General features: G+C 41.6%; 2 protein-coding genes across 7 annotated transcripts in view; one reads left to right on the plus strand and one right to left on the minus strand.

Annotated features, from left to right (window-relative positions):
• Positions 1 to 839: 839 nt before the first annotated feature.
• Positions 840 to 40,791, minus strand: LOC110495636 (PTB domain-containing engulfment adapter protein 1). 6 transcript variants are annotated; one of them, XM_090207634.1, is made up of 13 exons: positions 40,346 to 40,788; positions 20,098 to 20,186; positions 13,654 to 13,737; positions 9,785 to 9,849; positions 9,614 to 9,685; positions 8,916 to 9,014; positions 8,617 to 8,754; positions 8,158 to 8,274; positions 7,907 to 7,993; positions 7,531 to 7,767; positions 7,123 to 7,288; positions 6,827 to 6,918; positions 840 to 4,300 (listed from the first exon to the last, which is right to left on the minus strand). In XM_090207634.1, the coding sequence occupies exons 3-13, from the start codon at positions 13,679 to 13,681 to the stop codon at positions 4,229 to 4,231; spliced, it is 1,173 nt and encodes a 390-aa protein (XP_090063760.1). In that variant the 5' UTR covers positions 13,682 to 13,737; positions 20,098 to 20,186; positions 40,346 to 40,788; the 3' UTR covers positions 840 to 4,228. The 6 variants fall into 6 exon arrangements, with proteins under 6 accessions (XP_090063760.1, XP_090063761.1, XP_090063763.1 ...); XM_090207635.1 differs by having other exon boundaries at positions 19,806 to 20,186; XM_090207637.1 differs by lacking the exon at positions 7,531 to 7,767 and having other exon boundaries at positions 40,346 to 40,791.
• A 25,210-nt stretch (positions 40,792 to 66,001) lies between these two features.
• The window catches only part of LOC110527250 (calcitonin gene-related peptide type 1 receptor), a 17,312-nt gene continuing 11,224 nt past the window's right edge, over positions 66,002 to 72,089 (plus strand). The window contains exons 1-4 of the mRNA XM_090206747.1: positions 66,002 to 66,524; positions 70,899 to 70,972; positions 71,209 to 71,362; positions 71,810 to 71,920. Of these exons, the coding sequence (XP_090062873.1) occupies positions 70,922 to 70,972; positions 71,209 to 71,362; positions 71,810 to 71,920 (316 nt within the window). The 5' untranslated portion in view covers positions 66,002 to 66,524; positions 70,899 to 70,921. The remainder of the gene's footprint in view (positions 66,525 to 70,898; positions 70,973 to 71,208; positions 71,363 to 71,809; positions 71,921 to 72,089) is intronic.

Below are 72,089 nucleotides of genomic sequence, written 5' to 3' on the forward strand. Positions count from 1 at the left end.
ATGGGAGTCTAGGAGAAGTGTGTCCATCTTATGAATGGGTATGTGCCTGAACTCAATTTTATAAACTAATTGTAGTCTCACCCATTGACTTCTAATGACCGGGAATACCACGGGTGTACAAAGTCAAATACCCAACATGTAATGACAATCAAATGTATTTTGTGTGTTCAGATGCCCGGTCATGGAACCTTATGACAGATTAAATGAAGTATATTTTTCAGAGAGAAAACTTGTAATTCGGTCCAATTCAACCAGAAACACAGCAGGGGGGTTAAAGGGAGGTTGTGTGAGTTGGTTTGAACAGTATGGACTTGACATTTGGCCAAGAAGATTTTTGGACATTAAGGCTTTATTTGTTTGGTCTTTGAACACACACACTCTCTCATTACTCCCAAGTAATACCGAATATTGCAAATGCTCTAAGTGTTATGACGGGGTTCTTCCTTGTCAATTGTTTAGATGAAGTTGCCTTTTAAATTGCTCTGCCATTATTATTGTATGAGGTATTATTTGGTTGGGTTACACCTGTGCTGTGACATGTGTTTTATATGATGTCTTATCCTTTCTCTCCACAGGCTACCTAGCAAACAGGCCTCTTCTCCTGATGTTTGTCTGGTGTGGTACTCTTCCATTCGGCAGGGTTAATACCTGCCTGGCGCCAAACAAATCTCTTTACCTCTAACCAATACAACGTTTATTGACAAACAATGAAAGGAAAGGTAAAGTCATTTAACAAGAGCTTCCTGGTGCAAAATTACACAGAAAGATATTTGTTAAAGTGCAAGGAAGGGCATGAGTCTCTAAAATGAGAGGAAGTCAATGAGCTAATGGTCTTCCAATCTTGTCAACCACTAATCACATTTAATGACTGTACAATAATCCAAATCACAAATCACAAAAGCAATGCACCCCCCCCACAAACAAAAATTACACATACATTTTATTTATGGGGTAGAAAAATAGTCATCTACTGCAGTGCATTTATCATGACATTGGTCACCATTTAAACCAATACGTACATTGAGGGAAAAAAGTATTTGATCCCCTGCTGATTTTGTACATTTGCCCACTGACAAAGAAATGATCAGTCTATAATTTTAATGGTAGGTTTATTTGAACAGTGAGAGACAGAATAACAACAAAAAAATCCAGAAAAACACGTCAAAAATGTTATAAATTGATTTGCATTTTAATGAGGGAAATAAGTATTTGACCCCCCCTGCAAAACATGACTTAGTACTTTGTGATTACCAACAAGGGTTTGGCCACCGAGGTCAGACGTTTCTTGTAGTTGGCCACCAGGTTTGCACACATCTCAGGAGGGATTTTTGTCCCACTCCTCTTTGCAAAACTCCAAGTCATTAAGGTTGAGGCTGACGTTTGGCAACTCAAACCTTCAGCTCCCTCCACAGATTTTCTATGGGATTAAGGTCTGGAGACTGGCTAGGCCACTCCAGGACCTTAATGCGCTTCTTCTTGAGCCACTCCTTTGTTGCCTTGGCCGTGTGTTTTGGGTCATTGTCATGCTGGAATACCCATCCACGACCCATTTTCAATGCCCTGGCTGAGGGAAGGAGGTTCTCACCCAAGATTTGACGGTACATGGCCCCGTCCATCATCCCTTTGATGCGGTGAAGTTGTCCTGTCCCCTTAGTAGAAAAACACCCCCTAAGCATAATGTTTCCACCTCCATGTTTGACGGTGAGGATGGTGTTCTTGGGGTCATAGGCAGCATTCCTCCTCCAACCACAGTGAGTTGAGTTGATGCCAAAGAGCTCCATTTTGGTCTCATCTGACCACAACACTTTCACCCAGTTGTCCTCTGAATCATTCAGATGTTCATTGGAAAACTTCAGATGGGCCTGTATATGTGCTTTCTTGAGCAGGGGGACCTTGCGGGCGCTGTAGGATTTCAGTCCTTCATGACGTAGTGTGTTACCAATTGTTTTCTTGGTGACTATGGTCCCAGCTGCCTTGAGATCATTGACAAGATCCTCCCGTGTAGTTCTGGGCTGATTCCTCACCGTTCTCATGATCATTGCAACTCCACAAGGTGAGATCTTGCATGGAGCCCCAGGCCGAGGGAGATTGACAGTTCTTTTGTGTTTCTTCCATTTGCGAAAAATCGCACCAACTGTTGTCACCTTCTCACCAAGCTGCTTGGCGATGGTCTTGTAGCCCATTCCAGCCTTGTGTTCTTTACTTTAATCTTGTCCTTGACATCCTTGGAGAGCTCTTTGGTCTTGGCCACGGTGGAATCTGATTGATTGATTGCTTCTGTGGACAGGTGTCTTTTATACAGGTAACAAACTGAGATTAGGAGCACTCCCTTTAAGAGTGTGCTCCTAATCTCAGCTCGTTACCTGTATAAAAGACACCTGGGAGCCAGAAATCTTTCTGATTGAGAGGGGGTCAAATACTTATTTCCCTCATTAAAATGCAAATCAATTTATAGCATTTTTGACATGCGTTTATCTGGATATTTTTGTTGTTATTCTGTCTCTCACTGTTCAAATAAACCTACAATTAAAATTATAGACTGATCATTTCTTTGTCAGTGGGCAAACGTACAAAATCAGCAGGGGATCAAATACTTTTTTCCCCTCACTGTAGTCCCAGAAATGTTGATTTTATACAAATACTTCTTTACCAATTAAATTCTGTCTACAAAAAGGAAAGCATTGGGGTCATCAACTGTCCATGTTAGGGATGTGGTCAGCGTCAACTGTCCATGTTAGGGTTGTGTTGTGGTCAGCATCAACTGTCCATGTTAGGGTTGTGGTCAGCGTCAACTGTCCATGTTAGGGTTGTGTTGTGGTCAGCATCAACTGTCCATGTTAGGGTTGTGGTCAGCGTCAACTGTCCATGTTAGGGTTGTGTTGTGGTCGGCATCAACTGTCCATGTTAGGGTTGTGGTCAGCGTCAACTGTCCATGTTAGGGTTGCGTTGTGGTCAGCATCAACTGTCCATGTTAGGGATGCGTTGTGGTCGGCATCAACTGTCCATGTTAGGGTTGTGTTGTGGTCGGCATCAACTGTCCATGTTAGGGTTGTGTTGTGGTCAGCGTCAACTGTCCATGTTAGGGTTGTGTTGTGGTCAGCGTCAACTGTCCATGTTAGGGTTGTGTTGTGGTCGGCATCAACTGTCCATGTTAGGGTTGTGGTCAGCGTCAACTGTCCATGTTAGGGTTGTGTTGTGGTCGGCATCAACTGTCCATGTTAGGGTTGTGGTCAGCGTCAACTGTCCATGTTAGGGTTGCGTTGTGGTCAGCATCAACTGTCCATGTTAGGGATGCGTTGTGGTCAGCATCAACTGTCCATGTTAGGGATGCGTTGTGGTCGGCATCAACTGTCCATGTTAGGGATGTGTTGTGGTCAGCATCAACTGTCCATGTTAGGGATGCGTTGTGGTCGGCATCAACTGTCCGCGTTGTGGTCGGCATCAACTGTCCATGTTAGGGTTGCGTTGTGGTCAGCATCAACTGTCCATGTTAGGGTTGTGTTGTGGTCACCGTCAACTGTCCATGTTAGGGTTGCGTTGTGGTCAGCATCAACTGTCCATGTTAGGGTTGTGTTATGGTCACCGTCAACTGTCCATGTTAGGGTTGTGTTGTGGTCAGCGTCAACTGTCCATGTTAGGGTTGTGTTATGGTCACCGTCAACTGTCCATGTTAGGGTTGTGTTGTGGTCACCGTCAACTGTCCATGTTAGGGTTGTGGTCAGCGTCAACTGTCCATGTTAGGGTTGCGGTGTGGTCAGCGTCAACTGTCCATGTTAGGGTTGTGTTGTGGTCACCGTCAACTGTCCATGTTAGGGTTGTGGTCAGCGTCAACTGTCCATGTTAGGGTTGTGTTGTGGTCGGCATCAACTGTCCATGTTAGGGTTGTGGTCAGCGTCAACTGTCCATGTTAGGGTTGTGTTGTGGTCACCGTCAACTGTCCATGTTAGGGTTGTGGTCAGCGTCAACTGTCCATGTTAGGGTTGTGTTGTGGTCGGCATCAACTGTCCATGTTAGGGTTGTGGTCAGCGTCAACTGTCCATGTTAGGGTTGCGTTGTGGTCACCGTCAACTGTCCATGTTAGGGTTGCGTTGTGGTCGGCATCAACTATCCATGTTAGGGTTGTGGTCAGCGTCAACTGTCCATGTTAGGGTTGTGGTCAGCGTCAACTGTCCATGTTAGGGTTGCGTTGTGGTCAGCGTCAACTGTCCATGTTAGGGTTGCGGTGTGGTCAGCAGCGACTGTCCACTGGGTCCAGGGAGAAGATGGTGCCCTCCAGGGTTAGTCCCATATTGAACCCCTCCTTCAGAGAGAGACACACACAGGTCAGTGATCCAACCAGAGACTACAGAAGTCTAGAGCAGTGTGTCCTATACAACAATGAGTAATGCTGTAATTACGGGGCAGTATCCTAGACACATTCTCAATTGAGATTCTCAAGAAACCTTGCTTTTTAATTCAGGTCTACACTTAATCTATGTTATGACAAAAGCAAAATGATGGCTAATTGATAGGAAATTAGCAGGACTGGGAGCAAACATGGTATGCTACAATCATAATGTACTTTGACAGTTGGCCTCTATGTACATAATGGATTTTCATGAGAGATAAATAGAGGCAGACATCAGTGAAAATGTGAACGCATGTTTCATGGGAAAAAAAATATGTGATGGGCATTGTGAAGCATACACATAGGTGAGAGTAAACTAACCGTCGCTGACGCTGCACAGTGAAGAGAGAGAATATGATTATATACTGTCGTTTACAATCTACAGTTAGATTATATATAGTTAGATGAACTGTAGGTTACAATCAACAGTTAGATTATATATAGTTAGATGAACTGTAGGTTACAATCAACAGTTAGATTATATATAGTTAGATGAACTGTAGGTTACAATCTTGTTAGATTCAGCAAAAAAATAAAACGTCCTCACGGTCAACTGGGTTTATTTTCAGCAAACGTAACATGTGTAAATATTTGTATGAACATAACAAGATTCAACAACTGAGACAAACTGAACAAGTTCCACAGACATGTGACTAACAGACATGGAATAATGTGTCCCTGAACAAAGGGGGGGTCAAAATCAAGTCAGTCAGTATCTGGTGGCCACCAGCTGCATTAAGTACTGCAGTGCATCTCCTCCTAATGGACTGCACCAGATTTGCCAGATCTTGCTGTGCGATGTTACCCCACTCTTCCACCAAGGCACCTGCAAGTTCCCGGACATTTCTGGGGGGGAATGGCCCTCACCCTCCAATCCAACAAGTCCCAGAAGTGCTCAATGGGATTGAGATCCGGGCTCTCCGCTGGCCATGGCAGAACACTGACATTCCTGTCTTGCAGGAAATCAGCCATACTGCTTGTTCTGTGTGCGATGGCATTGTCATGCTGGAGGGTCATGTCAGGATGAGCCTGGAGGAAGGGTACCACAAGGGTACCTCCTCCCATATTTGGGAGGAGGATGTCTTCCCTGTAACGCACAGCGTTAAGATTGCCTGCAATGACAACAAGCTCAGTCCGATGATGCTGTGACACACCGCCCCAGACCATGACGGACCCTCCACCTCCAAATCGATCCCGCTCCAGAGTACAGGCCTCGGTGTAATGTTCATTCCTTTGACGATAAACGCAAATCCGACCATCACCCCTGGTCAGACAAAACCGCAACTCGTCAGTGAAGAGCACTTTTTGCCAGTCCTGTCTGGTCCAGTGACGGTGGGTTTGTGCCCATAGGCGACGTTGTTGCCAGTGATGTCTGGTGAGGACCTGCCTTACAACAGGCCTACAAGCCCCCAGTCCAGCCAATCTCAGCCTATTGAGGACAGTCTGAACACTGATGGATGGATTGTGCGTTTCTGGTGTAACTCGGGCAGTTGTTGTTGTTGCCATCCTGTACCTGTCCCGCAGGTGTGATGTTCGGATGTACCGATCCTGTGCAGGTGTTGTTACATGTGGTCTGCCAATGAGAGGACCATCAGCTGTCCGTCCTGCTTAGGCGTCTCACAGTAATGACATTGCAATTTATTGCCCTGGCCACATCTGCAGTCCACATGCCTCCTTGCAGCATTCCTAAGGCACTTTCACACAGATGAGCAGAGACCCAGATGAGCAGAGACCCAGATGAGCAGAGACCCAGATGAGCAGAGACCCAGATGAGCAGAGACCCAGATGAGCAGAGACCCAGATGAGCAGAGACCCTTTAGTGTCCTAGGTTTTCATAGCTGTGACCTTAATTGCGTACCATCTGTAAGCTGTTAGTGTCTTAACGATCATCCACAGGTGCATGTTCATTAATTGTTTATGGTTCATTGAACAATAATGGGAAACAGTGTTTAAACCCTTTACAATGAAGATCTGTGAAGTTATTTGGATTTTTAACAAATTATCTTTGAAAGACAAGGTCTTGAAAAAGGGACGTTTTTTTTTCTCCTGAGTTTATACTTAATATATGTAAAATATTTACTCAGACCATGTAAACAGTATACGGCATTACAATAATGACAAGATGAACATTCAACTCTTATAAAACGGGTCCAGTATAAACTCTGGAAGGGCTGGGTCCCATTCTAAAGGTAGAATCCATGTCGATTGGAACGCAGCCAAAGCATACAGTATTTTACCTTTGATAGACAGCTAATCAGCATAATGGTAGAGCTTTGCTATATTTGTTTAGAGGCAATGCTATTACTTACACCAATGACTGAGCACATAATGCCTGTGTACTTTGACATTATAGGTAATATGCCCCTTTTTAACATAAATATGAGCATGACATGTACTCGCTCTAGAAACACTGCTGTTCCTACAGATGAATGTACACACCTGCATTTCATCCAGTTCAGATTGGACGTCAGGAGGAAAGGACGTGTTGCAGAGGAACGGGTCAAAAGGCTCCGCCCCCAAAATATCTGTTCCTGTTGGAGGGGAGAGATGGAAGGATGAGGGAGGGGAAAATACACAGCAGAGAGGGAAGACAGGAGTTGAATCAGCATACTGTATGTGTGAAATTGTTCATTGAACAACTTGTATGCAGTTGCATAAATACTAATACAACAGTTTATCAATTAATTTCATTACGACATAATGTAAAAAGGAGCATAGTGCGGCAGAGTAGTCACCTCTCTCTCTCAGGAAAACATGTGGAGGAGGTGGAGGAGGGGAAAAGGAGGGAGGAGGAGGAGAGGACCCATTGATGGCATGTTTCCTTGCCATAGGAGACCCTGAGGAGAATGGAACCATGTCGAAAACGTCCGTCGGGGGACGCCTGGATATGGTGCTCCATGCCTGAGGGGGTTGAGGGGGGGGACAACCAAATACAAAGAGGTTGAATGGCAGCTGGATGGCGTACTAAGGCTAAAGTTATAACTACACACACACACACACACACACAGTCCAAAATAAGGGCGTTTCTGTGATTGTATATAACCTCTGTATATGAGGTGAACCATAGAACCCTTTTGCTTCTCTATAGCGCAATTTCTTCTAGCAGTGTTGTAAGGAAAAGCGAGAGAGAAGTAGCTATTTACTCGCGGTCGAGGTAAGCAACCTCCATAATGCTGCGGTAGCCTGGGCTGGGAAGGTTTACTGGGTGGCGGTGTTAGTAGACCAGCGGAGATACTGGAGTCTGGAGAGCTGGCTGGGGTTAGAGCCACAGAGGACATCTCTAGAAAGGAAAGGGCGTTCAGGCTGACACTGTCACCCCAGAACATAGATGAGGGACTCGGCAGCATGTGGGCCTCGTTAGAAGAGTTCAAGTGTAGAAGCTGAGGAGAAATCAGCCAGAGAAAGAAGAAACGGGTAGCGATTTGTTATCACTGATGTCAGGAAGGTAAGGTATTGTTACGGCAGACATTTCTAGAGATTAGTGTGAGACAGAAACTGTTAGATTAGTAGCTAATTTACCGGCGAGCCTTGACAATCTGCCATGTGATCCTCTAGATCTTGAAGTCGTTCTTTTAACTTGGAATTTTCAGTTTCCAGTTCCAGAATCTAAAGTCAACAAACACAAGATCATAATCTAAGAGGTCCCATTTTGTTAGGCCTTTTTCATGCTCTAGTTATGTTTGGATGTGGCACTACATTCCCCATGATTAAATAGTGCACCAGAGAGTTGTGATCAACATTAGTCCACTGTAGAAGGAACACAGACTTACTCTCTTCTGCAGACTGCCGATCTGTTTCCTCATCTCCACGTCTTTCCCGCCAGACTCCAGAAACTTCCTGTACGCCAGGTCAAATGCTCGCCCAATGCTGACGGTGATCTCCTCTGCCTGCAATCCAGTGCATCATGGGTATCCTCAAACATCTAGTGAAAGTACCCTTTGATGTGTTGTACATATATGATGTAGTCCACGATTTTCAGGGGCCTATTTTGCTCTTGGCCGCTATTTTCAGAACTACTAGCTTAAAAAGAAAACCCCTAACACCTCTTTAAACCTGAAACAACTAGCTAGGATGAATTCAATAATGCTACCATTCCACCGTGACCTCATACTATGGACTAACTTCTAATAAATTGACATCTAAGATTCATAGAAGGTTATTATAACCTCTAAAGAATCCATATAAAAACTCATGAAAAACAAACACTAAATTATACTTTTTTTCCTTACACATTTCTCACTGTCGAACACATAACAGATGTGTTTTTTGGTCTCTGGCTCTGTGCAGATGAAGGTGAATATCCTCTTGTCGGTTTTGTCGTCCGCGCAGAAGGATATCCTATGAAGCTGACAGTTGTGCTGTACATCCTATAATGAATGAAGATAAATGAGCTTCATCTAATTCTACTCATAAACTAAATATTAAGACAGAAACCGCTTTAGTAAGGGCTGACTGCTTGGTGAGTTTATTCTTCACAAAACACCCAATGAATCGGGCCTATTATGAGGCCCCCTCACAGTGGACTTACTCTGGTCTTGGGGTCTAATAATTTCACTCCGTAGATGGACACCTGCAGCTCCACCTTCGGTGTTTTGTGTCCCTCTGATTTCTTGATATGCCTTTGGAACTGCAGGATTGAAACGTCAAATCAAAATCTAATTTTATTGGTCACATACACGTGTTTAGCAGATGTTATTGCGGGTGTAGCGCTATAGTGCTTCTAGTTCCGACAGTACAGTAATATCTAACAATTTCACAACCTAACAATACACACAAATCTAAGTAAAGGAATGGAATTAAGAATATATAAATATATGGTCGAGCAATGTCAGAGCGGCATCGGCTAAGATACAGTAGAATAGTATAGAATGCCGAACATGCATATAGGATGAGTAATGCAAGATATGTAAACATTATTAAATTAAAAACATTATTCAAGTGACTAGTGTTCCATTTATTAAAGTGGCCAATGATTTCAAGTCTGGATGTAGGCAGCAGCCTCTGTGCTAGTGATGGCTATTTAACAGTCTGATGGCCTTGAGATGCAGTAGAAGCTGTTTTTTAATGTCTCGGTGCTCACTTTGATGCGCCTGTACTGACCTCGCCTTCTGGATGATAGCGGGGTGAACAGGAAGTGGCTTGGATGGTACGTTATGACATTGACACATCTAAGGTCCTATAAAATCAAAATTGTTTGAGTACTGGGGGAAATTCTTAAGAGCATACCTTCAGCTTTCTCACTGCTATCCTTATGACATCTGTGCCTTTTGGTTGGTCAACCTCTGTTACGCCAAGGAACTGCAACACGATAAAACGGCACATCATTTTCTGTCCAGTAGATGGTGCTATTCCCCTCTGAGCTCAACGCCTGGCGGAAGTTTAATTAGAAGATCCTACCTTGACATTGTACACTATGTGATTCTTGGCCAAAGCCTCTGGGGCTGTCATCCCTCCAGATTTATCTGAAACAAACAAATGAAGGTTAAAACCGTACATACATGTATTGAAATTTGATACAGAAAAAAAGTTACATATTTAAGATTTAAAACATATATACAATTCTTTGCCATCCAAGCCTTAAACAGATACAGAATTAGAACTGAACCGGGTTCATCTTCCCCAGAAAGTGTCTGCAGTATCTATAAGCTAAATAATGAGATAGAAAGTGATGGCACAACAAACAAATAATATTTTTAAAAAAGGTAACAGACAAACCAATGATGCATTTGCTGTGATTGTGTTCATCTTCATTAATGCAACAACAAGAAGAGGAACTAGTGTCTTGTATCAGGAGTTATCTACATGCCATCAACGATGAGGCCTGTGTCTATGTTAACCTTCACATAACAGGTAACGTAACCACAGCAATTTTTAGCATTGGCATTAGACCAGTGGCCCCGCTGAGTTGAGTTCCAACATCAAAGGCTACTGCTCCCCATGTGCTCAAGCCTTCCTTCCACATTCCATACAGAACCATGGAGATTACAGAAAGGTCACAGAGAGAGAGAGAGAGAATACAGATTTTACCTCCATACAGAGGGATACATCAGGTAGTATTAGTGTAACCTCCATACAGAGGGATACATCAGGTAGTATTAGTGTAACCTCCATACAGAGGGATACATCAGGTAGTATTAGTGTAACCTCCATACAGAGGGATACATCAGGTAGTATTAGTGTAACCTCCATACAGAGGGATACATCAGGTAGTATTAGTGTAACCTCCATACAGAGGGATACATCAGGTAGTATTAGTGTAACCTCCATACAGAGGGATACATCAGGTAGTATTAGTGTAACCTCCATACAGAGGGATACATCAGGTAGTATTAGTGTAACCTCCATACAGAGGGATACATCAGGTAGTATTAGTGTAACCTCCATACAGAGGTCAGGTAGTATTGGTGTAACCTCCATATAGAGGTCAGGTAGTATTGGTGTAACCTCCGTATAGAGGTCAGGTAGTATTGGTGTAACCTCCATATAGAGGTCAGGTAGTATTGGTGTAACCTCCATAAAGAGGTCAGGTAGTATTGGTGTAACCTCCATACAGAGGTCAGGTAGTATTGGTGTAACCTCCATACAGAGGTCAGGTAGTATTAGGGTAACCTCCATACAGAGGTCAGGTAGTATTAGTGTAACCTCCATACAGAGGGATACATCAGGTAGTATTAGTGTAAACTCCATACAGAGGTCAGGTAGTATTGGTGTAATCTCCATATAGAGGTCAGGTAGTATTGGTGTAACCTCCATATAGAGGTCAGGTAGTATTGGTGTAACCTCCATACAGAGGTCAGGTGTATTAGTGTAACCTCCATACAGAGGTCAGGTAGTATTAGTGTAACCTCCATACAGAGGTCAGGTAGTATTAGTGTAACCTCCATACAGAGGTCAGGTAGTATTAGTGTAACCTCCATATAGAGGTCAGGTAGTATTAGGGTATTCTCCATATAGAGGTCAGGTAGTATTAGTGTAATCTCCATATAGTGACAACTCAATATTAGGAAGGTGTTCTTAATGTTTTGTACTCAATGTAAATGAACAGATCAGGTAGTATTGGTGTAAGAGAAACACATTCAGTCAGTTGGAAATGTGCTCGTTCTGCCTACTGTAGACACATTGGCACTGATTGTACTGTAAGTTGATCTGTAATATGAATGTAAATTAATATAACAGGGACACAAGAGAGTGAGGTTTGTGGTTCAGATATAAAGAAAACGCATTGTGTTTTTTTCTGGTAGGAAAGCACACAGCCTCATTTTATTCCAACTCTTTCTGGATGGAACAGCCACACCTAATGAATAGTTCTCATGAAAACACTATATATTTTTCATTCACCATGATTAATCACATTCAGTGCCAATGTGTCTCTACAGTTTACGACCAACAGGAAAGGCTATAAAGACGCAGTGTCTCAAATGCGACACGTATGGCCCTATACAGTGCACTCTCTCTGACCAGGGCCCATAGGGGCCCATTTGGAGACCCTCGCTGCATCAGATGGTCTCCATGTAAATATGTCTCTGAGATAGGAGACATCACAAATGACAAAATTAACAATAAAATACAAATAAAGAAAAGTGTGTACATGAAATGGGACTGTGGGAGAGTAACAATGTGTCTACTAACTAATCCTGGAAATACTGTCATCAGTAGAGGCTGCTTTAAGATCCAGTACACACACACACTATTATGGATGTTTAAAAGTAGTAGCAGGAAAGTGAGTGGACATTTGTAGAGTGGGGTTGACAACAGAATAGAATGTGCCTCACAGCATCCTAATGAAATATTCAGACCACCAAACCCAGCTTCTGCTGCGACTGCTAAGTGAGAAACTCTGGTCAGACGTTGGTGGTGAGGTAAAGACGGTGGAGCATCGGAGGCCAGAGGCGGCGTATGTGCACGCATATTAAGAAAGGAGGAAAGTCACTAGTCTAGTAAAACATCAGGTCAGAGACACCTGTATCAGCCCACTGACAGATGTAACCAGCCATGTCTAGAGTTTTTGCAGCTTAGAGAACGCAAGCGAGAACGAGAGATTGTGTCTAGACTTGACAGTTCACGCAGCTTTTGTATTCTGATAATGGAGTTCTGATTATGGAGTTCTGATTATGGAGTTCTGATTATGGAGTTCTGATTATGGAGTTCTGATTATGGAGTTCTGATCATGGAGTTCTGATCATGGTGTTCTGATTATGGAATTCCAAACACGTCATCCGTCTGTCTACATTTAAAATGTGTCCACAGTGTCCATTCCCGCACAATATTCAAAATCAAGTATGCATTCTACAAACGGCGGAATAGGCAAAATATGATAACACCACAACAGCTGATGGCAGTAGCTAACTACTGTAGCTAGCCAGCAAGCTAATAAGGACTGCAAACGAGTTAGAAAAAAATATTTGGCTAGAGTTATGCTAAATATTAGCTAGATGGATACCATTTGAGGCCAGCAAAGAGGTTCCCTACATGCTAGGAACATATTTCTGCCAACATTCTAATGAAACGGTGCCTCTCAGTCCCAAAACACACGTTTTCTGGAGACTTGTGGGAAGAGTGCTGATGACGTCGCCCACGCCATGCGTTTCGGTAGCCTGACTGCATCCAGACTGAGGAGAAATCTGCACACAATGCATCCCTGACCACCTCCTGAAGTGGTCAGACAGAACTGAACACAATCTGACGACAAAGCCACTTTTGTGCGTCTAGAGCCGTCTTCGTATTATGATAGCAGAAGTCACATGTACTGTAAGTGTAAAGTGTAGACACTACTAGAGCGACAGAAAGAGACACTAACGAAGAGATTGAGATAATTGAGACATTTGTTCATCAGGAATTAAATTGACCTGAGTAGGTACAAATTGCCTTTACATTATGTTCTGTAAGTAACACATATATTCCATAAAGAAGTACAACATGAAATGTCTCTACCCACTGGACACAGACCTCATTTCAATGTCAAAGTTTGATTTACATTTGGTTCAGTTGTCAACTAACATGAAATCAAACCCCCCAAAAATCTGATTATTTTTAGGTAAAAAAAAAAAATCCCTTACATTGATTTATTTTTATCCAGTTTTCCACTCTGATTCAACGTCATCACATTAAATTTGATTAAAAATGACATGGAAACAACGTCGATTCAACCAGGTCTTGCCCAGTGGGTAAGTACTTGAGGTCAACATGCTTTCAAAAGACTGTGCTGTTTGTGTATAAGAAACATGGTGTTATTTCAAATGAACTCAATGAATACAGTGAGCTGTTACCTTTTCTCCGGTTGAAAGCTCTGTTCATACTGTGATAGCTTCTATGGTGGTACTGAGACCTGGGCTCTGCAGTGGATCAGGAGCCTGGAGGGAGAAAACACCACCAAGTCAAGGTCAAGGACATTGAGGGGCTGTGGGTTAGGGGATGGCTGGGGAAGGAGAGATCAGCATCCCAAATGGCACCCTATTCAGTGCACTACTGTTGACCTGAGCCCCGTTCCGCTAGCGGAACCCCCCCCCCATATGCATATATTAGCATCTGGGACAGAGTAGGAGGCAGTTCACTCTGTGCACGCTATTCATCCAAAAGTGAAAATGCTGCCCCCTATCCCAAAAAGGTTATTAAGGCACGTGGTCAAAAGCAGGTCAAAACCACGTCAGGAAATAGGGAGCTATTTGAGACACACTCAGAGAGAGACATCCATCTGTATTGGCTTGTCTAGGCTAACTGGTGCAGTGAGAGATCAATGTGAAGCTAAATGACTGGAGACCGGAGCTAGATTGAGGTTTGGTCTGGTGTTGGTAGGTAAAGGAAACAGGAGCTAGATTGACGTTTGGTCTGGTGTTGGTAGGTAAAGGAAACAGGAGCTAGATTGAGGTTTGGTCTGGTGTTGGTAGGTAAAGGAAACAGGAGCTAGATGGAGGTTTGGTCTGGTGTTGGTAGGTAAAGGAAACAGGAGCTAGATTGACGTTTGGTATGGTGTTGGTAGGTAAAGGAAATATGGGTTGGAGACAGAGGACAGGACTATTGTGACCTTCATTCACATGGATGCACCTAGTGGTAAACCCCCCACACACACACAATACATTTCTTTCAATACATTTCTGCTTCTACCAAAAACAATGTTCAGCCTTTAGAATGTATACCTCTATACGATTATCCCTGATCCAATCATTCAAGCCATGCTAAGCTTTAGCCAGCGCTCGACTTAAACAGTCATGCCTTAAACCCAGTCATCCCACAGAAAAGCAACAATATCCCTTTGTTAACACAATTGCAAAAATAAACATGTTGCCTTGAGTAACACTAGTGAACAGTCTGCTTGTGAATGTAGCATATTCCATATCGCCAGACCAGTTCATTTCAGTTCAAACGATTAGGTCAGAGGTTTATCATTTTTCATGATTTCACTTCCCTATATGACAAGTGCATGAGATGTAAACTAGTGAGGCTTGGTGGTGACTCAGCTGAACGGTCTCTCACACCATGGACGTTACCATCAACGTTACCAAAGGTATAACCAAGGCCACTATCATGTTCAGTAGCACTTGTAGGTGGAAAATCCCTATATCAGCCATAAACTCTTGTGTAACTGGAATGTCTTCCTATATTCCTCACCAACTACAGCTTCTTAGCCTGATGGAGCGAAAAGGCTGACATGCTGCAAGTAGCTTGAGTTCTCAACGTACTGCCACGTTCCTCACCTTTTTACTAAGATCGTAGGACGGAGACTTCTGACAGCTGTGGATGTAGGTACAAATGTAGGCTCTTTATTTGAGCCAATTTGATACAGCTGGAAAATAATGCTGCAGCAACATGAAATGTCAATTATAATTAATGCACAATTTTCTAGGGGTTGATACATTTTGTGTAAGGGAAAAATCATGTCTGAAATGTCCAAGTGGAAATTACAAACTCCAGAAGCCTTTTTTAACCTCAAATACACTACAAGTTGAAAATATCCTACAATGCAGGAAAGTTGTCCTGCAACAGGGTGATCAAATTAACAGCCTACATCTGTATGCAGTGGAGACTTTCATAGTTGATATGGTTCCTCCTCCATCTTCTTAGACACAGAGAAAAGTCTTTCCTCCCTGAAACTAAAAACTGTCGCCAACCTCTGAAATGACCTCATTCTTTTATTTAAATGACACTTTAAAAAAATGTCATGGCACAGATAGACAGGTTTAACTACGTCTAATATATGTGTTAAATTAGCTTTGTATAAGCAGCTTTGTTTTGGTCTTGTTGGGACATAATCTAACAGGGTCTGAGATGAAGAATTAATTAAGGGCAACACAGTCGGACTCAAAATCACAACATGTACTTAAGCTCCACAGGCTAGAATCAATGCATGGTCTAACGACAGACACAAAGGAGCCAAAATATTGATTTTGAAAAAGAAAGTCATAGGGTCAAGGGTCAGTTATTGTCATTTCATTCAATGGGTGACATCATCACAGTTCATTGTTCTTGGTGAGACTACACCTCATGTAAAAAATGAATATACTGGCTGTAGCCAAGACATGTCATATTATAGATATTCTTGTCATGAAAAACATGTACAGAAGTTTCAAAAATACATTTATTGCAGATTGAGGGTATTGGGAAGAAATTAATGAACCATCATTACACGTATACAAAGAGGAAACCTCAGAAATCATTGTCATCAATTCAATAACATGTCAGTCATACACTGACAATCCAACACCATATAAACCCATAAAGGATCCATTAAAATGGACTTCCATCATGCACTTCCATTGACAAGTGTCTCAAAGTAGTATTATCCATCCTCTCAAAGCCTTGGAGAGTGAACGACTTTCAATTTACATGCTTTAAATACTTTAATACTTTAAATGTGGCACATGGACTATAACGGAAGTGTAATTAGATTTCCATGGATGCATGGTAACACCAGATAAATCTAAATTGAAAATACTAGACAGGAAGCCATTTTAAAGTTACGAGAAAAAAAAAAGGAGAAAAAAATACGTGACTTCCTTCCTTCAGGAACCTTATTAACCTCTTATTAAATGGTCTTCCTTCCTTCAGGAACCTTATTAACCTCTTATTAAATGGTCTTCCTTCCTTCAGGAACCTTATTAACCTCTTATTAAATCGTCTTCCTCCCTCCAGGAACCTTATTAACCTCTTATTAAATTGTCTTCCTCCCTTCAGGAACCTTATTAACCTCTTATTAAATCGTCTTCCTCCCTTCAGGAACCTTATTAACCTCTTATTAAATCGTCTTCCTCCCTTCAGGAACCTTATCCTCTTATTAAATCGTCTTCCTTCCTTCAGGAACCTTATTAACCTCTTATTAAATCGTCTTCCTCCCTTCAGGAACCTTATTAACCTCTTATTAAATCGTCTTCCTCCCTTCAGGAACCTTATTAACCTCTTATTAAATTGTCTTCCTTCCTTCAGGAACCTTATTAAATGGTCTTCCTCCCTCCAGGAACCTTATTAACCTCTTATTAAATGGTCTTCCTTCCTTCAGGAACCTTATTAACCTCTTATTAAATCGTCTTCCTTCCTTCAGGAACCTTATTAACCTCTTATTAAATCGTCTTCCTTCCTCCAGGAACCTTATTAACCTCTTATTAAATGGTCTTCCTTCCTTCAGGAACCTTATTAAGCTCTTATTAAATCGTCTTCCTCCCTCCAGGAACCTTATTAACCTCTTATTAAATCATCTTCCATTATAGGGATCCATGGATCAAATCTCCATGCTGAACAGGTCATTTACATTTGGGGGAACGTGTTTTGGTGGGAGCTGAGTTTAGTCTGTCCTCACTCAGAATAAAACAGGGCCAGGGTGATTGAGGCCGTCACTGCTTATGGCTGTCACATAGCAACCATTACAGTTAAAAAGAATTGGCCGTACACGGCACCGATGACTGTAAGAAATGTCGAAAGACAATCCTACAAACCCAGGAAGTATAAAACGTGCTATAACATGCATAGTTAGAAAACCCATTGACGGAATCAATTGACATAATTGAAGAGAATTCAAAGACATCGGTTGGTTTTCTCAAATACTTTTCACCCAATTGTTAGTCATCAAGAAGATGTTCTCACATATGCAAGTATCCTAAATTCCACTGGGGTCAAATGTATATTTAGTCTCCCATTGACATCGATGCCTGACTAAGTGAAAATTCAGCTTAGACGGAAGTTAGGATTTAGCCTCTACTGTCTACTCAAATGATGATCCAGACACTTCCTGGAAACGAATGTGGGACCTAGGAAGACAACAACAGTGTGTGTCCATCAGGGACCCATTCCGACTAATGAAGGCTATTAGATTCATAGCTACTCCCAGAGAGGAGGTACTCAGAACCCCCTTAAAGGGGCAATCTGCAATTGGAACAATAACAAAGCCATTATTCAACCACTGTTTCGCTAAAAAGGCTGAGGGAGAGGGCTTCAAACTGCAGACTGCCCCTTTTAACTAACCTATTTTACTGTGCTCATTTATTAGCCAGATTAGAATAGCATTCATACTAATTACTTGGACTGCGTCTCAAACGGCATCCTATTCCTTATATAGTGCACTGCTATTGACCAGAGCCCTATGGGACACAACCTTACTTTAGTCATGCGGAAATTACAAATCCGATTGGCAGCTTCAAGTGCCGGGTGCGAGGCGGCGAGGAGGGTGTTTCAAACACTATGGCCCGTTTTCTTTTCTCTTCTCCTTTCTGATAGGTTATGTGGCAATGGTTGTCATGGGTTGGAGGGGGAAGTGTAGTTCTGTTGTTTTGGGGTGGCGTGTGCCTTTATGCTATGTGAAGTTGAGCAATGTGAAGTTGATTTGAGGCCATGACTGATGTCTGCCGCTCTCAAAGTTCTTGAGCTAGTCGTTTCGTTGCTTTGTAGAGAAGTGTGTGTGTGTGTGTGTGTGAGAGACGACAAGACAAAGCACTCTAGTATAATGAGGCAGGTCTATAAATCTCACTGAGTGATTCCCGGTGAACCGTTTAAGGCTTAAACCCTTTTTAATAATTTCACTCTAATCTTCATGGCTGTTTTTGCATGATAAGGACTTTTACCCACGGAATACCAGACCGAGACATTCATAATGTGACCATATTTTACTGTCAAGCATTGATTTCCTAGGGGAAGTGGTTCTCTCAGAGGCTGAGAAAATACAAGCCCTCGAGGGCAAGGACAGACTAAACTAAGTTTAAAACTATGGTCCTGCTTTTTACTTCCAGTGGATAAGAAAAAGAGAGAAAGAAAGAAAGAGAAGGAGAGAAAGAAAAAAATAAAGAGAACTTTACAAGTTCAGTACTCTCTGAGAAACATTTGTCAAAGCCGAAGATGGCACTGTTAAGACTTATTTTTCTAACCAAGGGAGAACATATCCCAGCTATACCATTACTCTAAGACATACTCAGCTCCTTGGCCTTGGTATTAATGACGCACATACTGTACCGGATTGCAAATAAATAAAGACCTGAATGTCGGATCTTAAATTTGAGACTGTTTGCTAAAGCAGGAACAAAAAAATCCTTCAACAAGAGGAAATGTGAATTATTATGTGGATTATAATTCATGGACATTTTTGTAGGGGTTGATAAATTGAAAGTCTAAAATGTTTAAGTGGAAATTACAAACTTCAGAAGCCTTTTAAAACCTCAAATACACTTAGTTTTAAATGTTATGCATTGGAGCAAAGTTCTCCTTGAAAAGGGTGATCAAATTATGATCCCACATCTGTAGCACATACTGCATGTGACCAATCAGGGAACATGACAGGACTAAAGAATGCTCACTAACTGACACACTCAACAGAGCTCCATTTGGAACAATATTTTATTTTTTATTTTATTTCACCTCTATTTAACCAGGTAGGCTAGTTGAGAACAAGTTCTCATTTACAACTGCGACCTGGCCAAGATAAAGCATAGCAGTGTGAACAGACAACACAGAGTTACACATGGCGGAAACAATATACAAGTCAATAACACAGTAGGGGAAAAAATAAAAAAAGAGAGTATATACATTGTGTGCAAAAGGCATGAGGAGGTAGGTGAATAATTACAATTTAGCAGATGAACACTGGAGTGATAAATGATCAGATGGTCATGTGCAGGTAGAGATACTGGTGTGCAAAAGAGCAGAAAAGTAAATAAATAAAAACAGTATGGGGATGAGGTAGGTAAATTGGGTGGGCTATTTACCGATAGACTATGTACAGCTGCAGTGATCGGTTAGCTGCTCAGATAGCAGATGTCTAAAGTTGGTGAGGGAGCTAAAAGTCTCCAACGATTTTTGCAATTCGTTCCAGTCACAGGCAGCAGAGAACTGGAAGGAAAGGCGGCCAAAGGAGGTGTTGGCTTTAGGGATGATCAGTGAGATATACCTGCTGGAGCGCGTGTTGTTATCATGACCATTGAACTGAGATAAGGCGGAGCTTTACCTAGCATGGACTTGTAGATGACCTTGAGCCAGTGGGTCTGGCGACGAATCTGTAGCAAGGGCCAGCCGACTAGAGCATACAGGTCGCAGTGGTGGGTGGTATAAGGTGTTTTAGTAACAAAACGGATGCCACTGTGATAAACTGCATCCAGTTTGCTGAGTAGAGTATTGTGTTACCTGTCCTTTACACATGCAATACGTTTCCATTTTCATGTAGAAGAACAGGAGTGGTCCTGTACCTTTATGAAATGTTCAGGGAACAACATGTTGTGACGAGAGGAAGATGAATGTACCTTCTTGATTTGGATTTGTGTGTCTGGAACCCACTAGTAGTGTCTGTCACTCATCTATCCTCCCCTCTGACTCATCAGTTCCCTCTCTCCTGTTGAGAGAAAAACAGAGGAAGTATTGATTATCATCCCCATCATGATTACAAAGGATCTTCTCATGGTAACCATACATTATTATAATATGACATCTCTTTATAGCATAAAATATTGGAAGATTATGACTGTTCAAATTGGAAGAACACATTTTTATATTGGACAAGCTAGGCTCTAATAATTTGCATCTATATTGCTCCACGGATTCAAACATGAAGCATAATAGGTTATGCAATATTGGTATATACAGTAGTGTATCATAGTATACTATGGAGTAGAGAGTATAAAGCCCCCTGACATTGTTTATATAACCAATACTGATGGAGTAATGGTATTTTCTCAATTTCTCTCCCAGGGAAAATAACACACATCAAATGCCAGCTGAGATTTGGCTCCTGGAACATTTTCCTTCCATTAGAATATAATGTGCATCACTACAGCAACCTGACAGCCCACACTACAACATAAATGGCTTAACCTTTTCCCCTTATAGATATTCAACCAATGAACATACAGAACCAAAAATAGGACAGAACTTGAAGATGGGAGGGAGAAAGATTTTTCTTTAAAGGAGAGGAAGAGAGAACAAGAAAGAAAGAAAAAGAGAGAAAGAGAAAAAGAGAAAGCGAAAGAGGACGAGGTTGAGGGAAAGCGGCTATAGGGAACATATGGCCCCCCTACAGGATCTATAATATGGCACGTTGCCCATTTCAAAGACAAAACTCTCAGAAACATATAACGGTGCTTATCCACACAGTATAAATGATACGTCCACAATGTCCCTTAGGACACGTCTCAGTAATGTGAAAACAGGGCTGGTGTTCATATCATCTTCTGACAGGACACTTGACAGTTATTTGCCATGACAAGCTTAAAAGACGAAAACAGGCTAAGGCTCACTATCCCCTTCTCCTGACATACCCATCCTTTAGCTTGTGTTTGATGGAAGATACATTAGACATTTCTCATAGCTGTATACATTCTAACACTCTTAATGGAGCGTATGGTTTTTAAGGCAGTGAGAAATGATTTGTGTGTCCATTCGATCAATCAGGCAGCAATGTAAATTAACAGGGTTGCACTGTGGAGAGAGAAATGACTGGCTCCATCTTCGTTTCTTCTTTATGTGTATTCTACAGCACCTTCTACATGGGAGGAATCTGATCCAGAAACCTGTTGTCCTGGAGCACATTCTACATGAGAGGGAATCTGATCCAGAAACCTATTGTCCTGGAGCACATTCTACATGAGAGGGAATCTGATCCAGAAACCTATTGTCCTGGAGCACATTCTACATGAGAGGGAATCTGATCCAGAAACCTGTTGTCCTGGAGCACATTCTACATGGGAGGAATCTGATCCAGAAACCTGTTGTCCTGGAGCACATTCTACATGGGAGGGAATCTGATCCAGAAACCTGTTGTCCTGGAGCACATTCTACATGGGAGGGAATCTGATCCAGAAACCTGTTGTCCTGGAGCACATTCTACATGGGAGGAATCTGATCCAGAAACCTGTTGCCCTGGAGCACATTCTACATGGGAGGAATCTGATCCAGAAACCTGTTGCCCTGGAGCACATTCTACATGGGAGGAATCTGATCCAGAAACCTGTTGCCCTGGAGCACATTCTACATGGGAGGAATCTGATCCAGAAACCTGTTGTCCTGGAGCACATTCTACATGGGAGGAATCTGATCCAGAAACCTGTTGCCCTGGAGCACATTCTACATGGGAGGAATCTGATCCAGAAACCTGTTGCCCTGGAGCACATTCTACATGGGAGGAATCTGATCCAGAAACCTGTTGCCCTGGAGCACATTCTACATGGGAGGAATCTGATCCAGAAACCTGTTGCCCTGGAGCACATTCTACATGGGAGGAATCTGATCCAGAAACCTGTTGCCCTGGAGCACATTCTACATGGGAGGAATCTGATCCAGAAACCTGTTGCCCTGGAGCACATTCTACATGGGAGGAATCTGATCCAGAAACCTGTTGTCCTGGAGCACATTCTACATGGGAGGAATCTGATCCAGAAACCTGTTGTCCTGGAGCACATTCTACATGGGAGGAATCTGATCCAGAAACCTGTTGTCCTGGAGCACATTCTACATGGGAGGAATCTGATCCAGAAACCTGTTGTCCTGGAGCACATTCTACACGAGAGGGAATCTGATCCAGAAACCTGTTGTCCTGGAGCACATTCTACATGGGAGGAATCTGATCCAGAAACCTGTTGTCCTGGAGCACATTCTACATGGGAGGAATCCGATTCAGAAACCTGTTGTCCTGGTTAAGCAATGTCTCTGTTGATGTTGTTTAAAAGTATAAATCACTCAGTCGAATAAATATGATATAATAGAACAGCAGTCTGTGTAAGTGTGTCTGTGTATGGGTTGGATGTGTAGTGCGAGGTCAAATAGTCTCTACGGTGCAGGTCTGTGCAGGCAGACAGCTAGGATTATCTGTTCAGCAGTCTGATGGCCTGGTGGTAGAAGCTAGAGGTCGACCGATTAATCGGAATGGCCGATTAATTAGGGCCGATTTCAAGTTTTCATAACAATCGGAAATCAGTATTTTTGGGCGACGATTTGCCAATTGTATATTTTTTTTTACACCTTTATTTAATATTTATTTAACTGGGCAAGTCAGTTAAGAACATTCTTATTTTCAAGGAAGGCCTAGAAACGGTGGGTTAACTGCCTCGTTCAGTGGCAGAACGACAGATTTTCACCTTGTCAGCTCGGGGGATCCAATCTTGCAACCTTACAGTTAACTAGTCCAACGCAATAACGACCTGCCTCTCTCTCGTTGCACTCCACAAGGAGACTGCTTGTTACGCAAATGCAGTAAGCCAAGGTAAGTTGCTAGCTAGCATTAAACTTATCTTATAAAAAAAATCACTAGTTAATTACACACATGGTTGATGATATTACTAGATATTATCTAGCGTGTCCTGCGTTGCATATAATCTGACTGAGCATACAAGCATACAAGTATCTAAGTATCTGACTGAGCGGTGGTAGGCAGAAGCAGGGGCGTAAACATTCATTCAAACAGCACGTTTTGCCAGCTGCTCTTCGTTGTGCGTCAAGCATCGCGCTGTTTACGACTTCAAGTCTATCAACTCCCGAGATGAGGCTGGTGTAACCGAAGTGAAATGGCTGGCTAGTTAGCGCACGCTACTCGCTCTGAGCCTTGGGGTGGTTGTTTCCCTTGCTCTGCATGGGTAACGCTGCTTCGATGTGGTGGCTGTTGTCGTTATGTTGCTGGTTCGAGCCCAGGGAGGAGCGAGGAGAGGGACGGAAGCTATACTGTTACACTGGCAATACTAAAGTGACTATAAGAACATCCAATAGTCAAAGGTTAATGAAATACAAATGGTATAGAGGGAAATAGTCCTATAATTCCTATAATAACTACAACCTAAAACTTATTACCTGGGAATATTGAAGACTCATGTTAAAAGGAACCACCAGCTTTCATATGTTCTCATGTTCTGAGCAAGGAACTAGCTTTCTTACATAGCACATATTGCACTTTTACGTTCTTCTCCAACACTTTGTTTTTGCATTATTTAAACCAAATTGAACAGGTTTCATTATTTGGAGCACGCGCTCCAGCAGGCGTATCTCACTGATCATCCCTAAAGCCAACACCTCATTTGGCCACCTTTCCTTCCAGTTCTCTGCTGCCTGTGACTGGAACAAATTGGAGTTGGAGACTTTTATCTCCCTCACCAACTTCAAACATCTGCTATCTGAGCAGCTAACCGATCGCTGCAGCTGTACATAGTCCATCGGTAAATAGCCAACCCAATTTACCTACCTCATCCCCATACTGTTTATATTTCTTTACTTCTCTGCTCTTTTGCACACCAGTATCTCTACCTGCACATGACCATCTGATCACTTATCACTCCAGTGTTAATCTGCTAAATTGTAATTATTCACCTACCTCCTCATGCCTTTTGCACACAATGTATATAGACTATTTTTTTTCTTTCTACTGTGTTATTGACTTGTTAATTGTTTACTCCATGTGTAACTCTGTGTTGTTGTCTGTTCACACTGCTATGCTTTATCTTGGCCAAGTCGCAGTTGTAAATGAGAACTTGTTCTCAACTAGCCTACCTGGTTAAATAAAGGTGAAATTGAAAAATCATAATCGGTCGACCTCTAGTAGAAGCTGTCGTATCAGAGCCTCATCCACTCTCCCTCACACTTCAACATGGACCAGAACACTCCAGGCCCTGTGAATACCTGTATTGGTTTCCCTGTGCTGCATCTCTGAAAACAACAGCTCAGCACAGAGGACATTGGAGATCTAATTTTTCCAATTGAGACAACCCCTATCCCTGTTAAGACTGATCTGCAGTCCTCTGTCTGGAGTAGATAAGTCTGTGCCATCCCCCAAAGCCCTCCCTGTGGCCAGTACCATGTAACCTACCCAGCCAGGCCCGCTCCTTGTACCCAGTCAACCCCCTTAGGGGACTCGTGGAAACACACCCAGCCAGGCCCTCTCCCTATAGCCAGTCAACCCCCTTAGGGGACTCGTGGAAACACACCCAGCCAGGCCCTCTCCCTATAGCCAGTCAACCCCCTCAGGGGATCCCTGGAAACATACTCAGACAGACCCTCTCTTTGCACCTTCTAACACACAAGTCTCTCATTTAAAATGACAAAACTGTCTATTTCTTGACAGATGAATAGTTCTGGACAGAAAATTCCCTTTTAATAAATGTAATTGGATGGTGCAAGTCAGAGAAAAACTTTAGGTACACTTCTGTATGACAAATAGTGTTTTGCCTGAGCCATTCTAGACATAACTGATCGATTACCCATGTCAACCTGATGACAGTCAAGATAAGTTGAAGCAGAGACTTTAAGGGAACAAATACCGCTTCAAAATACCTAACATTGAACCTGCAGGCAGAGTATTTACAGACTGACAGGAAAAGAGAATAGTTGTTTATTTTACAGAGTGTGTGAGTAATATGGGTTTACCCCCTGGCCCAGCTCAACCCTAAACCTAGCTTCATGTCCACACCCCAGCTCAACCCCAAACCTAGCTTCATGTCCACCCCCTGGCCCAGCTCAACCCTAAACCTAACTTCATGTCCACCCCCTGGCCCAGCTCAACCCTAAACCTAGCTTCATGTCCACACCCTGGTTCAACCCTAAACCTAGCTTCATGTCCACACCCTGGTTCAACCCTAAACCTAGCTTCATGTCCAAGCCCCAGCTCAACCCTAAACCTAGCTTCATGTCCACACCCCAGCTCAACCCTAAACCTAGCTTCATGTCCACACCCTGGTTCAACCCTAAACCTAGCTTCATGTCCACGCCCCAGCTCAACCCTAAACCTAGCTTCATGTCCACACCCCGGTTCAACCCTAAACCTAGCTTCATGTCCACACCCCAGCTCAACCCTAAACCTAGCTTCATGTCCACGCCCCAGCTCAACCCTAAACCTAGCTTCATGTCCACACCCCAGCTCAACCCTAAACCTAGCTTCATGTCCACACCCTGGTTCAACCCTAAACCTAGCTTCATGTCCACGCCCCAGCTCAACCCTAAACCTAGCTTCATGTCCACACCCCGGTTCAACCCTAAACCTAGCTTCATGTCCACACCCCAGCTCAACCCTAAACCTAGCTTCATGTCCACGCCCCAGCTCAACCCTAAACCTAGCTTCATGTCCACGCCCCAGCTCAACCCTAAACCTAGCTTCATGTCCACACCCCAGCTCAACCCTAAACCTAGCTTCATGTCCACACCCTGGCCCAGCTCAACCCTAAACCTAGCTTCATGTCCACACCCCAGCTCAACCCTAAACCTAGCTTCATGTCCACACCCTGGCCCAGCTCAACCCTAAACCTAGCTTCATGTCCACACCCTGGCCCAGCTCAACCCTAAACCTAGCTTCATGTCCACACCCTGGTTCAACCCTAAACCTAGCTTCATGTCCACACCCCAGCTCAACCCCAAACCTAGCTTCATGTCCACACCCCAGCTCAACCCCAAACCTAGCTTCATGTCCACACCCCAGCTCAACCCTAAACTTAGCTTCATGTCCACACCCCAACTCAACCCTAAACCTAGCTTCATGTCCACACCCCAGCTCAACCCTAAACCTAGCTTCATGTCCACACCCCAACTCAACCCTAAACCTAGCTTCATGTCCATACCCCAACTCAACCCTAAACCTAGCTTCATGTACACACCCCAACTCAACCCCAAACCTAGCTTCATGTCCACCCCCTGGCCCAGCTCAACCCTAAACCTAGCTTCATGTCCACACCCCAGCTCAACCCCAAACCTAGCTTCATGTCCACCCCCTGGCCCAGCTCAACCCTAAACCTAACTTCATGTCCACCCCCTGGCCCAGCTCAACCCTAAACCTAGCTTCATGTCCACACCCCAGCTCAACCCCAAACCTAGCTTCATGTCCACACCCTGGTTCAACCCTAAACCTAGCTTCATGTCCACACCCTGGTTCAACCCTAAACCTAGCTTCATGTCCAAGCCCCAGCTCAACCCTAAACCTAGCTTCATGTCCACACCCCAGCTCAACCCTAAACCTAGCTTCATGTCCACACCCTGGTTCAACCCTAAACCTAGCTTCATGTCCACGCCCCAGCTCAACCCTAAACCTAGCTTCATGTCCACACCCCGGTTCAACCCTAAACCTAGCTTCATGTCCACACCCCAGCTCAACCCTAAACCTAGCTTCATGTCCACGCCCCAGCTCAACCCTAAACCTAGCTTCATGTCCACACCCCAGCTCAACCCTAAACCTAGCTTCATGTCCACACCCTGGTTCAACCCTAAACCTAGCTTCATGTCCACGCCCCAGCTCAACCCTAAACCTAGCTTCATGTCCACACCCCGGTTCAACCCTAAACCTAGCTTCATGTCCACACCCCAGCTCAACCCTAAACCTAGCTTCATGTCCACGCCCCAGCTCAACCCTAAACCTAGCTTCATGTCCACGCCCCAGCTCAACCCTAAACCTAGCTTCATGTCCACACCCCAGCTCAACCCTAAACCTAGCTTCATGTCCACACCCCAGCTCAACCCTAAACCTAGCTTCATGTCCACACCCCAGCTCAACCCTAAACCTAGCTTCATGTCCACACCCTGGCCCAGCTCAACCCTAAACCTAGCTTCATGTCCACACCCTGGCCCAGCTCAACCCTAAACCTAGCTTCATGTCCACACCCTGGTTCAACCCTAAACCTAGCTTCATGTCCACACCCCAGCTCAACCCCAAACCTAGCTTCATGTCCACACCCCAGCTCAACCCCAAACCTAGCTTCATGTCCACACCCCAGCTCAACCCTAAACTTAGCTTCATGTCCACACCCCAACTCAACCCTAAACCTAGCTTCATGTCCACACCCCAGCTCAACCCTAAACCTAGCTTCATGTCCACACCCCAACTCAACCCTAAACCTAGCTTCATGTCCATACCCCAACTCAACCCTAAACCTAGCTTCATGTACACACCCCAACTCAACCCTAAACCTAGCAATAACCCTAACTTTCCTCAATTATCCCTTTCTCTTACAATGATGATTCATAAGCCACCTTAAACATTGACCAATGACAAGTAAGCTATTCAAAACAGGATTTATGATCATGTCTAGAGCATTGGAAATAGTGTCTGGTTTTGTAGAGATTGACCTATATTTCCACAGTTAAGCACTGTTAATAACAATAATATAAAACCCTCTCTAAGCAGTCGGGGTGGGGGCGACACACCAAACAATGAAAATAATGTTTCTCGCCTTTGTTACCAAATGTAGGTCAATTATCTTGATGTGTTTGGCCAGTTATACTGGAATATAAAGTACTTGTATTGCATGTAGACTATTTAGGGAGATTATATTACATGTCTATTATGCAAACTAATATTTCCTCATTAATATTCAATCCAGATATAAGCATTGAGGAGACCAATCAATATGCCAGACGTATCATACCGATCTTGTCTAGATGAACAATAAAGAGGATTCTACAGTAAGGTAGCACTGTGAGGGAAACTAGGGCTATATATATATATATATATAGCTCTGGATTTATCCACACAATAGATTTATATTTTTCTTATAAAAGCTAACTAAGATAAACTGTAGCTTCACCAGGTCATTCATCTCTGTGCCTACATAACACAGCGTTGGTCGCTTCCTTTGTCTTCTCCAGCCACAACGCATTTCCATAACACATTTACTACAGAGATGACAGCTTTATTATGCTATCATATCTCGGTAATGCAGTTCCTTCCCGCTCCAGCCGAATATCCATCACGCAGAAACTCACCACTCTGGTCAGAGAGAGGACAAACAATTCAAAAGTAGGAGCGAGAGAGAACCCCTGATTGGCCTGTATGTATGCCACAAGGACTCATGTTTCAGTTATACTGTAGTGTATAACTGCAGCAGGAACACGACAGAAACCCATTGAGGGGGAAGGAGGACTAACATTGAGCTCCTAATGGATGCCAAGGCTCCAACCATAGCCCTATTCCAGCCCCTGCTATCTAGCTCCTGCAAACACCAAGCTCAACTAAGCCCGTTACCACGACAATCACACAGCAGATTCCATACACAAGGCTTCCACTGGCCTGAACAGTCACACATTCCAAATCCAACAATGCCTTAGAACCCAGCGGATTCCGCGCTGGAATACATTGAGACTGACGGACAACAGCCAACGAGATCAAAGGAGAAGGGCTCTGTTTGAGCAGTGTTCGGTGTTCTCTGTTGGACATACTGTACCTCATGTAATCTACATGCACTGAAAACACACCATATTTCCATCAACCCATCTCAATATAGATTCGATGGTAAAGTTAGTAGTGGGACAGTGGATGTCATGTTCATTTAGTGAAAAACAGCAGCAAATAGCCTACAAGAAGTGATGACTAACTGTGTTCATTAGCCTACACGGTTTTCTGCTAATCGATGTGATTTTGTTTCACGCAATCTCTGTCTGTACATGAGGTTAATTCTCTGGCTGGGCAAATAAATTGGTGGTATAGCTCTGTATGCCCATCTATCACTGATCAGAAACATTTAGCATGCAATAATGTAGCCCTAAATCAAGCGTAAGCCTATTATTTTGCTCAATAGCGTAAAGGCAACTCCAAAAGCCTGCAGAGGTTGTGAAATATGAACATGAGATTCACATACTTTTGCAAATATAGGTTGCTATTATTTACTAATCGGATGAAAAAAGAATGGGCTTGCCTTGGGCTCTGTTTCGAAATATCCCTTTTTTACATGATAACGGTTACACACGTTTTTTACATGACAACGGTTACACACGTTTTTTACATGACAACGGTTACACACGTTTTTTACATGACAACGGTTACACACGTTTTTACATGACAACGGTTACACACGTTTTTACATGACAACGGTTACACACGTTTTTACATGACAACGGTTACACACGTTTTTACATGACAACGGTTACACGTTTTTACATGACAACGGTTACACACGTTTTTACATGACAACGGTTACACACGTTTTTACATGACAACGGTTACACACGTTTTTACATGACAACGGTTACACACGTTTTTACATGACAACGGTTACACACGTTTTTACATGACAACGGTTACACACGTTTTTACATGACAACGGTTACACACGTTTTTACATGACAACGGTTACACACGTTTTTACATGACAACGGTTACACACGTTTTTACATGACAACGGTTACACACGTTTTTACATGACAACGGTTACACACGTTTTTACATGACAACGGTTACACACGTTTTTACATGACAACGGTTACACACGTTTTTACATGACAACGGTTACACACGTTTTTACATGACAACGGTTACACACGTTTTTACATGACAACGGTTACACACGTTTTTACATGACAACGGTTACACACGTTTTTACATGACAACGGTTACACACGTTTTTATATGACAACGGTTACACACATTTTTATATGACAACGGTTACACACGTTTTTATATGACAACGGTTACACACGTTGTTGTGAGGAAAGTTGTGGGGAAAATATTAGCAGTATTTTATTCTGTTATATTTCATTATATTCTTACTACAAAATATGTGTGTGTGTTGACTGTGATCCAGTCGGTGTGTCTTGTCTATTTATTGAACAAAATAATAACTATTGATTTCATTCTATTTGGATGTAACAAACTCAAAATATGGCATTCTATTGTTATGAAAATACATTTTATTAGTCTTGTGTTTCTTAGGACCTGCCTAAACAAATTCATGGTGTATACAGTATTCAATGGATTTATTAAAATAGATGCCCACCCACATCTGCACACCACAAACACCACTATAACCACCACCACAGAGGTATAAAAGGTATATGCAGGCAAGAATGTGGTAAAAATGGGCCTGTTTGTAAGAGATTCATATAAACCTTGCCCAATTTTTTTTTTTACAGACAAAATACCGTAAATCCTATGTGAAAGCAGTATATGAGACTATTGTGAAACATTACCAAGCCACCGATATCCATTAACTGGATCAAAGCACACAGACAGGCCATGATAAGATGGATTTTATATCCTGTGGTAGACAGGCATATAGGATTTTGGTTCAAATCAGACCCAAGTCCCATTTCTGTCAGCCCCCGGAAATCCCTTCCTGTTTCTCCAACGCGAAAGGAAATTGAGCAACACGCACACCGCCCAGTCTAAAACAAGCATTGTAATTGCTGAGATACTGATCTGGTATATCACGTAATGTCCTATTTTATTAACAGAATAATAGATCTAATCATTCATTAATACAAATACAGCACTGTGAAGTCATTTGATCTATTTTAGACCTGCCCATACCTCAACATTACCCTGGTCTGTGTCCACACACTGCCAAGCTATGGCTATTGAAGTGCACCCTCAGTGTTTTTCTGTGAAGCAGTGGTCCCCACCCAGTGTTGCAAACAGAGGTCTGGGTGAGGTGGGTGCTGGGAGATACACTACATACCCAAAAGTATGAGGACACCACTTCAAATTAGTGGATTTGGCTATTTCAGCTACACCCGTTGCTTATAGGTGTATACATATCAAGCACACAGCCATGCAATCTCCATAGACAAACATTGGCAGCAGAATGGCCTTACTGAAGAGCTCAGTGACTTTCAACGTGGCACCGTCATAGGATGCCACCTTTCCAACAAGTCTTTAGTCATATTTCTGCCCTGCTAGAGCTGCCCTGATCAACTGTAAGTGCTGTTATTGTGAAGTGGAAACGTCTTGGAGTAACAACGGCTCAGACGCAAAGTGGTAGGCCACACAAGCTCACAGAACGGGACCCGTCGAGTGCTGAAGCGCTTAGTGTGTAAAAATCGTCTGTCCTCAGTTGCAACACTCACTACCGAGGTGTAAACTGCCTCTGTAAGCAACGTCAGCACACAAGCTGTTCGTCGGGAGCTTCATGAAATGGGTTTTCATGGCCGAGCAGCCGCACACAAGCCTAAGATCACCATGCACAATGCCAAGTGTCAGCTGGAGTGGTGTAAAGCTCGCTGCCATTGGACTCTGGAGCAGTGGAAACGTGTTCTCTGGAGTGATGAACCACGCTTCATCATCTGGCAGTCCGACAGACAAATCTGGGTTTGGCGGATGCCAGAAGAACGCTACCTGCCCCAATGCATAGTGCCAACTAAGGTTTGGTGGATGAGGAACAACAATGGTCTGGGGCTGTTTTCATGGTTCGGGCTAGTCCCCTTAGTTCCAGTGAAGGGAAATCTTAACGCTACAGCATACATTGATATTCTAGACGATTCTGTACTTCCAACTTCGTGGCAACAGTTTGGTGAAGGCACTTTCCTGTTTCAGCATGACAATGCCCCCCGTGCACAAAGTGAGGTCCATACAGAAATGGTTTGTTGAGATCGGTGTGGAAGAACTTCACTGGCCTGTACAGAGCCCTGACCTCTGTTCCAACAGCTAGTGGAAAACCTTCCCAGAAGGTTACAGCAGCAAAGGGGGGAACCATCTCCATATTAATGCCCACGATTTTAGAATGAGATGTTCGACGAGTAGGTGCCCACATACTTCTGGTCATGTAGCGTCATAAGGGGAATGTGACCCTAAAGTCATAAGACTGAGAACACTCCTGGCCCATCTCATTCTTCAGAGAGAAGAACACATTGAACTGACCCTAGATCAGTTTTCTCTACCCAGATCCCAACCTAAAAGCCCTCCTCGCTCCTCAGGCAGAGGGGAATCCAATCAGAGCACTCTGGTCTAAGGTCAGCTTTTTCCCAATCATTAAAGTTCAACATTCCTAGGTCATCATATGTGCTTCAAAGAGAAGTTGCACTCTAATGAACGGGTCTTGGATCAGAGCCCCCTCTGCCGAGATCCTACATTAAACCACTGGGGGCTACACTTAAATATCTCCTGCACCTGGAGAACTACTGCAACACTGGCTGAAACATCATTGTACTTCAGACTCCCAAGTACTATGTCTGGCCCCTTAGAGTTCCTTTCTACAACACTAGTACATCATATTCACATGACTCAGCTCAAGGGTGAACTTGTTTTGTTCCTCTTCCCTGAGTGTCCTAGAGAAGTGATCCATTGTGCTCTGCCATCCATCTTGCTGGCCATGTCTCCATTTGAAGTACCTTTTTACTTTTCTTCAGCATTTGATGCAGGGGTAGAGTGTGTATCAACGACAGAGAAGGTATTCACCTTGATACGGTAGAAACTAGAGTAATATTAGTCTGGTTAGGATCATCATGATACAGTAGAAACTAGAGCAATATTAGTCTGGTTAGGATCATCACGATACAGTAGAAACTAGAGCAATATTAGTCTGGTTAGGATCATCACGATACAGTAGAAACTAGAGCAATATTAGTCTGGTTAGGATCATCACGATACAGTAGAAACTAGAGCAATATTAGTCTGGTTAGGATCATCACGATACAGTAGAAACTAGAGTAATATTAGTCTGGTTAGGATCATCATGATACAGTAGAAACTAGAGTAATATTAGTCTGGTTAGGATCATCATGATACAGTAGAAACTAGAGTAATATTAGTCTGGTTAGGATCATCATGATACAGTAGAAACTAGAGTAATATTAGTCTGGTTAGGATCATCATGATACAGTAGAAACTAGAGCAATATTAGTCTGGTTAGGATCATCATGATACGGTAGAAACTAGAGCAATATTAGTCTGGTTAGGATCATCACGATACAGTAGAAACTAGAGCAATATTAGTCTGGTTAGGATCATCACGATACAGTAGAAACTAGAGCAATATTAGTCTGGTTAGGATCATCACGATACAGTAGAAACTAGAGCAATATTAGTCTGGGTAGGATCATCACGATACAGTAGAAACTAGAGCAATATTAGTCTGGTTAGGATCATCATGATACAGTAGAAACTAGAGCAATATTAGTCTGGTTAGGATCATCACGATACAGTAGAAACTAGAGTAATATTAGTCTGGTTAGGATCATCATGATACAGTAGAAACTAGAGCAATATTAGTCTGGTTAGGATCATCATGATACAGTAGAAACTAGCGCAATATTAGTCTGGTTAGGATCATCACGATACAGTAGAAACTAGAGCAATATTAGTCTGGTTAGGATCATCACGATACAGTAGAAACTAGAGCAATATTAGTCTGGTTAGGATCATCACGATACAGTAGAAACTAGAGCAATATTAGTCTGGGTAGGATCATCACGATACAGTAGAAACTAGAGCAATATTAGTCTGGTTAGGATCATCACGATACAGTAGAAACTAGAGTAATATTAGTCTGGTTAGGATCATCATGATACAGTAGAACCTAGAGTAATATTAGTCTGGTTAGGATCATCATGATACAGTAGAAACTAGAGTAATATTAGTCTGGTTAGGATCATCATAATACAGTAGAAACTAGAGCAATATTAGTCTGGTTAGGATCATCATGATACGGTAGAAACTAGAGCAATATTAGTCTGGTTAGGATCATCATGATACAGTAGAAACTAGAGCAATATTAGTCTGGTTAGGATCATCACGATACAGTAGAAACTAGAGTAATATTAGTCTGGTTAGGATCATCATGATACAGTAGAAACTAGAGCAATATTAGTCTGGTTAGGATCATCACGATACAGTAGAAACTAGAGCAATATTAGTCTGGTTAGGATCATCACGATACAGTTAGAAACTAGAGCAATATTAGTCTGGTTAGGATCATCACGATACAGTAGAAACTAGAGTAATATTAGTCTGGTTAGGATCATCATGATACAGTAGAAACTAGAGTAATATTAGTCTGGTTAGGATCATCATGATACAGTAGAAACTAGAGCAATATTAGTCTGGTTAGGATCATCACGATACAGTAGAAACTAGAGCAATATTAGTCTGGTTAGGATCATCATGATACAGTAGAAACTAGAGTAATATTAGTCTGGTTAGGATCATCACGATACAGTAGAAACTAGCGCAATATTAGTCTGGTTAGGATCATCACGATACAGTAGAAACTAGAGCAATATTAGTCTGGTTAGGATCATCATGATACAGTAGAAACTAGAGTAATATTAGTCTGGTTAGGATCATCACGATACAGTAGAAACTAGAGTAATATTAGTCGGGTTAGGATCATCATGATACAGTAGAAACTAGAGTAATATTAGTCTGGTTAGGATCATCATGATACAGTAGAAACTAGAGTAATATTAGTCTGGTTAGGATCATCATGATACAGTAGAAACTAGAGTAATATTAGTCTGGTTAGGATCATCATGATACAGTAGAAACTAGAGTAATATTAGTCTGGTTAGGATCATCATGATACGGTAGAAACTAGAGCAATATTAGTCTGGTTAGGATCATCACGATACAGTAGAAACTAGAGTAATATTAGTCTGGTTAGGATCATCATGATACAGTAGAAACTAGAGTAATATTAGTCTGGTTAGGATCATCATGATACAGTAGAAACTAGAGCAATATTAGTCTGGTTAGGATCATCATGATACAGTAGAAACTAGAGTAATATTAGTCTGGTTAGGATCATCATGATACGGTAGAAACTAGAGTAATATTAGTCTGGTTAGGATCATCATGATACAGTAGAAACTAGAGCAATATTAGTCTGGTTAGGATCATCACGATACAGTAGAAACTAGAGTAATATTAGCCTGGTTAGGATCATCATGATACAGTAGAAACTAGAGTAATATTAGTCTGGTTAGGATCATCATGATACAGTAGAAACTAGAGTAATATTAGTCTGGTTAGGATCATCATGATACAGTAGAAACTAGAGCAATATTAGTCTGGTTAGGATCATCACGATACAGTAGAAACTAGAGTAATATTAGTCTGGTTAGGATCATCATGATACAGTAGAAACTAGAGTAATATTAGTCTGGTTAGGATCGTCATGATACGGTAGAAACTAGAGTAATATTAGTCTGGTTAGGATCATCATGATACAGTAGAAACTAGAGTAATATTAGTCTGGTTAGGATCATCACGATACAGTAGAAACTAGAGTAATATTAGTCTGGTTAGGATCATCATGATACGGTAGAAACTAGAGCAATATTAGTCTGGTTAGGATCATCACGATACAGTAGAAACTAGCGCAATATTAGTCTGGTTAGGATCATCATGATACAGTAGAAACTAGAGCAATATTAGTCTGGTTAGGATCATCATGATACAGTAGAAACTAGAGTAATATTAGTCTGGTTAGAATGATATGAGTCAAAGGAGGGCAGGATTTGGGGTTTCAGGCTTTTCCACTCAAACAATATGGCTGACCTGTTTAAAAGAAAAGCCAATTGGATTACAGCAAAGTGGGACCACAGACTCAATACGCTCACTAACAAAACAATTACAACTGTTCTTCACAACAATATAAAACAAGATTGAAGCCAGTTTTATGTTTTACCATGACTTCTCGCTCTGTCAACATTTCCATTTCATTTGTTTTCTCTGCTTACTTTGGGACACGGGCCTTTTTAGCCACCTCTACGCAGATCAATTGGGTTATTTCAATCATTAATCTGTGTGTGTCATAGGAAGGACACCTGCCAAACCAAAGCAATGAGGTGATTAATGTGCTTCTGCCTCAGGAGAGAATTATGACTGAGCAGTGTACAGGGGACTCACTATACCATGAGGATGAATTAGATCATTATACTGGTGACTGGAAACAACCAATATTAAAGAGCTCATTTCTCCTTCATTTGGTTGTTTTAATGTTGTGTGTTGCGATTTAAAATGCACTTCAAATAAGGATTTGACGCATTCTCTTGATTTGATTGATTAAGGACAGAGTAGTAGAACAATAGTATTGTGCTCATACCTCATTGACAACTGTGGTCGAGACAGAGAAAGCAACATTATTCACCATTATAAACTGGGTGGTTCGAGCCCTGAATGCTGATTGGCTGACAGCCGTGGTATATCAGACCGTATGCCACGGGTATGTCAAAACATTTATTTTTACTGCTCTAATTACGTTGGTAACCAGTTTATAATAGCAATAAGGCACCTCGGGGGTTTATGGTATATGGCCAATTTACCACGGCTAAGGGCTGTCTCCAGGCACTCCGCGTTGCTTCGTGAAAAGAGCAGCCCTTGGTCATGGTATATTATCCATATCTCACATCCCCTCATGCCTTATTGCTTAATTACTGCATGTTAGTTCCTCCAGTATTAAAAACTGATATATATCTTATCTTTTATGATCGAAACAATGTTTATGTATGAAAAGTATGCGTAAGAAAACACTATGCACACGCTACACACACAGTTCCTCATTGTGTATTGCATAAATGTTACACTTCTGACTTCTGGAGCACATCAGTCGATATACTGTCTCCCAGACAGTGAAATAGGTGCATGCCAGTGAAGTTGGCCCACTGTGGAATTCAAGTGGAATTCAAATCTAATTCAAAGCACTCACTGGGAAACCCAACATAGTCGCATAAGATAATTGGAAAACGACATCCAATTCCATTCATGCATGGATGGTGAACAAGTCCAGTCTAAACACTCCTTGTATTTCCCTAAAGGAATGTCAGTGTGGAGCCACAGTGTTCTGGGGACTCAATCAAATCGCTGCAGAGTTTGTCTTTATTTACAGAATTCGTTTTAAAGGCAATGAGCTTTGAGCCTGGAGTGTGTACTTTAAAAAAAGTTTATTAGATTTGTTTTGAACTTTGATTTCATTTGATTCCTTTAACTTTAAATAACTGTTTAAACTGACCATTTTCAAAAGAACTTGCAGCAGTCTCCATAATGAATGAGTGAAGGCAGTTCAGGCGTTTTTAATGAGATGCTGCCGCCATTAAAACAAGTCAATTCATAAATGAGAAATGTCCCATTTTGTGCTGCTCATTTTTTTAATCAATAAAGCTTTCCAATCAAGTGGAAAATGGAGATGAATAAATGTCTATAATTTATATGCAGAAGCATAATTCTCTCCAGACTCTAGAAAGAGCCAATCACATAGAAATATAATCTATAGATCATATTTCTATGGCCAGTCACAAATCGTTCTATATGAGCAAAGAATGAAATATTATAACTCGAGTATTGAGTCTGAATTAACAGCGCTGTGTGATGTCAATCTTTTTAAAACTTTTAAAACTTTTAAGAAAATGTTGAAACAAATCACTCAGAGATATAGGTACTGCTGACTAACACGAGCCACATCTTTCCAATCAGGAAAAAACAGATTCAAGCACACAGAAATAGGCCTTCATGACCAAACAGTCTCAATACAAACTGATCTGATTCCATTTTCTCTGGGCTGAATGACAAAATACTTTTCAGTGAGAAAGTGGTTTAATACAGGTGCTCATATTGGCAGCCGGCCAGACACTATCGAGCATCACTCTTTTACTATCAATCGTTTCAGGACGAGTCTCTCACCAGTCGACATGACCAATTAATTAGCCTAAGCATCTTCATTATAGAGCATTGATCGCCAAACTGTTCAGCAGCCCGTAATTAATATCAGTTTATGAAATAACACTTAATCAAGCTCAGCCAATTAAACCGCTATCCTTCTAATGAGAATGCCAAAACTACAGTATAGTAAAACCCTCAACAGCCTGCAAGTCCAGACAAGTATAATGGAGCTATGTGGTGTATTGCACCGTCAAAAACAGCATCCATTTACTGGTCTATGAAGTCCACCTTAATATGGAAGACATTAATGCTGTTACATAAAGGTAGAGAACCATAACTAGCCAGTATTACTATGGATTCACTTGAGTTGAAACTTCTTCACAGGGTGCTTAAGCTTCCTCCTGCTTTGAGAATAAATGTGTTCTGACAGCTGAGTAGGGTGCTGCTGTCAGACAGACTTGTGTGATGCTGATGCTTCTTCTCCTAGAGAGCAGCAGGTAGAGCCAGCAGCATCAGAATCCCCACAGGAAGTAGGAAGGAGCCTCAGGTAAAAGGTCACTACAACCCCTGGGAGATGCCTGGAAATGTCTGTTTGTAGAGGGCAGGTGGATTGACGTCTCCGTGGTCAGGACAGACCACGAAGCAAACGAGGGGTTTAATTTGACAGTGATGCGCTAACCAAGCAGCATGGGATTGCCCTGGCCACCGCTTCAGGTTCACTTGAGCCTTAGAGTACTGCTAATGATTATAAAGAGAGGAGAAACAGGGATCCAGCAGCAGGTGCCATCCTCAGCACAAGACAAAGCAGAGCACTGATTCCATGTGACAGTGAGGGCTGTACGAACAGTGGCAGCATACAATATCTGTAAATAAATGTAGAGTCCAGTGCTTGTCTGAGTTTTCTGCTGTTATCAATAACTCCTTGTAGCCTAATTGTCTGATCAATTGGCCATAGAGCCAGCTCACTAAACTAAGTTTATTCTGAACCAGTTGCTGATTAAAAAAGGTAAAAACTAGACTTAGCCAGGCTTAGGCTGGGTTTCTGTTTAAGCACTGCTGATGTAAAAAGGGCTTTGTAAATACATTTGATTGATTGATTGATTGATTGACACGTGTGGTCCATGTGGACTCCAGCAAAGCAGTCCTGGCTGCATCAGAGTCATGCGTGGCTTGCATCAACAAAGTGAAATTCGGCAGCTTTAGAGAGGGGAGCATTTAACGTGGTTAGGTTTGAAATTGGAGAAGCAGCACTCTGTCTATTAGTGTGTATAGAGTGCAGGACTGTTAGAGATATCAGCTATCACAGCATGGTGCTGCAAAGCTCCATGTCTAGAGCAGAAAAAAAACTCTTCATTATCATTTACTCTTTTTGCATTTGTCCTGCAGGCTGTTTTAACTTCTGCTATAAAGCCTTGTTCTTGGGGTTAAAGAGGACATTCTCATTGGGTGAATACAGTTCAGGGAACATCTTCTAATTCAAGCTCTTGCCTCAAGCAGAACTTTTATCATCACGGGCCAGCTCTGCTTCAGTCAAACAATGGGGAAGAGAGACACTTAAAACTCAACGTTTTGCTCTATTAAAATGTTGCGCAACACAATAACCCACAGTGACCTAGAATGGCCAGATCTGCTCACACACCAGTGTGCTGCACATTACAAACCTTGCTAAAAGGAAGATGCTCCCTTAATGTATTTTTAAGGTCTTTAAAAAACAACCTGTATTCAACATAGCCTATAGCTATTTAAACATTACATGTGACCCTTCAACAAATTAACCCCTTTTTCACTACAACGTTGTTTATTTTAACTCTGGCTGTTTACTCATTTGTAAATACTGAGTATTTAAAAATTTATATTTTTAAATAAGCACGTGTGTAGCTCTTCTTAGAACGTGTCTGAAATCAGTCATGAAAAATCGCTTTAATGACACCTGCCATAGTTAGACAAATAAGAAAAGCAAAAACACAACGTAGCCTATTCCAGCAGAATCCATTCAGCAAGAAATCCCGGCATAACAAAAACAGTGAGTATATTAACGCAGCGCTGTCAAAAACAGCAGACATTGTGTTCAGTTTAATCGAACCAGCAATACAATGAAACAAAAATGCCATAACATCGTTAGTTATAGGCTAACTCATAGGAAAACTTAAAAGTCTGCACAAAAAGTGGCCTATGCATTCCCCCTTTTCCTAATAGGCTACAGAGAAAAGAGAAAGAAAACATTAACCCACCGAATGAAGTGAAAGAGTCCTTGTTTTGTACGGTCTCCTTGTCGCCCAGCTCTCTCTCGTTCATGCACGGTTCTGTTCTGTCTCTATTCACAAACGCGGACGGCGCGCACCGCTTCTTGAAAAGTTTAGTGACGTCAACCCAAGTATTTAAAAATCCACAATTCCGCTGCAATTGAACAACTTTCCATTTAAATTGATCACGCACATAACATTATATAATGAAAAAGTCGCTTGGGATTAAAACTGAAACTGATCATATGCTTTGATAATAGAAGATAGTCTATTGCAGTCAAATATCTCTTTCTCTGGCAAAAATAACTTTTGTGATTTCAAAAAACATGGGAAGACTTCTAGCCTTTCTAAATAACTTGAGACAGAGCAGTAGATTACAGCATTGCACAGCCCCAGCAGAGAAACAGTTGACATGATTGTTTATCATGGGCAGTGGCGACCCGTCATTCAGCGCAGGTGCAGCCCCATCTGTTTTATGCCCCACCTCTTTAGCTAAAACAATATTTATATATATTTTTGTTGTCGCCTGTTTTGCATGTTATTTTGGCATTAATACTAGTCACATATCAGTTTACAAACAATGTAAAATATATATATATAACTGAGGTAATAAAGCCACATACAAACATGGCCTATTTTTTACTTTCTTGAGTAAGGCAGCTCCAAAATGCAGGTGTTTCAGTCTAGCTCAGTGTTTTCTGTGGTGGTGGGAGGGGCAGCCAGCAGAACATACAGAGCATAGGGTTGGTAATGTTCTCTAGCTGCGCCGTGATTGGCTCAGTGTTCTGTCATTCATGGGGACACCACATCACCGAAAAATCTACAGGGTGAGCTCTAAAAATTCAAGCCCCTTTGGTGATGCCATAGATTTACATTAGAAATGCCCATCCAAGAAGGCTCAAGGTCACGCATAAAATGACGTCAAATCATGTTATATCTACCGTATCTTTGATTGTAATGATCAAATAGCAAGTTAGACAATCAGTCATCATCAGGAATCAAGTCGACAATCTACTGGCAAATCCTTTTCAATCATTGTCATATGAAGAGAAATGATAGATAAAACATATCGGTGCTCATCGGTCATTGGACATAAACATTACACAACAAGTTGGAAATCGCAAATTCAACAAAAAATAAAAAATACGTTTTGAACGTTCATCCAACTCGGAATTTCAAGTTGGGAACTCGGGCTCTTTCTAGAGCTCCGACCTCAAGATCACTGACGTCATGATTCAACCTTGTTTTTTTCAGAGTTCCCAGTTGTCTTGAAAGCACCATAAATCCAGAGATGACATAAATCCAGTTTGATGACCAAATTTGCCCACAGGAAGGACCACCGTGCCACTTTGCTGTTAAAGTGAGCATAGCACAACAAAAATGTATTGCATGCTGCTGCATAAATGATGCAATATGCCAGGGAGATATGTATACTGTAGCTAAGAAAGTAATACTAAGTGTGTGTTGTGTAGTAAGCTGTTAGTAGCCCATGTGCCTCACCCTAATAATTGTGTCCTTTTCCCCCTCATAACATAGCCTACTGTTCTGACTTGGAGGTAGCCTGTTTTAGAGAAATGTCCTCATCGAATATTGTACAAGCTTTCACTGTCTGCTTATATGCCCCTTTTATTTATCATATGGCTCTGACTTGGTGTACAGGGAGAATACTGTAAGAACGGCCCTTGTTCTGAATTCTGTCGCTGTACATTTCAAAAGTGTTGAACAGATAGTTAGTTATATTGACTACGTTCGTCCTAGCTCGTTCATTAATGTCTTTATCTAAATTAGGGATTGCCTCTTATCCACTCATCATTCCCTTATGCCATAGTTTGTACATCTCAATTGTCAGTAGAAACCACATTTGTTTAAGCAAGTCAGCCATATCCGCTATGTTTTTTTTAAAGGCAATAAATGAGGCTGAATGAACTGTTTCACTGCCAGACAAGGTTCCGCTGAAAGACAGGTGTAGCGGTGGTAAGGTGTTGGGACTGCTGTTGGGACAGCTTCATATAGGTCCTAATAGTTTTTGGGCACCGTTTGTTACTGTCATTGTTCAATTAATTGTTTAGTGTTGTGTTGTGTAGTGGTTTTGCTGGCATGCCCCCCCCCCCCCCAAAAAAGTGTTTTGCCCCACCAAGATTGACATGCTAACATTGCCACTGATGATGGAGGGTGCATATTAGCATAATAGGCTATTACAAATATGCATAAGCATAGTGCTTAAGTTTTTCCTTCGCTCTAGTTAGACTAGCCTATATCAATGAATGTCTGAACTATTTTGGGAATAGGAGTGTAACTATCTAAATATACACACTTTTCAAAGTAGTCACATTTTAACTGAAAACTGGGACAGAGGAGAGAGGAGGGGTGATGACAGGTGAGGTGACATGGTGGAATTGAAAAGCTCCTCTATGTTTTCATGTTGTCTGTTTCCCTCTAGTGATTCACTTAATCATAACAGAGTAACTCAGCTTGAGAGAGCATTGCGCTATAACCCCCCTTGGGAAAGATCATGTATCAGGCTGCTTGCTGAGAAAGTCCACTGTCACGGTCATAGGCTGGTTTATTTTGAACATCTTGGGATTTATATTTTACCTCGGCCTGGCAATCATTACACTCAGTAGAGAGAGAGGTTTTGAATACTGTGCCTCTTTGAGAACATGAATCTGTTCTGCTTCAATGTGGCTATAACAACTGAACATATTTGAATGTAATTCACTGAAAAAGACATGCATTCTCTTTTCCTATCGTCCTATGTCTGATTATGTCTGCAAACTGCCCATAGCAGATCAAACCCAAAACCAGCTCATGTAGTTGTACGGAAACAACTGATGACAGCAATTTTCATGGCAATTTTGCCTGTCTGAAAGGGCTCCCCATTCAGATCGATGGCTGATTGTGTGTCAATGCATCATCATTAGAATCTCCATCAGACGAAGAATAGGAAATGGGCTGCACGAAGAACACATCACCAAACAAGGAACAGATGGACCCATTGACCCACATAGCATAACGCAACATGGCACGCACTGAAGTGAGAGTGGTGCCTGTATTATTACATACAACGGTGTATTCTGTAACGCCTTGAGCAATATTTCAAAGAGGATATCATTATGCATACACTACAATAAAGTGGATTGAAATGAACTGCATCATTGGTGTTGAGCAAAACCTGCAACAGAAAGTTGAGAAGTGTCGAGGTAAGTAAGACAAATGAATTATATTTTAATGGAACATAAATATAGGACTTTGAAAGGTTAAAATCACAGTTAAATTCACAGGTGGCACCTTAATTGGGGAGGACGTGCGCGTGATAATGGCTGGAGTGGAATAGGTGGAATGGTATCAAATACATCAAACACGTGGTTACCATGGTTACCATGTGTTTGATTCATTTCCATTCGCTCTGTTATTATGTGCCATCCTCCCCTCAGCAGCCCCCACTGGTTAAAATGTTGAGAAGAAGTCAGGAGTTGGCTGGAATACCTGTTGGGATTGTATTAAGGAAGAAATTAAATGTATGCATAGTCAATATTCACTACTTCATCATAAAAGCTGATTTATTGTCAATGCCTTTCAAAGTACACTTAAATCATTTTAGAGCTAAGGCTTTTTATGGCATGACCTGTAGAGCATGGAAAATGCAGCAATGAGAGGACAATTTAACTAATGCACACAGATATATGATTCAGTATGTACTAGAATTCTTATGACTGCGTGAAAAACCAATCAGTGTCCAACTGTTCTGATACACATTACCAGTCAAACATTTGAACACGCCTACTTATTTCATGGTTTTTCTTTATTTTTACTATTTTTTACAGAAATAATAGTGTAGAATAATAGTGAAGACATCAAAAAAGGAAATAACCCATGTGGAATCATTTAGTAACCAAAAAAAGTGTTAAACAAATACACATATATTTTATATTTAAGATTCTTCAAAGTAGCCACCCTTTGCCTTGATGACAGCTTTGCACACTCTTATTCTCTCAACCAGATTAATGAGGTAGTCACCTGGAATGCATTTCAATTAACATGTGTGCCTTGTTAAAAGTACATTTGTGGAATTTCTTTCCTTCTTAATGTGTTTGAGCAAATCAGTTGTGTTGTGACAGGTAGGGTTGGCAAACAGAAAATAGCCCTATTTGGGAAAAGACCAATTCCATATTATGGAAAGAACAGCTCAAATAAACAAAGAGAAGCGACAGTCCATCATTACTTTAAGACATGAAGGTCAGTCAATCTGGAAAATGTCAAGAACTGTTAAAGTTTCTTCAAGTACAGTCACAAAAACCATCAAGCGCTATGATGAAACTGGCTCTCATGAGGCCAGCACAGGAAAGGCAGACGCATAGTTACCTCTGCTGCAGGGGATAAGTTAATTAGAGTTAACTGCACCTCAGAAATCCGCAATTAACTACACCTCAGATTGCAGCCCAAATAAATGCTTCACAGAGTTCAAGTAACAGACACATCTCAACATCAACTGTTCAAAGGAGACTGCTTGAATCAGGCTTTCATGGTTGAATTGCTGCAAAGGACACAATAAAAAGAAGAGACTTGCTTGGGCCAAGAAACACAAGCAATGGACAGTAGACCGGTGGAAATCTGTCCTTTGGTCTGATGAGTCCAAATTTGAGATTTTTGGTTCCAACCGCCGTGTTTCTGTGAGACGCAGAGTAGATGAACGGATGATCTCCACATGTGTGTTTCCCACCATGAAGCATGGAGGAGGTGTGATGGTGTGGGGGTGCTTTGCTGGTGACACTGTCAGTGATTTATTTAGAATTCAAGGCACACTTAACCAGCATGGCTACCACAGCATTCTGCAGCAATACACCATTCCATCTGGTTTGCGCTTAGTGGGACTATCATTTGGTTTTCAACAGGACAATGACTCAAAACACACCTCCAGGCTGTGTAAGGGCTATTTGACCAAGAAGGAGAGTGATGGAGTGCTGCATCAGATGACCTGGTCTCCACAACCACCCGATTGTGGAGCATTCCAGGTGACTGCCTCATGAAGCTGGTTGAGAGAATACCAAGAGTGTGCAAAGCTGTCATCAAAGCAAAGGGTGGCTACTTTGAAGAATCTAAAATCTAAAATATATATCCATTTGATTAACACTTTTTTGGTTACTACATGATTACATATGTGTTATTTCATAGTTGAGATGTCTTCACTATTATTCTACAATGTAGACAATAATGAAACATAAAGACTAACCCTTGAATCAGTAGGTGTGTCCAAACGTTTAACTGGTACTGTATATAACTCATATCCGCTACTATGGAACAATTTGATTTGTCACATGCTTTGTACACAACAGGTGTAGGTAGACAGTGAGATGCTTATTTACGGGCCCTTCCCAACAACGCAGAGAGAAAACAAGAGAAATAATAGAAAAATAAAATGCAAGGAATAAATACACAATGAGTAAACATGGCTGCTATACACGGGGTACCAATACCGAGTCCATGTGCAGGGGTACGAGGTAATTGAGGTGGATATGTACATATAGGTAGGGATAAAGGTTACCAGGCAACAGGGTAGATAATGAACAGTAACAGCAGCGTATGTGATGAGTCACAGTAGTTCACTGTGAAAAAGGATTCTGTGTTCTTGATCCTCAACTGAATGAAACAGTTGGAACGGTTGAACGTGCTTATTGAGCAGCGTCTTTCTCTGTAGGTTCCTATACATTCCTGTAACACGTCAATGAAATAGGCCTCTGGGGACATCAAAGTGCTCCTCACAATCAATATGGTGATCACGGAACACTTTAATCACCTGTCTACGCTGAGATTGGCCGTTCTGTGTTCTCATACCACGATGATTAGGGTTTCTAATTGGCCAAACCAAACTCATTATGCGTATTGTGCTAAATCAGTGTTGCATGGTCCCATCCAGATGCAAAGTCGGGAAATACGGACAAGATATACACACACATGTACACACACACACACACATACATGTACACACACACGTACACACACACACACACACACACAGTCTACTAATTAACCTCCAATATTCTAGAGTTTGTTTACCCAGACGTCACAACAAACATGCTCATTCATTCTGACAGTTTAGCAAGTCGCAAGCACACTGATTTGATTTGATTTCAGATTAAGCAGTGATATTGTAAATCAAGATGTTCAATGTTGCAACTTGCAAATGTTCAAAGCTCTATGTTTTCTAAAGGTCAGTCTATAATTACCATTCATGGGTTAAAGCTCTTCCTACAGTATTTCATAATCATGTCAACATTGTTCAGACTGCACACTGTGCACAACACGTTGCTTGTATTTCTTAGACTTGCGCCACAGTGCCTTTCATGAATGTACATGAGGCAGCAAGAGAGCTACAGTTTCTGTATTCAATGTCTGTATTCAGTGGATGACCTTATATAAAAGGAGTAGTCATTAAAGTTATACATGTAAAAGGCTCTAAATGCATAGAACAGACATATTCCCAATTGTTGGTCGGCTCCATGAATGTATTTATTGTGATGATCCGTACACATTGACCAAGCTTCATCTATATATCAGTCACTAAGCAACCTCATTTGATACATTAATCAAAACCCAATCTGAGCTGTATTACTGACATTTGCATATCATAGACCTCTCATCTATATTTAATGGCTGATATTAGACTCTCACCTTGATCAAATATTCTGCTAGCACCGCTCAAGTTTACATATCATATCATTAGTCAACCTGTGGTGTGATTACATATCCATTAGTCAACCTGTGGTGTGATTACATATCCATTAGTCAACCTGTGGTGTGATTACATATCCATTAGTCAACCTGTGGTGTGATTACATATCCATTAGTCAACCTGTGGTCATGATTACATATCCATTAGTCAACCTGTGGTGTGATTACATATCCATTAGTCAACCTGTGGTCATGATTACATATCAATTAGTCAACCTGTGGTCTTGATTACATATCCATTAGTCAACCTGTGGTCATGATTACATATCCATTAGTCAACCTGTGGTCATGATTACATATCCATTAGTCAACCTGTGGTGTGATTACATATCCATTAGTCAACCTGTGGTGTGATTACATATCCATTAGTCAACCTGTGGTGTGATTACATATCCATTAGTCAACCTGTGGTGTGATTACATATCCATTAGTCAACCTGTGGTGTGATTACATATCCATTAGTCAACCTGTGGTCATGATTACATATCCATTAGTCAACCTGTGGTGTGATTACATATCCATTAGTCAACCTGTGGTCATGATTACATATCAATTAGTCAACCTGTGGTTATGATTACATATCCATTAGTCAACCTGTGGTCATGATTACATATCCATTAGTCAACCTGTGGTGTGATTACATATCCATTAGTCAACCTGTGGTCATGATTACATATCCATTAGTCAACGTGTGGTGTGATTACATATCCATTAGTTAACCTGTGGTTGTGATTACATATCCATTAGTCAACCTGTGGTTGTGATTACATATCCATTAGTCAACCTGTGGTCATTATTACATGTCCATTAGTCAACCTGTGGTCATTATTACATATCCATTAGTCAACCTGTGGTCATTATTACATGTCCATTAGTCAACCTGTGGTCATGATTACATATCCATTAGTCAACCTGTGGTGTGATTACATATCCATTAGTCAACCTGTGGTGTGATTACATATCCATTAGTCAACCTGTGGTGTGATTACATATCCATTAGTCAACCTGTGGTGTGATTACATATCCATTAGTCAACCTGTGGTGTGATTACATATCCATTAGTCAACCTGTGGTGTGATTACATATCCATTAGTCAACCTGTGGTCGTGATTACATATCCATTAGTCAACCTGTGGTCATTATTACATATCCATTAGTCAACCTGTGGTCATTATTACATATCCATTAGTCAACCTGTGGTCATTATTACATATCCATTAGTCAACCTGTGGTGTGATTATATATCCATTAGTCAAACTGTGGTCATGATTACATATCCATCAGTCAACCTGTGGTGTGATTACATATCCATTAGTCAACCTGTGGTCATTATTACATATCCATTAGTCAACCTGTGGTGTGATTACATATCCATTAGTCAACCTGTGGTCATGATTACATATCCATTAGTCAACCTGTGGTCATGATTTCATATCCATTAGTCAACCTGTGGTCATTATTACATATCCATTAGTCAACCTGTGGTGTGATTACATATCCATTAGTCAACCTGTGGTCATTATTACATATCCATTAGTCAACCTGTGGTGTGATTACATATCCATTAGTCAACCTATGGTCAGTGGAAGTATGATGACCTTAAAGGAACATTACACTCCAAAAACAAGATTTGTCAAATGTTTTCAGACCTCAAAAGGTGGTCTTATTTTGAAATGAAGGTCACGTCCCTGATCATCTGTTGTGTAGATCCAGCTATATTCCATTATCCCAAATGAATGGGAAAGATAAGCACCGTATCATTTCCTGGTTCTATTCGTTGGGGGTTATGGGGCTTTAAGGGGCTTGGGGAGTTATATATCCCTTTAAATCCACCTGTAGAAAGACTTAAAATATCTGAAAGCATCAAACATGCAGTACAGATTCCCTAGTGGAGACAAAGCATTCATTTACTTTTCAGACATGTAATGGTAACCAGAGAGTTGAGGCGAAAGGCCACGTGAAAGAGAGATGTGTACAGTATTTAAATACATCTAACAGCATTTCCACAGTACATTGTGTTGCATCTACCTCCACTGTCTACCTACAGTAATTGATTCATTCTTGACTAAGGATGCTACCCGACAGGATGTCTACAAATAGCATGGCATTACAATGCTAATGATCCCATTAGGATACAGTAGCGAGGAGGAGCGATAGCGAAACACTATTCATTATGCTGCTGCACTTTTCTCAGGGAAGCCTGTGGCTACTGTGCTAAGGAAGGTGGTATACTAGATAGCATGGTATTGGTACACAGTCAGGAAGATGGTAAACTAGATAGCATGGTATTGGTACACAGTCAGGAAGATGGTAAACTAGATAGCATGGTATTGGTACACAGTCAGGAAGATGGTAAACTAGATAGCATGGGATTGGTACACAGTCAGGAAGATGGTAAACTACATAACATGGGATTGGTACACAATCAGGAAGATGGTAAACTAGATAACATGTGATTGGTATACAGTCAGTCAGGAAGATGGTAAACTAGATAACATGGGATTGGTATACAGTCAGGAAGATGGTAAACTAGATAGCATGGGATTGGTACACAGTCAGGAAGATGGTAAACTACATAACATGGGATTGGTACACAGTCAGGAAGATGGTAAACTAGATAGTATGGGATTGGTACACAGTCAGGAAGATGGTAAACTAGATAGCATGGGATTGGTACACAGTCAGGAAGATGGTAAACTAGATAGCATGGTATTGGTACAGAGTCAGGAAGATGGTAAACTAGATAGCATGGGATTGGTACACAGTCAGGAAGATGGTAAACTACATAACATGGGATTGGTACATAATCAGGAAGATGGTAAACTAAATAACATGGGATTGGTACACAGTCAGGAAGATGGTAAACTAGATAACATGGGATTGTTACACAGTCAGGAAGATGGTAAACTAGATAACATGTGATTGGTATACAGTCAGTCAGGAAGATGGTAAACTAGATAACATGGGATTGGTATACAGTCAGGAAGATGGTAAACTAGATTGCATGGGATTGGTACACAGTCAGGAAGATGGTAAACTAGATAGCATGGGATTGGTACACAGTCAGGAAGATGGTAAACTAGATAACATGGGATTGGTACACAGTCAGGAAGATGGTAAACTAGATAACATGGGATTGGTACACAGTCAGGAAGATGGTAAACTAGATAACATGGGATTGGTACACAGTCAGGAAGATGGTAAACTACATAACATGGGATTGGTACACAATCAGGAAGATGGTAAACTAGATAACATGTGATTGGTATACAGTCAGTCAGGAAGATGGTAAACTAGATAACATGGGATTGGTATACAGTCAGGAAGATGGTAAACTAGATAGCATGGGATTGGTACACAGTCAGGAAGATGGTAAACTAGATAACATGGGATTGGTACACAGTCAGGAAGATGGTAAACTAGAAAACATGGGATTGGTACACAATCAGGAAGATGCTAAACTAGATAACATGGGATTGGTACACAGTCAGGAAGATGGTAAACTAGAAAACATGGGATTGGTACACAATCAGGAAGATGCTAAACTAGATAACATGGGATTGGTAAACAATCAGGACTGGATAGGTGAGCATACAGCCAGTGGCTCTCAATCAGATAGCGTAGCCAGCTCTATGTACAGTATGTACACACAGAGTGGCAAGAAAACTATGTGAACCCTTTGAAAATACCTGGATTTCTGCATAAATTGGTCATACAATTTGATCTGATCTTCATCTAGTTCACAATAATAGACAAACACAGTCTGCTTAAACTAATAACACATAAACAATTAAACATTTTCATGTCTTTATTGAACACACCGTGTAAACATTCACAGTGCAGGGTGGAAAAGTATGTGAACCCTTGGATTTAATAACTGGTTGACCCTCCTTCAGCAGGAATAACCTCACCAAACGTTTTCTGTAGTTGCGGAACAGACCTGCACAACCTTCAGGAGGAATTTTGGACCATTCCTCTTTGCAAAACGGTTTCAGTTCAGCAATATTCTTGGGATGTCTGGTGTGAACCGCTCTCTTGAGGTCATGCCACAGCATCTCAATCGGGTTGAGGTCAGGACTCCGACTGGGCCACTCCAGAAGGCCTATTTTCTTCTGTTGAAGCCATTCTGTTGTTGATTTACTTCTGTGTTTTGGGTCGTTGTCCTGTTGCATTACCCAACTTCTGTTGAGCTTCAATTGGCGGACAGATAGCCTAACATTCTCGTGCAAAATGTCTTGATAAACTTGGAAATTCATTTTTCCGTCGATGATAGCAAGCTGTCCAGGCCCTGAGGCAGCAAAGCAGCCCCAAACTATGATGCTCCCTCCACCATACTTTACAGTTGGGATGAGGTTTTGATGTTGGTGTGCTGTCGTTTTTTCTCCACACATAGTGTTGTGTGTTCCTTCCAAACAACACAACTGTAGTTTCATCTGTCCACAGAACATTTTGCCAGTAGCGCTGTGGAAAATCCAGGTGCACTTTTGCGACTTCCGACATGCAGCAAAAAAGAACATTTGACAGCAGTGTCTTCTTCCGTGGTGTCCTCCCATGAACACCATCGTTTAGTGTTTTACGTATCGTAGACACGTCAACAGAGATGTTAGCATGTTCCAGAGATTTCAAGTCTTTAGCTGACACTCTAAGATTCTTCTTAACCTCATTGAACATTCTGCTCTGTGCTCTTGCAGTCATCTTTGCAGGACTGCCACTCCTAGGGAGAGAAGCCACAGTGCTGAACTTTCTCCATTTATAGACAATTTGTCTTACCGTGAACTGATGACCATCAAGGCTTTTAGAGATACTTTTGTAACCCTTTATGCAAGTCAACTATTCTTAATCTTAGGTCTTATGAGATCTCTTTTGTTCGAGGCATCGTTCACATCAAGCAATGCTTCTTGTGAATAGCAAACTCAAATTTTGTGAGTGTTTTTTATGGGGCAGGGCAGGTCTAACCAACATCTCCAATCTCGTCTCATTGATTGGACTCCAGGTTAGCTGACTCCTGACTCCAATTAGCCTTTGGAGACGTCATTAGCCTAGGGTTTGACATACTTTTTCCAAACTACACTGTGAATGTTGAAATGATGTATTCAATATAGACAAGAAAAATACAATCATTTATGTGTTATTATTTTAAGCACACTATGCTTGTCTAAATTTGATGACCAATTTATTCCAAAGGGTTCATATACTTTTTCTTGCCACTGTATGTTGTACACACACACACACACACACACACACACACACACACACACACACACACACACACACACACACACACACACACACGCGCACACACACACACACACACACACACACACACACACACACAGTTAAATATACAGTAACTACTGACATTTCATTACATGTTCGCTTTTAAACCAAGGCCTACTATTACTTGCTCTGATGAGTGCACTGCAGTAAAATCCTACAGGCTGTATCGTTAAAACGCTTTCTGCCTCAGATTCAAAAGAAAACGATTCCACTCGTCTGTTTTTCTTGGCAAATTTCAGGTTTTTAATTTCAGGTTTTTTAATCGAAAGGTTTATTCCGTTCAATTCATTACGGCTGCGAAGTCAGTCATGCATGAAAGTGATCATTTTTCTCTATCTCCACCTAATTTCATGCACCTCACTCTCTCACCCTACTTTCTATACTGTCTGGAATGTCATTAAAATGTCAGAAGTCTTTTGCCCTATCTCCAAAGCAGCTCTTTACCTGTCAGTGAAAAGGAACCAGAGCCAGAGCTTCTCCATGTATTTCACTAGACAGATAGCCAAAAGCACAGAGTGTGGGGATTTTAAAACCGTGAAATAATGTCCGTCAATTTGTACACCGCAGTTCAGTACTTACAGGAGATCATTCAGAAAGGAGATCTTCTTTCTCCTCTTGAGAGCCACAAATGTTCCCGTTCAGAGTTCATTTCCCAGGGAGCTATGCGATGAACTGCCTCGCTCCCATCTTTCATTTATCTGAAGGAGTTTTGCTTTGGCAAAGTGTGAACAGGAGCCAATTTCACAGCCTGTTCTGTCCTAGCACCTCTCTATCACTCTCTGACAGACAGACAGACCTCTTCACTAGCTGTTTACTCCAACAGGAGGTGAAGATTACTATGAAGAAGTGGAGCATCTCATAGCAACGGGCCCTCTCCTCTTCTCTGCTCTCCTTTTCCAACATCTCCTCGTCTCTTCTACAAGAGCAAAACAGTAACAGTAGTATCAGTGGTTGAAATTAGAAAGTTTTACTTCCTTGAAGTGCAAAGGTTTTCTTGCAGTCTTTTTGTTATCTGCCATAACTTCTGCAGGAAACTTCCAGAAAGAGTATGGGGTTGTATACTCTAAAGACCAAAACTGGTGAGAGAGTCCAGAGTAGAGCTTCCCATCCCTCACAGTGCGGAGGTGGGTTATGGCCCAGTCTTTCCTCCATCATTCTGAGCTCCTCCACTTGCAGTGGAGAGTAGGAGATGACAGAGTGCGGGAGAGATTGCGGCCAAAAATAAAACTTCTCATCCCGACTGTGTTGAAATAGACTTAATTCACTTCCCCCATGCAATAAACCATAGATCTTATTATGGCAAGTGTATAATAGTGCTTTCATGTATGTGGACTGCATTCAAGCAGCATAGCTGCATATAATAGAGCTATGTAAAAAAAACACCATCACAGAACAAGTGTGTATAATTACAGTGCCTTGCGAAAGTATTCGGCCCCCTTGAACTTTGCGACCTTTTGCCACATTTCAGGCTTCAAACATAAAGATATAAAACTGTATTTTTTTGTGAAGAATCAACAACAAGTGGGACACAATCATGAAGTGGAACGACATTTATTGGATATTTAAAACTTTTTTAACAAATCAAAAACTGAAAAATTGGGCGTGCAAAATTATTCAGCCCCCTTAAGTTAATACTTTGTAGCGCCACCTTTTGCTGCGATTACAGCTGTAAGTTGCTTGGGGTATGTCTATCAGTTTTGCACATCGAGAGACTGACATTTTTTCCCATTCCTCCTTGCAAAACAGCTCGAGCTCAGTGAGGTTGGATGGAGAGCATTTGTGAACAGCAGTTTTCAGTTCTTTCCACAGATTCTCGATTGGATTCAGGTCTGGACTTTGACTTGGCCATTCTAACACCTGGATATGTTTATTTTTGAACCATTCCATTGTAGATTTTGCTTTATGTTTTGGATCATTGTCTTGTTGGAAGACAAATCTCCGTCCCAGTCTCAGGTCTTTTGCAGACTCCATCAGGTTTTCTTCCAGAATGGTCCTGTATTTGACTCCATCCATCTTCCCATCAATTTTAACCATCTTCCCTGTCCCTGCTGAAGAAAAGCAGGCCCAAACCATGATGCTGCTACCACCATGTTTGACAGTGGGGATGGTGTGTTCAGGGTGATGAGCTGTGTTGCTTTTACTCCAAACATAACATTTTGCATTGTTGCCAAAAAGTTCAATTTTGGTTTCATCTGACCAGAGCACCTTCTTCCACATGTTTGGTGTGTCTCGCAGGTGGCTTGTGGCAAACTTTAAACAACACTTTTTATGGATATCTTTAAGAAATGGCTTTCTTCTTGCCACTCTTCCATAAAGGCCAGATTTGTGCAATATACGACTGATTGTTGTCCTATGGACAGAGTCTCCCACCTCAGCTGTAGATCTCTGCAGTTCATCCAGAGTGATCATGGGCCTCTTGGCTGCATCTCTGATCAGTCTTCTCCTTGTATGAGCTGAAAGTTTAGAGGGGCGGCCAGGTCTTGGTAGATTTGCAGTGGTCTGATACTCCTTCCATTTCAATATTATCGCTTGCACAGTGCTCCTTGGGATGTTTAAAGCTTGGGAAATCTTTTTGTATCCAAATCCGGCTTTAAACTTCTTCACAACAGTATCTCGGACCTGCCTGGTGTGTTCCTTGTTCTTCATGATGCTCTCTGCGCTTTTAACGGACCTCTGAGACTATCACAGTGCAGGTGCATTTATACGGAGACTTGATTACACACAGGTGGATTGTATTTATCATCATTAGTCATTTAGGTCAACATTGGATCATTCAGAGATCCTCACTGAACTTCTGGAGAGAGTTTGCTGCACTGAAAGTAAAGGGGCTGAATAATTTTGTACGCCCAATTTTTCACTTTTTGATTTGTTAAAAAAGTTTGAAATATCCAATAAATGTCGTTCCACTTCATGATTGTGTCCCACGTGTTGTTGATTCTTCACAAAAAAATACAGTTTTATATCTTTATGTTTGAAGCCTGAAAATGTGGCAAAAGGTCGCAAAGTTCAAGGGGGCCGAATACTTTCGCAAGGCACTGTATTTGTGCACAGAGCTACATTTTTACCTTTATTGAAGTAGACAAGTCAGCTAAGAACAACTTGTTATTTTGAATGACAAGCTTAAGAACAGAGGGTTAACTGCCTTGTCCAGGGGCAGAACAACAGATTTGTACCTTGTCATCTCAGGGATTTGATCTTGCAACCTTTCAGTTACTGGCCCAACACACTAACCACTAGGCTACCTGCCTAGGCCTATGTATCCCCTTAGTATATCCCCTTAGTAGGCCTACGTATCCCATTAGTATATCCCCTTAGTAGCCCTATGTATCCCATTAGTATACACCCTTAGTAGGCCTATGTATCCCCTTAGTATATCCCCTTAGTAGACATATGTATCCCCCTAGTAAATCCCCTTAGTAGGCCTATGTATCCCCTTAGTATATCCCCTTAGTAGACATATGTATCCCCCTAGTAAATCCCCTTAGTAGGCCTATGTATCCCCTTAGTACATCCCCTTAGTAGGCCTATGTATCCCTTTAGTATATCCTCTTAGTAGGCCTATGTATTCTCTTAGTAGGCCTATGTATCCTCTTAGTAGGCCTATGTATCCCCTTAGTATATCCCCTTAGTAGGCCTATGTATTCTCTTGGTAGGCCTATGTATTATCTTAGTATTTCCCCTTAGTAGGCCTATGTATTCTCTTGGTAGGCCTATGTATCTCCTTAGTATATCCCCTTAGTAGGCCTATGTATCCCCTTAGTATATCCCCTTAGTAGGCCTATGTATCCCCTTAGTATATCCCCTTAGTAGGCCTATGTATTCTCTTAGTAGGCCTATGTATCCCCTTAGTATATCCCCTTAGTAGGCCTATGTATCCCCTTAGTATATCCCCTTAGTAGGCCTATGTATCCCCTTAGTATATCCCCTTAGTAGGCCTATGTATCCCCTTAGTATATCCCCTTAGTAGGCCTATGTATTCTCTTAGTAGGCCTATGTATCCCCTTAGTATATCCCCTTAGTAGGCCTATGTATTCTCTTAGTAGGCCTATGTATTCTCTTAGTAGGCCTATGTATCATCTTAGTAGGCCTATGTATCCCCTTAGTATATCCCCTTAGTAGGCCTATGTATCCCCTTAGTAGGCCTATGTATCACCTTAGTATATCCCCTTAGTAGGCCTATGTATTCTCTTAGTAGGCCTATGTATTCTCTTAGTATGCCTATGTATCCCCTTAGTATATCCCCTTAGTAGGCCTATGTATTCTCTTAGTAGGCCTATGTATCCTCTTAGTAGGCCTATGTATCCCCTTAGTATATCCCCTTAGTAGGCCTATGTATTCTCTTGGTAGGCCTATGTATTCTCTTAGTATATCCCCTTAGTAGGCCTATGTATTCTCTTGGTAGGCCTATGTATCCCTTAGTATATCCCCTTAGTAGGCCTATGTATACCCCTAGTATATCCCCTTAGTAGGCCTATGTATCCTCTTAGTATATCTCCTTAGTAGGCCTATGTATCCCCTTAGTATACACCCTTAGTAGGCCTATGTATCCCCTTAGTATATCCCCTTAGTAGACATATGTATCCCCCTAGTAAATCCCCTTAGTATGCCTATGTATCCCCTTAGTATATCCCCTTAGTAGGCCTATGTATCCCCTTAGTATATCCCCTTAGTAGGCCTATGTATCCCCTTAGTATATCCCCTTAGTAGGCCTATGTATCCCCTTAGTATATCCCCTTAGTAGGCCTATGTATCCTCTTAGTATATCCCCTTAGTAGGCCTATGTATCCCCTTAGTATATCCTCTTAGTAGGCCTATGTATCCCCCTAGTATATCCTCTTAGTAGGCCTATGTATCCTCTTAGTATATCCCCTTAGTAGGCCTATGTATCCCCCTAGTATATCCCCTTAGTAGGCCTATGTATCCTCTTAGTATATCCCCTTAGTAGGCCTATGTATCATCTTAGTATATCCCCTTAGTAGGCCTATGTATCCCCTTAGTATATCCCCTTAGTAGGCCTATGTATTCTCTTAGTGTTGTGAGGGCAACTATACGCATTAAAGGGGTATGACAGTTCAAACATGAGCTAATATCAATGACAAAATGCTTACTTGGGCACATTTCTAAAAAGTTGATTTCCTTTAGTTGGTTAATTCAATGCAATCCAACAGCAGCGAACTAAATTCCTGAAGTAAACATTCCTCCCAATCCAAAATGGTGTATTCTGCAGCCTGTATCTCTTTGACTTGGGTTCAGGGAGAGAGTGGACCAATAATACATTGGTCATATGGTACATAGGCACATGGTGATAATACCCTCACAGGAACGTCAGTCAATGTGGCAGAAAGGCCCACTGTATATACCTAGTCAGCACATTACTGCAATGAAGAAGTGTAACGTCACATATCACATATGTACACACACACACACGCACACACACACACACACACTCCCCCAGGAAGACCCACTGTGTATACCTAGTCAGCACATTACTGAAATGAAGAAGTGTAACGTCACATATCACATATGTACACACCTACATACACACACACACACACACACTCTCCCAGGAAGACCCATCACAGCAGAACAATAAAGTGATGTATTCAGTGCTGTGGCTCAGAGAGTGTTTTCTAAAGGCTGGGACAAGCTGCATTACTCTCTGCCTCATGTAACAACCAGACTGCTACAAGCAGAGCTTGGTGTAGATTAGAGTCTGTTGGAGTCGTTTGGAGCGTCTAAACACCATCCAATGCCGAAAAAATACACTTCTGAAGACAGAAAGAAAGTAAGAAAGTTGCCAGTTCTAAAGAGAAATGTGAAAGAGAGAGAAAAGGGAAGAAACAAACAAATAAATCAAGAAGAGAGAAAAATAAAGGACTTTAAAGAAACAAGCAACCAAGGTTTCCTTCCGTTTCCTCCACTCTCTCTAAAACAAAGACATCCGCCACTCTCTCTAAAACAGACATCCTCCACTCTCTCTAAAACAAAGACATCCTCCACTCTCTCTAAAACAAAGACATCCTCCACTCTCTCTAAAACAATGACATCCTCCACTCTCTCTAAAACAAAGACATCCTCCACTCTCTCTAAAACAAAGACATCCTCCACTCTCTCTAAAACAAAGACATCCTCCACTCTCTCTAAAACAAAGACATCCTCCACTCTCTCTAAAACAATGACATCCTCCACTCTCTCTAAAACAAAGACATCCTCCACTCTCTCTAAAACAAAGACATCCTCCACTCTCTCTAAAACAAAGACATCCTCCACTCTCTCTAAAACAAAGACATCCTCCACTCTCTCTAAAACAAAGACATCCTCCACTCTCTCTAAAACAAAGACATCCTCCACTCTCTCTAAAACAAAGACATCCTCCACTCTCTCTAAAACAAAGACATCCTCCACTCTCTCTAAAACAAAGACATCCTCCACTCTCTCTAAAACAAAGACATCCTCCACTCTCTCTAAAACAATGACATCCTCCACTCTCTCTAAAACAATGACATCCTCCACTCTCTAAAACAAAGACATGCACCACTCTCTCTAAAACAAAGACATCCACTCTCTCTAAAACAAAGACATCCTCCACTCTCTCTAAAACAAAGACATCCTCCACTCTCTCTAAAACAAAGACATCCTCCACTCTCTCTAAAACAAAGACATGCACCAAGGCTTTACTGGGACCCTAATTTCAGGAACAAAGTCTTGTTTCCAGCACCTCCACAGTATTTGACCTTTATTTAACTAGGCAAGTCATTTAACAACAAATTCTTATTTTCAATGACAGCCTAGTCTGCCTTGTTCAGGGGCAGAAATAAAGATTGTTTCCTTGTCAGCTGAGGGATTTGATTTTGTAACCTTTTGGTTACTAGTCCAACAGTCTAACCACTAGGCTACCTGCAGCTGCCTTGACCAGGCAATGTATTGGGAAAGTATTCAGACTCCTTGACTTTTTCCACATTTTGTTTCGTTAGACTTATTCTGAAATATATGAAATTGTTTTTTCACCCTCATCAATCTACAAACCATATCCCAAAGGAACAAAGCAAACATTTACAACTGTTTGCAAATGTATAATTTAAAAAAACTAAAATATCACATTTACATAAGTATTCAGACCCTTTACTCAGTACTTTGTTGAAGCACCTTTGGCAGTGATTACAGCCTTGAGTCTTCTTGGGTTTGACGCTACAAGCTTGGCACACGTGTATTTGGGGAGTTTCTCCCATTCTTCTCTGCAGATCCTCTCAGGCTCTGTCAGGTTGGATGGGGAGTGTTGCTGTACAGCTGATTTCAGGTCTCTCCAGAGATGTTCTGGCCACTCTACGATAAAGGCCTGATTGGTGAAATTCTGCAGAGATGGTTGTCCTTCTGGAAGGTTCTCCCATCTCCACAGAGGAACTCTGTCAGAGTGACCATCGGGTTCTTGGTCACCTCCCTGACCAAGGACCTTCTCCCTGACTGCTCAGTTTGGCCAGGCGTCCAGCTCTAGGAAGAGTCTTGGTGGTTCCAAACGTCTACCATTTCAGAATGATGGAGGCCACTTTTCTTGGGGACCTTCAATGCTGCATAAACTTTTTGGTACCCTTCCCCAGATCTGTGCCTCAACATAATCCTGTCTCGGAGCGCTACGGACAATTCCTTCGACCTCATGGCTTGGTTTTTGCTCTGACATGCACTGTCAACTGTGGGATCTTACATAGACAGGTGTGTCTCTTTCCTAATCATGTCCAATCAAGTTGTAGAAACATCTCCAGGATGATCAATGGAAATAGGATGCAACTGAGCTCAATTTTGGGTCTCATAACAAAGGGTCTGAATACTTATGTAAATAAGGTATTTTTTTGTTTTTTTATTATAAATTTGCAAACATTTCTAAAAACCTGTTTTTGCTGTGTCGTTATGGGGTATTGTGTGTAGCTTGATGAGGGGAGAAAAATATTTTATCAATTTAAGAAGGCTGTAACGTAACAAAATGTGGAAAAAATTGCAGGGGTCTGAATGCACTGTATATAGCCAGTAGCCAATAAGCTCTTAGAAAGCCCCTCTCAGAGCTGCCACTCAGATGACAGAGAATGAGAGGTGCTTTCTAAGAGTCACTTCCCCTTCCTCTCTGTTTTGATGTGGGGTTTCAGTGAGTGCTGTCTGTTGAGGTCAAATAATATTATCTGTTATTTAACCCCATTGGCACAGAGGAATGCATGGCAGCCCAGCTAGCACATAACGTTCTGAGAACCATATGTTTCTTAGAGCTTGGTGAGAGCGTGGTTGTCCTATGGTTATTTTGCATACAACCTTCCCACAACTTTCTGGGAATGGTGCAGAATAGTTGCTTGGCTTTGGAACATTCTCAGCACATTTAAGGAACTTGACAAAATAACGTTATTTTCTTGGTATTTCATTACATTAACAGAACGTTTCCTAAAAGTTCAAACATGGTTACGTTTAATAAACATTTTGGTAATGTTCTGGAAATGGTTTAACATTGGGAATGTTCTCAAATAGTTCATTGACTTTAATTCTGAGGAATGTACTTTTCTGGTTTTGAACGATTACAGTAATTTGGCATGGAGGGAAACAGCCAGAGGCACCTACCACCTTGATGTTTGACCATTTCCATATTAAAACACTTTACATCATTTTGTTCAGAACCGGTTACCTACTCTTTCATAACCTTTCAACATCAAGCATGGTTCCCTTCAAATCACCTTCACAAATTCATTCATAAGTAATCAATGTATTTTAGTTTCAGCCTGCAAACCTTCAACACCATATCTATGAGTAATGATACTGGGGTGGAACGAGAGTCCATAGGGCATTTTGTTACTGTCAAACCTGTGTCCCTCTCACCTTTAAAAAACAATCAGAACAATTGCAATAAAAATAAAGCTGTGTGTCCCTAAAAGCTGCAAGGATGGAATGTGGACAAGCAACACGCAAAGCAGTCTGGGAAATGTTAATAAATAACAAAGGGAATTGAATAATTAGAACACTATTGTTAGAATGATCATAGGCTCTCCTTAGGAGTTCCATTAACCAGTTTGTTCTCCACTTCCTCAGTGTCAGAGGAGCCGTGGGACATATTCACGTTATTGTGGTAATGAGCTGAAATGGTCATTTCCCCTGAAAGCTGAGTGATCACAGAGCGTTGAAACAACAGCTGCTTGTTTCTGAGAGACATGTATAAGGGGACAGAACATACGATGGGGGAGCTAACAGTCTTCAATATGAGGAGCACATCAGTTTGGATTCTAATGTGACCATGTTAATGGCGTGTGAGCAATGCTAGCCTGGTGACCTGGTCTGGAGCATAAAGATTGGTGTTCCTCTAAGCTAATACTCAGTGGCAAACAGGGTCTTGATTTTTGAGTCATGTCGATGGTCTGGGTTCTGAACCTTGTAGGTTTTATGGTACAATATTTCCATTCCGTGTAGGTTTAGGTTACATTAGTTCTGTAACTTGGAACATCAGTCAGATGTGTTTTCTATGAATAAAGCACACTATGTTAAATGTATTACATATTACGCATGCCTTCTTTTTATGCAAAATAACCCTCCCACTAACAGACGCCACAGGCTCGTGATTGTACTGTGGTTTGATGGATGGAGGGTATGTGTCCTGTGTCATGTCATTCCTGATGTATCCTGATATGACTGATGCTTGTCGTTACTGACTCTCCATACAGAGCTCTGTTGATTGGAGTGTCTCATGCACACAGACACACACACACACACATGCACACTTTCTGGAATTTCTTAAAGTGCCTCTTGCATGTTTTCATTATGCATGTTAGAGACGCTGGCTAAATATAGATACGTTTCTCACCCTTCATTAGTTCTGCAGGCTTTCCTCAGATTTTGTTGTGATGGTCTTTCGTGTCGAACCAATCATTGATTTATGCCCATCAACACACACCCTGTGTAACTAATGGAGTGGCTGAGATGTTCTAGGAATGAGACTCAGTTAGTCAGTGAAAGCATAGGGATGTGTGTTAGTTATAATATTGAAGGCAATTTATTCGCATTCCACGTTTTATATTGACTGATTGATTTTTGCCCTTAGCTGTTTTATAACCATACCAATTAGGCAAATATGTCTCTCTCTCTCTCTCTCTCTCTCTCAATTTTAATTTAATGGCTGTATTGGCATGGGAAACATATGTTAACATTGCCAAAGCAAGTGAAGTAAATAATAAACACTCACTGTCAACTGAGTTTACTTTCATATTTGTATGAACATAACAAGATTCAACAACTGAGACATAAACTGAACAAGTTCCACAGACATGTGACTAACAGAATAATAATAATAAGGCTATGCTCACTGAGTCTGTACATTGTCAAATCTTTCCTTAATTTTGGGTCAGTCACAGTGGTCAGGTATTCTGCCACTGTGTATGCTCTGTTTAGGGCCAAATAGCATTCTGGGTTTGCTCCGTTTTTTTATGAATTCTTTCCAATGTGTCAAGTAATTATCTTCTTGTTTTCTCATGATTTGGTTGGGTCTAATTGTGTTGCTGTCCTGGGGCTCTGTGGGGTGTGTTTATGTTTGTGAACAGAGCCCCAGGACCAGCTTGCCTAGGGGACTCTTCTCCAGGTTCATCTCTCTTTAGGTGATGGCTTTGTTACGCAAGGTTTGGGAATGGCTTTCTTTTAGGTGGTTGTTCATAGACAGGATAACAGTCTAATAGTCTTCCCTTCTCTTCCTCCCTCAATCCCTCCGTAGACAGGATAACAGTCTAATAGTCTTTCCCCCTTCTCTTCCTCCCTCAATCCCTCCGTAGACAGGATTCTAATAACAGTCTAATAGTCTTTTCCCTTCTCTTCCTCCCTCAATCCCTCCGTAGACAGGATTCTCATAACAGTCTAATGGTCTTCCCTTCTCTTCCTCCCTCAATCCCTCCGTAGACAGGATTCTAATAACAGTCTAGGTGACAGGTACAGTTGAAGCACCAGTGCTTCTGAGAACACTGTCCTGAGGCGACACAGCAACGATTTGTCACATATAGGAGACACTTCTAGTGAGGAAGTGATTCACTTGTCTGTCTGACTGTGCCAACTGTCAGTGTATCTATTCTACCATGAATAAATAACATGCTCATTTTCCTTCAGCTTGAGTCAGTGGATGGGGGTGGCATGTGCCACACTCTGTGGCTTATGTCCCTGGCAGGCAGATGTCTCAGCCAGCTTATGTTTAACCAGGGCCCAGATGTCGTGCACTGCTTGTCAAAATGATGCTTCATGGTTGCCAGACTTGGTATAGGTCCCGAGTGGTGCAGCGGTCTAAGGTACTACATTGCAGTGGAAGAGGTGTCACTACAGTCCCTGGTTTGTATCCAGGCTGTATCACATCTGGCCATAATTGGGTGTCCCATAGGCTGGCACACAATTGACCATGAGTTGCCTGGGATAGGTTGTCATTGTAAATAAGAATTTGTTCTTAACTGACTTGCCTAGTTTAATAAAAAATATAGAAGGTACCTTTAGCTCCCAGGAGATTGACTGAGGATGTGGGGTTAGAGTTTCAGAAGTAATGGTTCCAATCTGTGAGTCGATAAAAGTTTAAAACCATATCAGAATACAAGAAGAGCTTTGTTTTGTGTTACTCCCTGACACCTGACACTTCTGGATTCTGGTTTTGATTGTTTTGCCCTCAGGCTGTATGCTGGTTGGACAGCCTAGTTTAAATGCACTCTACTCTTCTTGACCATGTTGATTGACAGGTTTCATGGCTTCCAGAATCTATTCTCAACATTCCAGGGAAATATCGCTCAAATGCTCTTTACTCCTGAAGTCCTGGAAGGCCTAATCTCAGAACCAAGAACCAAATCTCCTGTGCACTGGCCAGCGACTCCTTTTATGTTAACATAACAATCTGTCACGAGAGACCTACCTTCCCTGTATGGCTTCGTAAAGGGTCTCTCAGCACCTCCACATTTAACCTTACATCCAACAATAACAGTGTATGAAAACATCTCACCACTTCTCCAGCCTTTATCACTGCGTTATTTTTCTAGAACATGGCCCTGTTGATGTGTTAGCAATGAAGTCGGTACAGAGAACACGCGTGTGAGCGGAGATTTGCACCACTAATTACATGGATGAATGAAGTGAATCAAAGAAGTACTTCATGCAGCAGAATAATTGGGTGTTTTAATGTCATGGAGCAACAGCTGAAAACAAGACATTTTTTTATGGCTGATTTAATGACCAGTGGTTGTGTTCTAAGAGATTTTATAGATGCTTAGCAATGGCTGAGCGCCCTTTATAAGGATCATTTAAGGGTTTTGAAATAGCTATTGTGTCAAACCCAGTGAGCAATGTCATTAAAATAAATATGAAACGTTCATTTCATACTTTAATCTGAGTTATCCCGTAAGAGAGCTAATGAGTTTGTCTCTTATCCTTAGAAACATCAGAAACACCATCAGAGCTTCACTAATCATTTTCTCAGTTCCTTTTGCATTACAATCCCTTTGCTTAAGTAGGCTGCACACAAGTTAAGGATTTTAGACTCAAAGACCCCTTGGAGTGACATGTAATGCCACTTGTTAATTTGTACATTTTCATTCCGAGAATTAAATGGGTCAAAATTGATCAAAGCTGTGTCTGGGTTCAGGAAATGACTCTCTACAATGACTGGCAGACCATGAAATAAATAGGTCACCTTTCTGCAGTGGATTTTGATTCAGTGTCATGGTCATTCAACTTCTGTGTAGGCTGCAGATGGTTCAGTGAGTGGAATTGATTAGGCTACTTGAAGTAGTGCCAATTGAAAGCAAGTATACTGTACAAACAAATATTCACATCAGCTTTCAGTGATTTCAAGTTGTCTTTTTTCCTTGCCAGTTCCAATATCTGTATCTAACAAAGATCCCGTCTCTTATGGATACCATCTATAACTGCATTATAATTCAGCACTAAGGCACGGAGGTTGGCTAACATACCACGGCCAACCTACCACAAACCCATGAGGTGACTTAATTGCTATTAGAAACTGGTTACCAATGTAATTAGAGCAGTAAAAATAAATGTTTTGTCATACTCGAGTTATACGGTCTGATATACCACGGCTGTCAGCCAATCAGGGGCAGTAGCATAGCCTAGTGGTTAGCACATTGAACTAGTAACCGAAAGGTTTCAAGCTCAAATCACCTAGCTGACAAGGTACAAATCTGTTGTTCTACCCCTGAACAAGGCAGTTAACCCACTGTTCCTAGGCTGTCCTTGAAAATGTGAATTTGTTCTTAGCTGACTTGACTAGTTAAATGAAGGTAAAATAAAAAATCAGCATTCAGGACTCAAACAACCCAGTTCATAATTAAGATTTTAAACCTGGGGTTTGTTCAGGAGGATGCAACATTCAGAGAGAAACATGGAAGTCAACTAATGTGGCTCAACTTGTTTATTTGGATCCCCATGAACTTTTGCAGAAGCAGCAGCTACTCCTCCAGGGGTAAAACATGCAATACATTTAAAAAACAGTCACACAAATGTTAAATACAACGATATATAAATACAAAATACAATAACATTCAAACAATACAACAACAAATAATGTGTGTGTTAAGAGTGTCTCTACAGTATGTGCGTGTTTGTGTCCCTTGCCGTTCCATGTTTACCCCACAGAGAGGCAGTATTGGACTTTAAGCAAGGAGAAAAAAGTGTGCGCTTATTTTTGGTCAAAGAAATGGGTAGATGGATCAAGTAAGTAAAGTATATGTTTTAGGTTACATTAAACTATATATATTTAAGACGTTTTTAGCTTATTTGATCATTTAAAAAATGTGTATAGGCCTACCAAATTTGGAAAATGTCGGTCAGCCTAATTCAATTGTAGTCGAAATGTGACACTCCCAACGAATATGGAGATGTAAAATAGTCTAAATCAGAGCCAGACTGAGGGCATTCTGACATCAGCAGTCCAAAAGGGGATGAGACCCTCGGAAGGAAGAGGCGGTTTGTGATGATGTCACAGGATGCCACCGTAGTGGATCAATTTCAATTTGAAGCTCGAGCTCCTCTCCTCGCTTTTACCGTAGAGCACACTGGATTGAACCATTAGTGAACGGACAACCGGACTATTGGGCTCTGGGAAAAGGGTCGGGAAAAGCAGAATTCGCTATTTTCTTCTCATTTGAAGGCGACATTTCTCAGTAAGGTAAGACACATTTTAATGAATTCCAGTCCAGCAGAATGACAGATTGGAATCATTTCTGGTCTCTTTCTGGAATTGGTTCTGATTGGGTTTGGGTAGGGTATCAAGGTGGATCAGAGTAAAACTGTCTACACAAATAGGCCTAATGATAATAAAGTGATAGTATATTGTTGATTGTTAAGATTGGGTCAAGAGCTAATAAAGCTTGATCAACCATGCAGAGTTCCTCTGAAGAACAGTTGTTTAAACATCACGGTTTACGTCCACTGTTGCTGTTGCTGTTTTTGTTGTTGTTGTTATCTGCATTTTTATGTAAGAGGGAGTTTGAAAATGATGAAATGCTAAGGGATAATATGGTTTAGATAGACAGGGCTGGCCATGGTGTGATGCAGCACGGCAGGAATATATGCACTTCTAGAAAGAAAACTTCACGACAGGCAGGGAGACTATATGAACAAAGGAAATAACACATATCAACGGCTATATCCTTCACACACGAGGTGATACTATAGAAGTTTCATCGCTTTTCTACCAACTGGTCATCTTGTTATTTTAATGTTCTTTCTTTTGAGCATTACAATGCCACACATTGGCTGGTTGGCAAGTTGCGCAGCTTCACTGTTCTATGATGACATTGGTCCTTCTCAGGGTAATAGAACCTTCACTAGCTGTTGTCAGGGAGATTCAGACAGTTTGGAGTATGTCTGGAAGACACTTCTTGATGCCTGCTGAATGGCGCACACTGCCTGTTACGAAATAGTCTGGACTGCAGATGTCTGCTGGCAAACGTCTCATTGCCATGGTTACGTGGTTACAAAAGCACCATGGTCAGTCTAAACAGATTGATAGAAGGCTTTGGTTCTGACTTCAGAAGCAGCACCATGTAAAATGTACACACATTGGTGATTGGTTTTGCTGCAATTCATTGATGTGAAAATATTTCATTCCAACGAGATGAGATGTGAGAGTACACACACACACACACTGACAAAAGGTTTATCTTATTTCAATACTATACAGATGCAGGCGGTGCTTGACTTGGGCAGGAGCTCACCGGAGCTGAGTACCGGCACCTCAACGTTTCTACTGCTTGAGCTCCTGTTCTTCATATAGAATATTACCTCACCAGTGTTGTGGAGCTCCTGCATCTAAATATCAACAGTACAGGCACCTATTTCAGTCCAAGTCAAGCACTGGTTGCAGGGCATGCTGTAACAAAACGAGTGCAACAACACTTTCATCTTCAGGTGTCTGAGCTACACAGTGGAATGGGCTTGGTGCCCCTGAAGTGCCCCTTTAAGAGAGAAAGCACTGTGTGTTGACCAGTGTGTTGGACAGTGGAAAGGTTTGGGTACATTTCCAGGGGTCTGTTGGAGAAGGACATAAGTTAAACAAACTGTCAGAGGGTTGACAAGTGCTTCCTGATTTAGGAGGGCTGGGATGGGGCTACTGCAGGAAAGTGAGAAGGAGAGGGGGAAGAAAGAGAGAGAGGGATAGAGAGAGACAGGGAGAGGAGAAGGAGAGAGAGAGGATGGTAGGGGGGAGGGGGGTAAATACCTCCATGTTTCCTTGGTTCTGCCAAGCTCTCTCTCTCCTCACCCCCTCATGAATTCCATTAATTTGGTACTGTAGAACCTTTGGGGTGTTGGCCGACTCAACCCTTCATGTTATGACCCAGGAAAGCTTGGAGAGGAAACCCTGACATGTCTCTCAGGCCCCTCCCTGCTGTTCCTCCCTGGTGCTTCAGGAAGGGCACAAGGTTATCATGGTTGGGCCTGCTGTTATTCTGCTTGGCTTCAGAGAAGAGAAGTGCTTTTGTCTTATTGCCAAGCTGATGGTTTAAACCTGACGCTGCATGTTTGGGGAACGACCGTCGCTAGCTCTGTTTTTGTTTTAGAAAAAGATAGCTAATGCATTAATATCCAGAGGTGGGAGTTTGAGTAGCTCAGATCCCTGTGGATTTAAATAAATATTTGGACATTGACCAAGTTATTATCATTTTGGCTCCGTACGCTACCACAATGGATTTGGAAGGAAACACAGCATATTGGAGTTGAAAATAAATTAAATTGAAATTAAATAATGAATGTGAGTTGAAAGTGCAGACTTTCAGCTTTCATTTGAGGGTATTTACCTCCAAATCGGGTGAACGGTGTAGAAATGACAGCACTTTTTATATGTGACCCCCCAATTTTAGGGGCTCAAAGTCATTGGACAAACTAACATAATCATAAATTAAATTGTGAGTTTAAAAAAATCTTTTGCAGTCAATAACTGCCTGAAGTGTGTAACCCATAGACATCACCAGATGCTGGGTTTCTTCCCTGGTGATGCTCCGTCAGGCCTTTACTGCAGCTGTCTTCAGTTCCTGCTTGTTCTTGGGGCATTTTGCCTTCAGTTTTGCCTTCTGCAAGGGAAGTGCATGCTCAATTGGATTCAGGTCAGATGATTGACTTGGCCATTGCAGAACATTCCACTTCTTTGCCTTAAAAAAAGCATTGGGTTGCTTTCGCAGTATGCTTCGGGTCATTGTCCATCTGCACTGTGAAGCGACGTCCAATGAGTTTTGAAGCATTTGGCTGAATCTGAATACAAGGGAACCAATTCCATTGGCAGCCATATATGGCCATAACACCCCCTCCACCATGATTCACAGATGAGGTGGTATGCTTCAGACCATGAGCAGTTCCTTCCCTTCTGCATACTCTTCTCTTTCCATCCGTCTGGTACAAGTGGATATTTGTCTCATCTGTCCATAGGATGTTGTTCCAGAACTGTACAGGTTTTCTTAGATGTTATCTGGCAAACTCTAATCTGGTCTTCCTGTTTTTGAGGCTTGCCAGTGGTTTACATCTTGTGCTAAACCGTCTGTATTTACTCTGGTGAAGTTTTCTCTTGATTGTTGACTTTGACACAGATACACCTACCTCCTGTGGAGTGTTCTTGATCTGGACAACTGTTGTGAAGGGGTTTCTTTTCACCAGGGAAATAATGATTCTGTCATCCATCACAGTTGTTTTCCGTGGTCTTCCGGGCCTTTTGGTGTTCCTGAGCTCACCAGTGTGTTCTTTCTTTTTCAGAATGTACCAAATCGTTGATTTGGCCACACCTCATGTTTTTGCTCTCTCTCTGATGGGTTTGTTTTGAAATGTCAGCCTCATGATGGCTTGCTTCACTGGCAGTGACAGACTTCATGTTGAGGGTTAACAGCAACAGAGTCCAAATGCAAATGCCACACTTGAAATCAACTCTAGATCTTTCATCTGATTACTTATAAATTAACTAATGAGGAAATAACACACAGCTAGCCATGGAACAGCTGAGCAGCCAATTTCCAATGACTTTTGGTCCCTTAAAATGGGGTCACATATCAAAAGTGCTGTAATTCCTACACCATTCACCCGATTTGGAGGTAAATACCCTCAAATTAAAGCTGAAAATCTGCCCTTTCAGGTTATATTCATGAATTGATTTCAACTTTGGTTGACAGTTAAAATAATAATAACTTGGTCAATGTCCAAATAGTTCTGGACCTGAATGTATGTGATAGAAGATTTATATTACCCACTACTCGCTATGTACGGTATCTTAGGTTTACGGGTAGTATGTTTGTCAGTTGGTGCTGTTCCCTTCACAGATGCTATTGGGCTGCACCTCCATGTGTGATTTATTATTGAGGAAAGGATCAAAGGGGCCGGTTCTGGGTTCAGTTCTGTGTGATTGATGGCTTCATCACATCAACACGTGTCTCTTTAATGCTTTCAAACCAAAACAAGTGTATTTGGAAATAGACTCAGACATCTTGTTTACTGACATGGATGTGATAAGGTAGTTGGCTATGTCAGTGGTGACATAAGCAGGGGCGCAACTTTGGTTTTAGAAGTGTGTGAGGGGGGACATTAATATTTGTTTTACGCATGGGCCTAAAGCAGACTGTTGCCTCGTTTTGTATCACATTCCAATGGTAAAACTGGGGGACAAAAATACAATTTCAGAATGTGTGGGGGGGGCATGTCCCCCTTGTCCACAGTGAAAGTTGCGCCCCTGGACATAACAGTCATATAAGTGACAATGTCATTGATAATAATGTAATTAATTTATCATATGAGTGACATAGCATTCAATCATATGAATGGTTCATCTAGATCCATCTATAAAGGTCTTCTTGAAAAAAACTTGTTTTAGTGTATTATTATGACTGTGATCTCTCTCCCTCTTCTCCCTGTTTCTCTCTGAGACCGATAGGGGGATTATTGCAAGCAGTCTTGGCTCTGAGCCGTAGATAGCAGTTCGCTTGGCTGGGAGTGAAATTTTCCTCTCAGTAAAACCCCTTCCACTGTTCACAGACCTGCTGACCTGTCTCTATCTCTCCTCCAGGACCCGTTGACAGCAGAGCCAGGATGGATGCTAACGGCATATTCTCACTTCTGTTGCTGTGTTCTGTCACTGAGGTAATATACTCAACCCAAGTTGTGAAGTCATTTACCCTTTGTCCTCGATATGCCTTTTATAAACTCACTGTGGCATGCAGAGTGAATATGGTTGCTCTTGAAAGTCGTTAAAACATGATCATAACTCATATTTAACTCAAATCCACACTTTCACTCTCTTGATTTGGTTTGATATTCTAAAATACTCTGTCCGTGAGTGTATCGTTTCCTCTGAGTGTTAGCCATTTTTTTCACAGCTGTGTGTGTTGGCGAGCCCTGAGGGGAATGACTCCCAGCAGCACCATACCCAGAACGTCTACCACGACATCGGTGTCACCAGGAACACCATAGTCACTGCTCAGTTTGAGTGCTATCAGAAGATCATGAAAAACGACAAACACAACAAAATAGGTAAGGGTCCCTTAAGGGTGGTGTGGTGCAGGTTGTAATGGGGTAGCTCATTTGTTCAATTTCAATCTCATGATTTGCATCGTAGAGATTTTCAATTTACTCTTAGCATATTCAATTTGAATTTGAAACAATCCTCAGTCTTAACTGAAATGGTCCTAACCCCAGTGAATAGCACCTTCTAAGGAACTGACCTCCTAGTTTCAGTTTCAACTTAAAAGTTTGCTTAAAGGGATACTTCTGGATTTTGGCTAAATCTATTTCCCTAGAGTCAGATGAACTTGTGGATACCATTATTATGTGTGCAGTATGAAGGAAGTTAGAGGTCGTTTCGCGAACCAATGCTAACTAGCGTTAGCACGATGACTATGGGTATCTGCTAGCATGCTCATTGCCAAAATCCCAAAGTATCCCTTTAAACTGCCTGTGTTGTTGTGTCCCTTCACTCAGGGCCAGTTTGTAACAGGACGTGGGATGGCTGGCTGTGCTGGGAGGACACAGAGGCAGGCTTCACTACAAACCAACACTGTCCAGACTACTTCCAAGACTTTGACACAGCAGGTCTGTATTTTGCAATCTGGCTGGTCTCTCCAACCCAACGACATTGAACAGAGATTATTGTATGACTGTATAAGGTAATGTACGAGTCAGCCTGGCTATTCTCTGTTAGGCTTTTAGAGAAATGTCCTTTGCTGTTTTCAACGTTCATTTTAGTATGGATAAAGGGATG

This window comes from Oncorhynchus mykiss, chromosome 18 (assembly GCF_057628025.1).
Source record: "Oncorhynchus mykiss isolate SJ-2025 chromosome 18, ASM5762802v1, whole genome shotgun sequence".
NCBI lineage: Eukaryota > Metazoa > Chordata > Actinopteri > Salmoniformes > Salmonidae > Oncorhynchus > Oncorhynchus mykiss.

Bases quoted from the DNA above. Each gene is read 5' to 3' on its own strand.
- LOC110495636 (XM_090207634.1), bottom strand. From the start codon at position 13,681: ATGAACAGAGCTTTCAACCGGAGAAAAG. The intron at 7,289-7,530 runs GTAAATAGCTAC...CAACCCCCTCAG, and splicing joins GTTGCTTACCTCGACCGCGA to GCATGGAGCACCATATCCAG. The intron at 4,301-6,826 runs GTGTGTACATTC...CTCTCTCTGAAG, and splicing joins CTGAACTGGATGAAATGCAG to GAGGGGTTCAATATGGGACT.